We start from the raw sequence: 72,089 nt of genomic DNA, 5'->3' as shown, positions 1-72,089 counted from the left end.
ATCTAGAGATTTTTGCTCTTCTGGTAAACTAAAGCCCTTTGGGGAATTCTATGCAGTAGCTTGAAACATTTCACTCCCAAAGCATTAAGAATGCAGAGTTTGTCTTTAATTCTGTATCATCAAGGAATAAATATCCCAATTTGGCTGGTTAATTTTTAATTTTGATAGCTAGAGCTGGGTGAAATTCTACCTGAAATATTTTTCAATGCAAACTAACATGAGAATCAAATAACAGCTCTTAGCTCCATCGTTAACTTCTACAACCTAAAAAAATTAAAGGGACTAAACACAACAACACTCTGTAAGAAGGAAGGAAATCAGCAAAAAGATTATAGGCCTGTTAGTCTAACCTCAGCGGTTGGGAAATTGTTGGAGTCTATTAAGGAAGAGGTTTCCGGGTACTTGGAGACTTATAAGTCAAAGTCAACATAGTTTCTAAAAAGGAAAATCTTGCCTGACAGATCTGTTAGAGTTCTTCAAGGAAGTAACAAGCAAGGTGGACAAAGGAGAGGCAGTAGATGTCATTTACTTGGATTTTCAGAAGTTATTTGATAAGGTGCCACACACGAGGCTGCTTAAGATAAAATCTCATGGTGTTACAGGAAAGATAATTGCATTGATAGAGGAATGGCTGACAGGCCAGGAGGTAGTCAGGGAATAAAGGAAGTATTTTGTGGTAGCTGCCAGTGACTAGTTTTCCTCAGAGGTCAGCATTGGGACTGCTACTTTCCACATTGTTTTTCAATGATTTAGATAGTGGAATTGATGACCTTGTGGCAAATCTTGTGGATGACACAAAGATAGGTGGAGGGGTAGGTAGTGCTGGAAAGCAATGTGATTGCAGCAGGACTTAGACAAATTGGAAGAATGGACAAAATGTGGCAAATGGAATAGTGTTGGGAAATGTATGATAACACATTTTGGTAAAAAGGAATAATAGTGCAGACTATTATCTAAATAGGGAGATAATTCAAACATCAGAGATATAAAGGGACTTAGGAGTCCTTGTGCAAGACTCCGAGAAGATTAATTTACAAGTTGAGTCTGTTGTAAAGAAGGCAAATGCAATGTTGACATTTATTTCAAGGGCAATAGAACATAAAAGCAAGGAGATAATGCTGAGGTTTTATAAGACACTAGTCAGGCCACACCTAGAGTATTGTCAAATGTTTTTGGCCCCATATCTCAGAAAGGATGTGCTGTCATTGGAGAGAATCCAGAAGAGGTTCATATAACCATATAACCATATATAACCATATAACAATCACAGCACGGAAACAGGCCATCTTGGCCCTCCTAGTCCGTGCCGAACCCTTAATCTCACCTAGTCCCACCTACCCGCACTTAGCCCATAACCCTCCACTCCTTTCCTGTCCATATACCTATCCAATTTTACCTTAAATGACTCAACTGAACTGGCCTCTACTACTTCTACAGGAAGCTCATTCCACACAGAGGATCATGAGGATGATTCCGGGATTCCGGGAATGAAGGTGTTAACATATGAAGAGCATTTGGCAGCTCTGGGCCTGTATTCACCGGAATTTGGAAGAATGCATGGGGATCTCATTGATACCTACCGAATGTTGAAAGGACTACATGTGGAGAGGATGTTTCCTATGGTGGGAACATCCAGAACTAGAGGGCACTGTCTCAAAATTGAGGGGTGACCTTTTAGAACCGTGGTAAGGAGGGTTTTTAGCCAAAGGGTAGTGAATCTGTGGAATGCTCTGTGGAAACCACTGACTGTGGTGGAGGCCAAGTCTGTGAAGTATACTTAAAGTGGAAGTTGATAGTTTCCTGATCAGTCAGGGCATCAAAAGATATAGTGAGACAGCAGGTGTATGAGGTTGATTGGGATCTGGGATCAGCCAGAATGGCAGAGCAGACTCAATGGAGCCTAATTCAGCTTCTACATCTTATGGTCTTATGGTCTTAAAATGCTGGAAGAACTCAGCAGCATGAAGAAATAAAGAGTTGACTTTTTGGGCCACGACCCTTCATCGGGAACTGCAAATGCAGAATCCCTTGAGTTTTAGATGATTGAGACCACCTCCAATAGGACCACAACTTTGTTGTGGTTTGGAAGCAGCTTGAATACATCAGTGACCCAGAGAGCCATGTTGGCTAGAGTCAAGCTTTGTGCTTTGGTTCTTGGTAAAGGTCACCCATGCCTAACAGGTCAAAGGATAGAGGCCAGATGAAAAGTGGTTCACCAGTCCGGAGTTCAGCTCAGGGCTAACAAACCTGAGTGGTCATACAAAATTGTTACAGAAGCAGCAATTAAGAATCCTTCTACGCCTGTGTGTCATGATATTCCTGAGACTCCACCGATGACTTGTATGGGTGACATTAGTAAAAACCAAGAGGCATAATGAAGGAAGCCCTGAAAACCACCAAGACCGAGACTAAAATTGGTTTTGGGAATATATAAAGAAAATGTCATACAACAGTGGCTAGCTCGCACCAAAGCTGCAGAACTGTGTCGGCTCAGTCTACATACACTGGACATCAGTGAAAGCAGATGGACAGAGTCTGGCACACTAAAGGCAGCAACTGGTGAAACAGTTTTATACTCTGGAAGGGAAGATGGTCAGCAAAATGATGGTGTGCCTGTCATTTTGAAGAAAAGCATTAAGAACTGCTTCCGGTAGTGGTAACCAATCAAGGCTGTTTACAGTTAGGCTGTATGGGAAGCAAAGAAACATGACAGTGATCCAATGCTATCGTCCAACTAACAGCAATGACATTGAAGAATAGGGCATCTTCTACAAACAGCCTCAATTGGAGATAGAGAAGACACCATGTTATACCATAATCAGTGTCACTGGAGATCTAAACATCAGAGTGGGAAATAACAACTCACACTTCACTAAGGTCATGGGCACACATGGATATGGGACGATGTATAACAATGGTGAAAGACTGGTGGAGTTCTGTGCCATGAACAATCTGATCATAGGAGGGACCTGATTAACACCCATGAAATCCACAAACTAACATAGTGCTCAACCAGTAGATGTGACAGGAACCAGACTGAGCATTTGATTATCAATGGTACATGGAGATGATCTTTGCAGGAAGTAAAAGTGGAGAGAGGAGCGGATACAGGTAATGATGAAACTCAAGCTGAAAAGCATCAAGGTGGGAACACAAGTACAAAGATGTGTTGATGTTGGAAGCTCAAGGACACCAGTGTTAGGTCTGCCTTCATCATTCAGCTTAAGAACAGATTTCAGGCCATGCAAGACCTTGACGAGGATGTGTCAGTAGACGAGATTGTCACAATGTAGAAATGGGTTGCCTCCATCTCAATGAAAGCAGCAAGGCTTGTCTAGGATACAGACCTGGAAAGAAGAACAAAGAATGCAGAAAAAATAGACAGCCTCAGAAGAAAGGCGGAAAATTAGAAAGGGAGTGTTAGATGCAAAGAAACACAGCTTAAGGTGCAACTACAATCGGCATTCAGTGAAGCTAACAAGAAAGTGAAGAGACTTGTGAGAGAGCATAAGAGAGTGTATATGGAAGAGTTTCCAGTGCAGGCTGAAGAGGCAGCCATTTGAGATGACCGGGGACAAGATATCAATATTGATACGCAGAGAGTTCAAGGCCAAATCCAGTAGTCCTATGAGAGGTAAGAAAGGTCTGCTTTTGATAACTGAGAAGGAGCAGGAAGCACAATGGACTGAGTATTTCAGAGAATCACTAAACAGACAACCAACAGATGAAAAATCTCACATACAAGAGACGGTAGAGGACGTCAATGTCAACACAGATCCACCCAAGAAAGAAGAGATTGTTGCAACGATGAAATCACTATAAGAACAGAAAACCTTCAAGACATGATAAGTTGAACACCAAAACTTTTCAAAGCTGAACCAAAAGGTGCAGCAGTCATCCTGCAAACTATGTTTACTATCATCTGGGAATGGGGACAAGAACCTAAAAACTGGACAAAGGCAGTCATTGTTAGGATCCCCAAGAAAGAAGTGCTAAGTGATTGCAATACTGGTGTGGCTTCACACTTTTTTCAGCACCCAGCAAGATTCCCGTCCAAGTGGTTGTCCAGTGGATTACAGATGCTGTCAATGTGTGTTTGAGGAAGGAACAAGCTGGCTTTGGGAAGAACAGAGATTGTGTCAACCAGATCTTCACAATGCATAACACCATAGAGCAGTGCATAGAGTCCTGATTTGATGGAGGCAGACGAGAGAGCGTGGAGAAACATCTGGAGGAATCTCTGAAATGCCCGCTTTGCTGCCGCTGCTACTGTGCAGTCCGGAATCTCCAGAGGAGAAGGCCTCCAAGACCTCAGCTTTGCTTGTTTCGGCGGCCGGGAGGAGGTCGAAGGCGCTCGGCAGAGGATGGCGCTCGGGAGGCCGTATTGTAGGGGCTGGTCAGAGGCTCGAAGTTTTCAGACGGACTCAGAGTCTGCTGTCGTCGGGTACTCTCCAAGGCATTAGCTGCCAGTGCCTGGAAGTTTATGGCAGGGAGAGTTTTCTCCCTTTTGCTGCCTGAGATCGGGGTCTATTGGAGTCGATCGGGACTTGAGACTTTTAAACTGCATCCATGGTCTGCGTTTATCGAATTACGGTATTGTTTTGCACTGTTGTAACTATATGCTAGAATTATGCTGTTCTGTCAGTGTGAGTCTTGTGGTTTCTCCTTTTTTTTTATTTTGTGATATCACTCTGGAGGAACAAATATATCATTTCTTAATGCATGCATGCATTTCTAAATGACAATAAATGAGGACTGAGTGTCCTCATAACCTAATCTAATCTAATAATCTAAACTGTATGTATATCTTGTGGTCTTTGAAAAGGCTTTTAAAAGCATCCATGGGGTGAGCCTCCAGTGAATTCTCAGATTATATAGGATCCTTTCCAAAATTGTCCAGATCATCCAAAGTTTCTATGCTAAGTTCACTACACAGGGGGGGGGGATACAAACCAGAGCTTTGACATCAAGACAGGAGTTAGGTAAGGCTGGGTGATGCTGGCGATATGGTTTAACCTGGTGATTAGGTTATGAAGCAAACAACAAAAGATAAGCAGAAAGGCAATAGGTGGACTTTATTCTGATGGAACACAGCAGGCCAGGCAGCATCTATAGGAAGAAGTACAGTCGACGTTTCGGGCCAAGACCCTTTGTCAGGACTAACTGAGAAAAGAGATATTCTCTTACTATGTCTTCTTTCAGTTAGTCCTAACGATGGGTCTCAGCCGAAAACGTCAACTGTACTTCTTCCTATAGATGCTTCCTGGCCTGTTGTGTTCCATCAGCATTTTGTGTGTGTTGCTTGAATTTCCAGCATCTGCAGATTTCCTCATGAGGTTGACTTTATTCTCTACTTTGAAAGCCCTTGACTTTGTGGATGAACTTGCATGACTATTGTGTACATACCAGTGCATGCAAGAGAAAGCCTAGCACATCTGTACCTTTGGTAGACAGGTTGGACTCAGATTCAGCCAGAGAAAGACTAAGAACATGACCCTCAGTGTAGAGTCTCCCCATGCTGTCAAGGCATATGGTGTCGACTATCCCAGCACCAGCACATTCACCTACCTGGGCAGTATCATTCAGCAGGATGGTCAGACCAAGGATGACATCCAGTGCAGACTCAGCAAAGCTAGAAACTTCTTCAGAACAATGAACAACATGTGGGGATCAACTAAGTACAGTGACCATACCAAGGTGAAGCTGTGCCAGAGCTGTGTTTTGTCCACATTCTCGTCTGGGTACAAATACTGTTACATGACGTTCATAGTGGACGGAGCCGTGTCTACAAGTCTCTGCAATTCCTTGCGGTATTGGGCTTAGCAGCTGTGTAAAGCTCTGATAACCTGAAACTTTGGTGGTAGAAGTCAATCAGACGTTATGGCCTATTTGATGTGTCCTTGGGAATGAAAAGAAGAGCAAATTTTCACAGATGGTGCATTATCAGACAACACAGCAGGCTGTCAAAAACCGCATCACTTAATTCTCTGATTAATACTCTACCTGAAGGCCTTTTCTAAATCTAATCATGCCTTTCCTTCCTTTCAACCAAGCAGCCAAATCTAGAAATATCTGACTTCTCTTTTTTTAGGTCTGAGAATTTGCCTACATTATCTAAATCTGTCCTCAGGGTGAACGTCTGCCTCTTCAATATGGTTTCTCACATCTGACTGCACAGGAAACGGATCCTGTTCTTGTGCTTGTCTGGTTTATATAGTACATTCTATTGACAGTGTCCGATTAGAAAACTTTCCTAATTTACCTATCTGTTTTCTAAGGCCATAGCAGTAGAATGGTCGGGTGACTGGGTGCTGACCTATATTATTGATCCTTTGGCATGAGTTTGTATCCAACCACAGCAGATGGGATGTTAAAATTCAAAAATTAAATAAATCTGCAATTAAAATGCATGGCAACTATGAAACGAACAGAATGACCTAAAAAAATCTGCCATCCTCTCCTAATCTAGTCTATATGGAGTCATAGAGCATTACCACTCAGGTACAGGCCCTTCAGTCCATCTAGTCCATGCCAAACTGTTAAATTGCCTAGTCCCATCAACTCACACCTGGGCCATAGCCTTCATATCCTTCCTATCCATGTACTTATCCAAACTTTGCTTAAATGTTGCAATCAAACCCGCATGCACCACTTCCACTAGCAACTCATTCCCAACTTGCCATATGTAACTCCAAACTCATAGCATCATGAATACTTTCTAACTGTGTGAAGAAAGTTTAGTTCTTAGGATATCAAGAAAATGATGCCTTAAAAAGGCAGCATTCATCATTAAGGACCCCAGCACCTAGGACGGGGCATCTTCTCATTACTACCATCAGAGACGATGTACAGGAACCTGAAGACCCATACTCAACAATTTAGGAGTAGTTCCTTCCCCTCAGCCATCAGATTTCTGAATGGATAATGAACCAATAAACACGACTTCACTACTTCTGTTGTCTTTATGCGCTTCTTATTTTTAATAATATATATATATTATTTTTCTTATTGTAATTTATAGTTTTTTATTATTATGTATTGCACTGTACTGCTACCACAAAATAACAAATTTCATAACATATGTCATTAATAACAAAATCTGATTCTGATGCTGATTACACCCACAAACTATAATTGAATATAAATATCTTTGATTGAAGTACTTTTCTCTGAACACTTAAATTATTTGCAGGTGTTAATCTTATATTTATTGTTACTCTAACATGTAAAACCTTCCATAATGTGTGCAACATTACAGTAATCAGTGCTTTTGGAACAACAAAGATGTTACATCAAAAAAGGCAAATTGTCAGACGAAATAACCAATAATGTACCGACAGTTTGTGAAGTTATTCAAATGCAATAAGTGACCTTTCACTGAATTTATTTTGGTAGCTAACTATCAGGAATGCTTCCAAAATCCCTGCAGTTCAAAAAGCATGTAATAAACAGTTATCAAGCAGACTGAATATTATTCTCGGAATGAGCAATCTTTCTGTGTTGAATGACTGCTTTGGTACATCCTACCCATTTCTCAAGCATTGCTCTGCATCTTACCATAACACAAATATGCTGAACTGCAACAAAGCATGTGAGTTCAAGACTTTCTTTGGTAAGAATATGACAACCTTGCAGTGCTAAGGATACCCATTTCTTCTGTCATGATAATATTCAGATCCTATAAATGGTTGCATAAACCAATAGTGAAACACTTGTTTCAATAGCTGAGTAAGTAGTTTCATCCTTCACACATCATTAAGTAAATTAAAACTAGGCCTGTTAGTTCCCAGCTGAACAACAAAAACAAAGGGCAGCTTACTCAGATGTGCTTTCCTTATGCACCTTTAATGATCTCCATATCCCATACATTGCAGGATAAAACAATTTCTTATGGTGTCAAGTTAGATTGGATTATTTTCCTTTTTTCTGTTAGTGCTGTTTCTTTGCTTTTCATTGTGCTTTCTGAACATTTTATCTTCAGTTTTCAAGAAAAGCAGTTTTCTCAGTCTCAGTGACCAGACAGCAGATAGAAGATTGGCTGAGTGGCAGGAGGCAAAGGTTGGGAAAGGTGCGGGGGATTTTTACATTGGCTGCCAATGACTAGTGGTGTTTTCCAGGGGTCAGTGTTGGTGTCACCTCCTTTCACTTTATACGTCAATATCAGGAAATGTAGATGAGGATTGACCCCAAAGTAGAGCAACAGAGCCAATTTAGCAGTAAACAATACTATATAACCATATAACAATTACAGCATGGGAACAGGCCATCTTGGTCCTTCCAGTCCGTGCCGAACGCTTACTCTTACCTAGTTCCACTGACCTGCACTCAGCCCATAACCCTCCATTCCTTTCCTGTCCATATACCTATCCAATACTTTTTTTTTAAATGACAATATCGAACCTGCCTCTACTACTTCTACTGTAAGTTCGTTCCACACAGCTACCACTCTCTGAGTAAAGAAGTTCTCCCTCATGTTACCCCTAAACTTCTGCCCCCTAACTCCCAACTCATGTCCTCTTGTTTGAATCTCCCCTACTCTCAAAGGAAAAAGCCTATCCACCAAATCTATCTATCCCCCTCATAATTTTAAATACCTCTATCAGTCCCCCCTCAACCTTCTACTCTCCAAAGAATAAAGACCTAACTTGTTCAACCTTTCTCTGTAACTTAGGTGCTGAAACCCAGGTAACATTCTAGTAAATCTTCTCTGTACTCTCTCTATTTTGTTGACAACTTTCCTATAATTCGGTGACCAGAACTGTACACAATAATCCAAATTTGGCCTTACCAATGCCTTGTACAATTTTAACATTACTTCCCAACTCCTATACTCAATGCTCTGATTTATAAAGGCCAGCATAACAAAAGCTTTCTTCACCACCCTATCCACATGAGATTCCACCTTCAGGGAACTATGCACCATTATTCCTAGATCACTCTGTTCTACTGCATTCTTCAATGCCCTACCATTTACCATGTATGTCCTATTTTGATTAGTTCTATCAAAATGTAGCACCTCACACTTATCAGCATTAAACGCCATCTGCCATCGTTCAGCCCACTCTTCTAACTGGCCTAAATCTCTCTGCAAGCTTTGAAAACCTACTTTATTATTCACAACGCCACTTATCTTAGTATCATCTGCGTACTTACTAATCCAATTTACCACCCCATCATCCAGATCATTAATGTATATGACAAACAACATTGGACTCAGTACAAATCCCTGAGGCACACCACTAGTCACCGGCCTCCAACCTGACAAACATTTATCCACCACTACTCTCTGGCATCTCCCATCCAGCCACTGTTGAATCCATTTTACTACTTCAATATTAATACCTAACGATTGAATCTTCCTAACTAACCTTCTGTATGGAAGCTTTTCAAAGGCCTTACGGAAGTCCGTATAGACAACATCCACTGCTTTACCCTCATCAACTTTCCAAGTAACCTCTTCAAAAAATTAACATGACCTTCCATGCACAAATCCATGTTGACTGTTCCTAATCAGACCTGTCTATCCAGTTAATTATATATACCATCTCTAAGAATGCCTTCTATTAATTTACCCACCATTGACGTCAAATGTACAGGCTTATAATAGCTAGGTTTACTCTTAGAACCCTTTTAAAACAATGGAACCACATGAGCAATACGCCACTCCTCCATCACCATCTCTATCTCTAATGACATTTGAAATATTTCTGTCAGAGCACCTGCTATTTCTACACTAACATCCCTCAAGGTCCTAGGGAACAGCCGGTCAGGACCTGGAGACTTAACCACTTTTATATTCCTTAAAAGTGCCAGTACTTCCTCTTCTTTCATTGTCGTAGTTTCCATAACTTCCTTACTTGTTTCCCTTACCTTATCAATATCCTTCTCCTTAGTGAATACCAAAGAAAAGAAATTGTTCAAAATCTCCCCCATTTCTTTTGGCTCCACACATAGCTGTCCACTCTGATTCTCTAAGGGACCAATTATATCCCTCACTATCCTTTTGCTATTAATATAACTGTAGAAACCCTCTGGATTTATTTTCACCTTACTTGTCAAAGCAACCTCGTATCTTCTTTTAGCTTTTCTAATTTCTTTCTTAAGATTCTTTTGACACTCTTTATATTCTTTGAGCACCTCATTTACTCCATGCTGCCTATATTTATTTTAGATATCTCTCTTTTTCTGAACCAAGTTTCCAATATCCCTTGAAAATCATGGCTCTCTCAAACTTTTAACCTTTCCTTTCAACCTAACAGGAACATAAAGATTCTGTACCCTCAAAATTTCACCTTTAAATGACCTCCATTTCTCTATTAAATCATTTGCATAAAACAAATATTCCCAATCCACTCCTTCTAAATCCTTTCACATCTCCTCAAAGTTAGCCTTCCTTCAATCAATCTTTTTTTTTCTTCTTTCTCCCAGACATCTGTTCCTACACTCTGGTTCCCCTCTCCGCCCCCTCACCCCCGTATCTAGTTTAAATCCACTGGAGCCTCTCTAGCAAACCTACCTGCAAGAATATTTGTCCCCCTCCAGTTCAGATGTAAACCATCCTGCCAGAACAGGTCCCACCTTCCCTGGAAAACTGCCCAATTATCTATAAATCTGAAGCCCTCCCTCCTGCACCATGTCTTCAGCCACGTGTTGCTCTGCGCTATCTTACTATTTCTTGTTACGGATTCAGCAACAATAAATATATGAGTGAGGCAGGGTTTTGATAAGAAATAAAACGTTTATTAAACACTGAAAACAGACCCCCCCCAAAAGTAAACAAATCACCAACGTAACCGGAAATCAGCTGCTGTGCGGCAGCTTAAACAGTTCTTAAAGCAATGAAGTTTAAACAGTTCTTAAGGCGATGTTGCTAAAACGGTTCTTCAAAGTAATATTGCAAAAGTTCAAAATGCTTACAGTCCATTTAAGGGAGAGACTTTTTAAGACGATTTAAATTCTCTTTCACGTCGTGTCGCCGCGGTTCCAAATCCAACTTTTCCCATGAAGAATTTACGAAGATGAAATGTAACGGCTCAAAGGCACTGACCTTTCCTTTACAAAACTGTTCCCAATCCTTTCTGCTATTCACAGGGATTAACATGGGGACAGCCAACAAATTCCTTCCGAATGAGGATCAAACAAGGTCGAACCTGTTTCACCATCGAAATCGACTTTCCTCGATCTTTTAACTCCCGAACTCCGATCTTCACTCTCCACTAATTCTCAATTAGCAGTATTATAAAGAAACTGCTGGCAATGACCTTTTAAAATTTAGGCATTAAATAAAACTTCATCTTTCAACTAAACTGCATCATAACATTAAATCACGCAGTGGCATGAAGTCAACATTGCAAATCCAGCCATGAACTGCCCCTCCTCACAGGCAAGGGCCCTCCTTTTATACCCTGTAAAAAAAACCTGTCACATGACCCTACTGGTGGGAAAATGACGTCACTCCACCATCACAAGACTATTACCTCAAGTCCAGTATAGCTTCAACACAAGTCACGTGACAAGTACACCACTGTCACGTGTCATGGGTACGTAACATTCTGAACCCACCTGCACGTGGCACTATAGCAATCTTGAGATTGTTATCTTTCTTTTCTTTCTTTTTCAATCTTTTTATTAAATTTCATATATAAAAAACATAACATAATATTGTATTAAATAGGTTATGAATACACTAGACTTAAAGTTAAATTAGTAATAAGATAACAATATCTTATTAAAATATCAGCAAAAAAATCATACAATAATCAATCAACCCTATATTGATTATACATGAAAAAGAATAAGAATAGTCATCAAAAGAAAAAAATATATAAAAATGCAAGAAAAAATGTATATTAAAAAAATAATAAACTTAAACTAACATGGGCAATAATAATAGTTTATATGTATATGATAGTGTCAAAAACTCCGGAACTCCATACCAGAACAAGAATAAAAAGAGAAAAGGTCTGGAAGAGGCCAAATTAATTCATATGAAAGTGTCGAATGAACGGTCCCCAAGTTTCTTCAAATTTAATTGATGAATCAAAAATAGTACTTCCAATTTTTTCTAAGAGATTGCTATCTTGGAGGTCCTGAACTTAAACTTGGCGCCTAACTCCCTAAACTCAACTTTCAGGACCTCCTCACTCTTCCTACCCATGTCATTGGTCCCTACATGGACCACGACATCCGGCTGCTCACCCTCCCTCGTGAGAATACTGAGAAATCAATCCGAGATATAGCGGACCTTGGCACCAGGGAGGCAACAGACCATCCGGGATTCTCAATCTCTTCCACAGAACCTCTTATCTGTCCCCCTAACTATCAAATTCCCTATGACTACTGCCCTCCTCTTTTCCCTCCTTCCCTTCTGAGCTGAGGGTCCAGTCTCGGTGCCAGAGATGCAACGACTGCAATTTGTCCCTGGTAGATCATTCTCACCAACAGTATCCAAAACTGTATACTTATTATTGATGGGAATGGCCACAGAGGCGCTCTGCTCATTCTCTCTAATCCCCTTCCCTCTCCTGACAGTCACCCAGCTACCTGTCTCCTGACTCTTAGGGGTGACTATCTCCCTGTAACCCCTGTTTAATTCTGCCTCTGTCTCCCGAATGATCCAAAGTTCATCCAGCTCCAGCTCCAGTTGGCCTAACACGGTTTGTCAGGAGCTGCAGCTGAATGCATCTTTTACACGTGTAGTTATCAGGGACGATTGTGCTTGCCCTGACGTCCCACATACTACAAATGGAGCACTAACTGCTGTCTCCATTACCTACTCCTAAGTTAATTAGAGTTATTAAAGGAATTTACCCGGCCTTACCTCACTAGGAGCAAGCTCGTCCTCAGCCTCTGCTCGCCGAAGCCTCTTGAGCCAAAGCCTTCCTACTCTGTCTCCCTCTACTCTGTCGCCCGCTCCATTAATCTGCTTGCTTTTTAAATTCTCCCGCTGCCTCATGGGCCAACTTTCATGTGTTTGTGCAGTCATGCCCCGTTCAAACTGCCAAAGAAATGACCGCCCCTTCTCAAACTGCTCCGCAAAATGAAAGCCACAATAGGACATAACACAAAAGAGAACAGAAACTAAACCCAATAAGCAGGTAAACTTTAGGCAGGGACAGTGAAGGCTTGGAGCAACTGGCTGAGGCTAGGGAACAAGTGAATAAGGACTGTAGATGAGAAATGGGGTTACGTAGGCTGCAGGTGATTAGTCTGGAACAAATGGCTAGTGAATCTCATTAGCTGGGTGGAGAGTGAAAGGTTGTGTAGGCCTGACAGTCAATGATTTGGATGACAGAATTGAATACTTTGTGACCAATTTTATGGATGACAAAACAATAGGTGCAGGTGCATCTATCATGGAGACTGCAGAAGGATTTAGACAGATTAGGAGAATGGCAAAGAAGTGGGAGATGGAATATAATTTTGGGAAGTGTAAGGTTATGCATGTTGGTAGAACAAATAAAAGCCTAGACTATTTTATAAATGGAGTAAATTCAGAAATATGTGGAGCAAAGGGACTAGTGAGTCATCATGCAGGACTCCCGAAAGGTTAACTTGAAAGTTGAGTCCATGGTAAGGAAGGCAAATGCAATGTTAACATTAATTTTGAGGGGACTAGAATGTAAAAGCAGGGATGTAATGCTAAGGATTCATAAGGTATTGGTCAGACTACATTTGGAGTGTTGTGAGCAGTGTGATGTTATGGTCCAGTGTGGAGCCCGCATTCCGGGTCTTGATCCGGTCCGCGGACTCCAGACTCCGGGTCTTGTAGCCGTCCCTCCTTTCACCCTTAAGCACAAATAGGATCATCTCAGCTTAAGGAGGTGCACCTGAGACCTATTGGCTGGCAGGAGTATATAAGGGGTTCTGGGACTGAGTCTAGTTTGGGGTTGTCCTGTATCTACTGTTCTGTCTTGTTGGTCTGACTATCCCATCTTGACCCTGGCTTGGAGTACCCACTGTTAATCATCTAGTTCTGTAAGTCTGTTCTCATAGTCACCCTAGCCTGAGTTCCATTCTGATCCCTTGCCTCTATTGGGTAAGCAGGCTGGATTGCGTTGTATGGTGGGGGTACTCCAACCCTTTAATACCCCTCTCTTCTGATGGGTTGTGCCCAACAACCTGCCCAGATGCTCTGTCTTGCCCAGGCCCCTGTGTTCCTGCCTGGGAGGCTGGGCCCTGCCCAGGAGTTATGTGGCCTGCCCAGGGGGCTATCCTCCCAACATTCTTTGTCCCATAGACCCATCATTTAGCCTAGCCAGGATCCTGCCTTTGCTATGAACTCTCTGAACCCCAGGATCACTATTGCATGAGATGGTCTCCCCATCTTGTTCTATCCTTTAGTTGTTCCTTTCCTGCCCCTAGTACTTCAGTGCCTGCGTCCTGCATTTGGGTCCAGTCTCCACGTCCCCTTGTGACATGTGGAGCCTCTTATCTATGAAAAGATGTGCTGGCATTGGAAAGGGTCCAGAGGAGGTTCATGAAGATGATTCTGGGAACATAAAGATTAACAAATGAGGAACATCTGATAGCTTTTTCCACTTCTGTTCATTCATGTAAATATCTTACCAGCCAATCATGTGACAGCAACTCAATGCATAAAAGCACACAGACATGTTTAAGAGGTTCAGTTGTTGTTCAAACCAAATATCAGAATGGGGAAGAAATGTGACTTAAGTGACTTTGACAGGGGAATGATTGTTGGTGCCAGATAGGGTGGTTTGATTATCTCAGAAACTGCTAATCTTCTGTGATTTTCATGGACAATGGTCTCTAGAATTTACAGAGAATGGTGCACAAAACAAAAAAAAATCCAGTGAGTGGCAGTATTGTGTGCAAAAATGCCTTGTTAATGAGAGAGTTTAATGGTCAGATTGGATCAAGCTGATAGGAAGGTGACAGTAACTCAAATAACCACGTGTTACAACAGTAGTGTGCAGAAGAGCATCTCTGAATTCACAACATGTCGAACCTTGAAGTGGATGTGCTACAGCAGCAGAAGACCATGAACATACACTCAGTGACCACTTTCTCAGTTACAGGATGTAATTTTCCAATGTGATGTCCTTATCTTTCTGAGCTCTGTTGAGTAGGGGCCCAGAGACAAATGACATTCCCCATATACTAACCTTTTCTTGCCTGGGGTCATCCTTGTGCATCTTCTTTAGAACTTCTTCAGGACTGGCACATGCATTTTAGATACAGGGCCTGTCAATATAACCAAAATTTTATGTCGTTCACCAGAGACCACAGAAGAACCTATCCACAAAGATGAAATGCAGTGTATGGAGTGAATTTCTTTTTTTTCGTGAAATTTGCTATCAAAATTTTTCTGCAGGGGATTTGTCACCTCAACCAGGCTTAGCGGCTAATCACATTGAAGAATTCTCACAGGCATCAAACAAGGAAGTAAAAATCTATTTCCATGGATTTCCATGGTCCCCACTTTAATCTAGTAATATAACATCTATTGATATGTACTTAAAGTAATTAATAGCTTTTAATAACATGCTAAATTGTAATCATAGCTTTGGTAAACTGATTTTGTAATTATCTGCTGAGAAATTTGATTGTATAACATGTTTATTACAATACTAACTCACTGCACAGAGTGAAATGAACTACTGATTATCCGTGATCTGGTTTGCTTCATCAGGACCTTTGACTGGGCACTTCCCAGCTGGAGTGATTTTCATGGCAGACTCATAATAAATAGCATCGCTTGTTGTGTAATGCTCATTTTGAAACAAACTCTACCAATTTTATGCTTGGTTACTTGAAGCCTAAGTGGATTTTAATGTTGTGCTAATTTATAATCACTGTTGAATAAACTATCCAAAACTATAAATTTTATATATCCAGATTATAATCTGTGTAAGTGAATATTTCAAAATATTAAGAATTTTAAAATAGAAATGTTTTATAATTTTTATATAATATTTTAGTTTATGTTATAATTGAGGGCTTATTGCCATTTTTTTGTTTTATTATGTTTAAAATGATAATTCAATGCAGTTTGCTGCTAGGGTGTGTGTGATTTTTTAAAAAAAAAATTTTACTGTGATTGGCTACCCAACCAGCTTATTAAGGAATAAGTATATTTGGAGACCTTTAAGAAAGAGTGAAGTTCCTTTCAGTGTTTGATATACTGTAAGTGGTGGTGTTTTCCTGTAGATTGAACATTACGAGACATTAGAAGACATAAGCAACTGCAGTTGCTGGAAGCTGGAGCAAAAAACAAGTTGCTGGAGGAGCTCAGCAGGTCAGGCAGCATCTGTGTAAGGAGTAGTCAATCAATATTTCATGTTGAGAACTCTCATCTGGACTTAAAGGTAAAGGGGAGATAGGATGAAGATGTGAGAGTAGAGATGGGACAAGTAAGCTATAACATACTCTAGGAAAAGAAATTTACACATTTTGAATTCAAAGCCACAGATCTTTTAACAATAATTATATATTTTAAGGACTCTTCATCTCATTTTCTAGATGTTTATTACTAGATTTATTGAGGATGCCTAGGAAAAAAATCTTGGAGTTGCATATGGTGACATATATGTACTTTGATAATACATTAACTTTGATCTTTGAACTTTTATCTTTAAATGCATGATATTTCTCATTTTTGAAGCATCAGAAGATAAATCGCTTGATATCATTGACTCTGTTGAATGTTCCTCTGGAAATCACAACTGTGTAGATGACAGAAGAACAGAATATCACTGATGTACTCTAGATTATTGCTTTATACATAGAGTTAGAGATGTGAGAACCCCAAAACATGACTTTAGACTCAGAGTAGCGGCAGAGAGTTCTCTTTTGCACTATCCTGGAATAATAATATTTGATTCTGTCTGTCAAGTATTTGTCACATGTTGTACAATAAAACAAACAAATTACATGCAGCAGCACAATTAAACCTGGAGGAAATCAACAGGTCAGGCAGCATCTATGGAGAGAAAAGGGTGGTTGATATTAAAGGTCAAGATCCTTCATCAGGACCAAATTCAGACATGATTCCTGTTCGCCTGTGTTATGCTTTCATCAGGTGCAATTCCATTCTATCTTACAGCTGTCAGGATGTCACGATGGAAAGAAGAGCCTCGTCATTGTTTTCCAGGAAGTCGTTTGCTCCCAATAGTTAATATGGAAATTTGCTGACCTAAATCTCCATTTGCAGTGAAAAGATTGTGGTAAACCCAACACTAACCTGGAGCATAAGACCATAAGACATAGACGCAGAATTAAGCCAGTCAACCCATCAATCCTGCTCTGCCATTCCATCATGGCTGATTTATTATTGCTGTCAACTCTATTCTCCTGCCTTTGCCCCATAACCTTTGACACCCTTACTTATCAAGAATCTATCAACCTGGGCTTTAACAAATCCAATGGCTTGGCCTCCAGAGCCACCTATGGCAATGAATTCTACAGATTCACCACTCTCTGGCCAATGAAATTCTTTATCTCTGTTCTAAAGGCTCGTCCCTCTGTTTTGTGGCTGTACCCTCTGCTCATATGTTTCCCCACTATCGGAAACCTCTGCATATTCACTCATCTGTACTGAAAGACCTGAAAAGGGTAGATGTGGAGAAGATGTTCCTGTTAGTAAAAGACTCAAAGATCCATGGGTACAGACTCAGAACAAAGGAACATTAGATTAGAGCTGAGGTGATGAGGAATTTCTTCAAGCAGTGGATGGAGAATCTGTTGCAACAGTGGGACATGGAGACCAAGTAACTGGGTGCATTTAAGGCAAAGGATGATATGCGCAGGTAGAGAGAAAAAAATAATCAGCTATGATTGAATGGTGGAGCAGCTTGGTGGACTGAATGGCCTAATCTTGCTCCTACATTTTAGGACTTTATGTGCCAGTATTAAAAAAATGAATGGACCCTGTTAGGACTTGTTTATGAAGCACGAGCTCGCGGAGTGGATTGGAGGCACCTCTTTGTGGATTTATGTCCAGTTTTAAAAAGCAAACATGGACTGTCGAGCCTTCTCCGCGGAGAGGGAGATTGTTTAGGTTTATAGTAACTTAGCAAAGGCCAATAAAGAGAAGTGAGGTTTGTACGGAATGGCCATTGTTGCAGCAGCCATTGTGTGAGTGTACAGTGTTAGGGTGACATGACTTGGGCTCAACAGGCCTGTGAAAGAACAGGTACAGGCTAGAGCTTAAGTTTGAGAAGTTAGAGGTATAGCAAGTGTTGGTGGGAAGATGGTTCAGGCTGGAGAATGCTCCTTCTGTGAGATGCGGAATTCCAGACTACCTAACAATCTCCCGAATGACTACACCTGCAAGAAGTGCTCCCAAATTCAGCTGCTGTCCAACAATATTAAGGAAGGTTTAAAACTAAGTTGGCGGGGGGATGGGACCGGAGTGATAGGGTTGTAATGACCTTCCAAGAATCACTAGATTTTGGAATGGTTCCAAAAGACCAGAAAGTGCAAATGTCACCCCACTCTTTAAGAAGGGAGAGAGGCAGAAGAAAGGAAATTATAGGCCAGTTAGTCTGAACTTAGTCATTGGGAAGATGTTGGAGTTCATTATTAAGGATGAGAATTTGGGGTTCCTGGAAGCACATGATAAAGTAGGCCAGAGTCAGCCTGGTTTCCTTAAGGAGAAATCTTTCCCGGAAAATCTGTTCAAATTCTTTGAAGAAATAACAGGCAGATTAGACAAAGGGGAGTCAATGGATATTATTTACATGGATTTTCAAATGGCCTTTGACAAGTTTCCACACATGAGGTTGCTTAAGATGATAAGAGCCCACGGTATTACAGAAAAGATACTAACATGGATAGAAAATTGGCTGACTGGCAGAAGTCAGAATAAAGGAAGCCTATTCTGATTGGTTGCTGGTGACTAGTGCTGTTCTGCAGGTGAATGTATTGAGCACGCTTCTTTTCACATTACACTGTATTTGACCAATTGAATGATGGAATTGGTGTCTTTATAGTCAAGTTTGCAGATGAAACAAAGATGGGTGGAGGGGCAGGTACTATTGAGGAAGTAGGGAGTCCACAGAATGACTTGGACAGATTGGGAGAATGGGCAAAGAAGTTGCAGATGAAGTATAATGTCGGGAAGTATATTGTCATGCACTTTGGTAGAAGGAAAAAAGACACAGATAATTTGCTAAATGGGGAGAAAGTTCAAAAATGAGAGGTGCAAAGGGACTTGTGCAGAGTTTCCCAAAGGCTAACTTGCAGGGTGAGTTGGTGGTAAGGAAAGCAAATGCAATGTTAGCATTCATTTTCAGAGGACTAGAATATAAAAGCAAGGATGTAATGCAGAGGTTTCATAAGGTACTGGTCAGACCACACTTGGAGGATTGAGAGAAGTTTTGTGCCCCTTATCTATGAAAAGATGTGCTTGCATTGGACAGAGTCTAGAGGAGGCGCATGAGAATGATTCTGGGAATGGAAGTGTTAACATATGAGGAGTGTTTAATGGCTCTGTGCCTGTACTCGCCAGAGTTTAGAAGAATGAGAGGAGATCCCATTAAAACCTATTAAATATTGAAAGGCCTAGGTAGAGCAGATGTGGAGAGGATGTTTCCTGTAGTGGGTGAGTCTGGTGCCAGATGGCACAGCCTCAGAATAGAGAGACATCCATCAGTTGGGAACTGATTTCTTCAGTCAGAGGGTGGTGAATCTGTGAAATTCATTGCCATGGATGGATGTAGAGGCCAATTTATTGAGTACATTTAGCAGAGGTGGAGAGGCTTTTGGTTAGTCAGGGTGTCAAAGGTTACAGGAGAAAGCAGGAGAACAGGGTTGTAAGGGATGATAAATCAGCCATGATGTAATGGCAGAGCAGACTTGATTGGCTGACTGGCTCTCTGCTCCCTATGTCTTATATTTATAGTTTTATGAATTTATTATTTTATTTGATTGCCGTTCGTATAGCACTAGGAAGAAAGCAAGGAAATTTGCAATGGTGATGCTAAAGGTAAACTATTATAATTATTGGAAAGCACCTTAAAGACTGTGGTTGTTTTCTTTGGCAGATAAAGGGATAATTGAAGTACCTTATGAGAGCTCTGGATGTGGTTGAAAGAATCAGACTATTTATCTTAAGTCAAGGGATGTAGTTTAAGTTAAATGTTAAAAGTATTAGAAGCAAAATAAGAAGCAACTATTTTATTCAGTAAGTCGAGAATATTTATAATGATGGAGGAGGCTGAAACCCACCCTACATTTTAAAAGTACCTTGAAGAGGGTCATGGACCAAGAGCTGGACAGTGGGATTAACCTAAGGTCAGTTTTTAGCCAGCAAAATCATAAAGGCCCTCAATAACCTTTTTCTGTGCAACAAGTATCTGATTCCATGAAAGAAAACTGGAATGAATTGTACTAGAGCACTCAAAGATATATACAAAAGTATTGCAGAGCATTTGCTATAGACAAAAGACACAGTTGCCACAATTAGAATCTATAATTTAGAATGGTTCTTTAATTTATGTGAGTCTCTCCCAAGTTATCTGAATGCGTTATCTAGCAAGTTTTATCCCAGCAAGTAATAATGTGGAGTAGCAATGGGGCTGTTCAATCTCAGAATCACTTCAGTTTGAAGTAGCTTCTGTAATCCTCTTGGCATCTGTTGTTGTAGAACTGTTGTTGTTTACAAAGACTTTGTAGCTTTATTGACAATGAATATGAGCCAAGAATTTTCCATTTAAAATTACAATTAACGTTTATGAGTTTAAAATTTCACTTTATTTTTAATTTGAGATTTTCCAGAAGTCAGACAAATGTCTCTATTTGCATTCCTGGATACATTACCCCTTGCCAAATGCTTTCTGGATTATCTTCATAAATACCTTGAAGAGACTGCCCCTTATCCAAAGTAATAAAGGTTTACTTGAAATGATACACACTGTTCAATAAATTAACTCTATATATAGTTTTTTTTTACCAAATATATACCAAATTGCTTGGAATTAAATTACCTTACCTGGTGTCTCAGGGCTGGGTGTGTCTGCATCTGTGCCAACTCCTACCCTTGGCACTCCTTTTCTGCCAACTGTCCCACACACCTCCCACGTTGCTCCACCCATCCTTAAAAGTCCAACATCCTTTGATCCTGTCAGATTTACAAACTCACTCTCCACTTCACATTGGCAAATACAGTTACTGTGCAAAAGTCTTATGCACCAGTGCCATTTATATGTGCCTATGATTTTTGCACAGTACTATAGGCATAAATTGCTGAGTATCAGTAAATTTAGTCCAGAAACAGGTTTGCAGAGTATTTGTGTTTTTTTTTCATTTGATGATCATGCTGTTGAGTCAACCTTTGGATTGCTGGATTTGGACTTCAGATCTGGAGCTAATACCAAAGGGCATAATATTAAGATGACTGGAGGAAAGTATAAGGGGATGTCAGAGGTATGTTCTTTACACAAAGAGAGGTGAGTACATGGAATGCCCTGCCGGGGTGGTAGTAGTGGCACAATAGGGACATTTCAGAAACTCTTAGATAGGTACATGGATGATAGAAAAATGGAGGCGTATGTAGGAGGAAAGGATTAGAATGATCTTAGAGCAAGTTAAAAGGTCAGCACAACATTGTGGACTGAGAGGTCTGTACTGTGCTGCAATGTGCTTTACAAGTGAGTGTAAGCATTGGCACGGACTAGAAGAGCCGAGGTGGCCTGTTTCCGTGCTGTAATTGTTACATGGTTATAAGTCCTGGGTCTGTTATATATGCTTGGATTTGATGCTTCATGATCTAAAGGTTGCATTGACTTGAAGTCAGATGCAACAATGACTAAATGGTTCACAATCTAGAATTGGTTCATCTTTGGTGGAGATCATTTGATCTACTTGAACACTGAATTCCATCATCAATTGCAATCAAATATCCTTTGGTTTTGCAAATCTCTTGTCAATCCTACCTTCCAGTGATATAAGCTAAGCTTGTTAGGAGAGCTAAGAATACAAACTAAACTTGTACCAATATTTTCTCTAATTCGCTTCTGATGGAACATTTTGATTTACCAGCTCCTTTTTAAATTGGCTTCTCTTTATCAAGAGCTCTGTGATCATGGTTATATACTGATTTTTTTCTGTACTTCAGCAAAAGTGGTCAAGTGATGCTCCATATGGAAGTATAATTATTCTGCAACCGCTTTATATGGAGAGCTTTATTTATAATTCTGACTGACATCTTGGCTATTCCATTTGGACTTGGATGTTGTGAAGAGGTAAAAGTAGATCTGATACTACTCTGGAAAAACAAACTATGGTGCATCATATGACTATAGTGGTATCCCATGCCAGTGCACTACTCCAGCACAGGTGCCTTGGGGCCCAATCTACCAGGTTCAGTACAAATTATTACCCTTCAACCATCAGGTCCCTGAACCAGCAAAGATAACTTCACTCACCTCAACACCGAACAACCTATGGACTCGCTTTCAAAGATTCTACAACTCATGTTCTCAGTATTATTTATTTACTATTTGTTTCTCATTATTATTTATTTGTTTTTATTTTATTTGCACAGTTTGTCTTTATCACATTGGCAGTTCGTCAGCCTTTGTGTGTAGTTTTTCATTGATTCAATTGTATTTCATTCATTTTCTGTGAATGCCTGCAAGAAAATGAATCTCAGGACAATATACAGTGATGTATATAGTATCTACTTTGAACTTTGAACCTGTCTGAAGGAGCTAGGAAACAAGCAAGCGACACTAGCCAAAAAAGTGGAAACAAAACCCACCTCACAACGTATAACATTGTCATGAATTACATTAAGACTCGACATATAAATTCAGAATGACAGAGGTTAGAAACATAGAAACATAGAAAACCTACAGCACCATACAAGCCCTTTGGCCCACAATGCTGTGTTGAACATGTACTTACTTTAGAAATTACCTAGGGTTACCCATAACCCTTTATTTTTCTAATCTCCATGTACCTATCCAAGAGTCTTTTAAAAGACCCTAGCGTATCCACCTCCACCACCATCACCAGCAGCCTATTCCACATACTCACCATTCTCTGCATAAAAAAATTACCCCTGACATCTCCTCTGTACCTACTTCCAAGCACCTTAAAACTGTGCCCTCTCGTGTTAACCATTTCAGCCCTGGGGAAAAGGTTTATTTTCAAGGCAGCACACTATTGATATGGAGAGAAATAAACAGTCAACATTTTACATCGAGATTCTTTCACAGGACTGGAAAACAAGGGGGATGATGCCAGAGTAAGGTGGGGGAAGGGAAGGAGTATAAGCTAGAAAGTGATAGGTGAGGTCAGGTGAGTGCGGAGGGCAGATGAAGGAAAAAGTTGGAAAAGGTAAAGAGGTGGACAAGAAGGAATCTGATAGGACAAGAGAGTGAACAATGGGAGAAAGGGAAGGAGGAGCGGCACCTGGGGGAGGTGGTGGGTAGGTGAGAAGAAGAGGTAAGTGAGGGGCCAGAGCTGGGAACTGCAGAAGAGGAAGGGGGAGAGGAAAAATACAAGAAATTGTAGAAATCGATGTTCATGCCATCAGGTTGGAAGCTACCAAAACAGAATATGAGGTGTTGCTCCTCCAATCTAAGGGTGGCCTCATCATGATAGATGATGATGCCATGGACTGACATGTTGGAATGGCCTCCTTTCTGCCACAATGAGGCCACTCTTAGGATGAAAGAGCATAGTTGGCCACTGGGAAATCTTGCTTGTTGTGGTTGGAACAAGGAAGCTCAACCAAGTGTTTCCCACAGTCTATGTCAGGTCTCACAAGTGTGGAGCAGGATGCATCAGGAGCACTCGATGCAGTAGCTGACACCAACAGATTTACAGATAAAGGGTTGCCTCACCTGGAAGGATTGTTTGGTGCCCAGAATGGAGGTGAGGGTGGAAGTAAAAGGGCAGGTGTAGCATTTCTGTTGCTTGCAGGGTTATGTGCCAGGAGGGACACTAGTTGGAAGGGATGAATGGACAAGGGAATCATGGAAGGATCAATTCCTGTGGAAAATGGAGGAGGGTGGGTGGGGGTTGGTGGAGGTAAAAATGTGTTTGGTGGTAGGGTCCTGTTGAAGATGGTGGAAGTGACAGAGAATGAAATGCTGGATGTGGAGGCTCAGGGGGTGGTAGATGAGGAGAAGAGGAACTCCATCCCTGTTAAGACTGCAAGAAGATCAGGTGAGCACAGATATCCAGGAAATGGGGGAAATGGGGGAGATGTGGGTGTGGGTGCAGGCTCGAAGGGCCGAATAATCTACTTCTGCACCTATTGTCTATTGACATCTGATGTCCTGGAAAGGAAAGCCTCAGCCTGAGTATTAATGTGGCAGAAACAAAGGAACTGAGAAAAGGGAATGGCATTTTTTACAAGTTGGGTAGAAGTATAGTCAAGATTTAGCTGTGGAAATTGGAAGGTTTATAAAAAGATGTCAGGAGACAGTTTGTCTCCAGAATTGGAGACTGGGAGTTCAAGAAAAGGGAGAGAAGTGTCAGAAATAGATCTAAAGAATTTAAGGGCTGGGTGGGAGTTAGAGACAAAGTTGATGAAATTAACGAGCTCTGCATTGGTGTATGAAGCAGAAAATGTTGGGGAGCACTACTAGGGAAGGCTTGGAACATGAACTGTTCCACATACCTAATGAAGGAGCGGGCATGGCTGGAATCCATTAAGAGACCATGGCTAAATCTTGAGTTTGGAGAAAGTGGGTGGAGGCAAAAGAAAAATTGTTGAGGCTGAGGACCAGTTCTGCCTGACAGAGGAGGGAAACTGGTTGGATCCATAGTCAAGAAAGAAGCAGAGAGCTTTAAGGCCTTCTTAATGGAGAATAGAAATGTGTAGTCTGAACATCCAGGGTGAAAATGAGGCAATCAGGGCAAGGAAATTGAACTTTTTTGAGGAAACTAAGAGCATTTGAAGGGTCCTGGATGTGGACAGGAAGTGACTGAACCAAGGACGATAAAATGAAGTCAAGGTATGCGGCCAAGAGTTCAATAGGGCAGGAGCAGGCAGAAACAATGGGCCTTTCTGGACTGTCAAGTTTGTGGATCTTGGGTAGGAGGTTGAAATGAGCAGTGTGTGGTAAAGGTGCTGTGAGGTCAGTGGCAGTGGGTAAGAGATTTCTAGAGGTTTGTGATAGTTCAGGAGAAAATATCCTGATGGTACTGAGTGGGGTCCTTTTCAAGAAATAAATATGTGGAAGTGTCTAAGAGTTGCTGCCTGGCTTCTACAAGGTAGAGGTCAGTCCACCAGACTGCAACAGTACCGCCTTTCGAGTGCGGATTTGATGGTGAGGTTGGGATTGGTCAGAAAAGCTAAGATAAGGGAATACAAACCAATCCTCATAGAGGAATCAGAAGTGAAGAGAGTGAGCAATTTCAAGTTCCTGGGTGTCAATATCCCTAAGGGCCTAACCTGGTCCCAACATATAAGGAAGGCAAGACAGCAGCTACAGTAAATTTCATTGGGAGTTTGAGGAGATTTGGTTTGTCAATTATAACACTCAAAAACTTCTACAGATGTACCATGGAGAGAATTCTGACAGGCTGCATCACGGTCTGGCAACTGCACTGGATTGAAGTAACCAACAGAAATTAGTCAGATCTATCATGGGCATTAACCTCCATAGTATCCAAGACATCTTCAAGGAGTAGTGCCTCAGAAAGCGGTGTCCATCATTAAGGACCCTCACCACTCAGGATGTGCCCTCTTCTCATTGTTACCATCAGGAAGGAGGTACAGAAGCTTGAAGATACACACTCAATGATTCAGATACAGCTTCTTCCCCTCTCCCATCTGATTTCTAAATGGACATTGAACCAATGAACACCTCAATACTTTTTTTTCCATTCTGCTTTTGCACCACTTAATTGAACTACCAATGCATACTTATAGTCATTCAGTTATATTTCTATATTTGTTGCATTGTACTGCTGCTGCAAAGTTAACAAATTTCACAAAATATGTTGGTGATATTAAACCTGATTCTGAGAGAGTGGGGGGTGGTGTAAGTTTCAAAGAGGAGAGAGGAGTGCTGAAGTTGAGCCGGTTGATGTCTCACCAGCAGTTAGAGGTGAAAATATCCAGAACTGGCAGAAAACCAGAGCGGAGTGCCCGAGAGGAAGAGGAGAGTTGGAGACAGGAGAAAGGGTCATCAGTGTGATGTGGGGAATTGCTGCCCCAGCACCTGCAGAATCCCTTGTGTTCACCCTATTGACATGCTGAAAGAGTCTCGATTTGCTGCAAACTGAAAGCCTGCAAAACTGTTACATTTTTAAGCAGTAAGTATTATATGTCTCTGCTGTTGATCAATTCTAATTTTACAAGTCAAGTCATTGTAATGCAATATAGCTGAGTGATGCATGTTTGGTCACATGTATTTCACTCTCCCCTTAATTTGCTCGTAACGATGATCTGCAATACAATGAAGTTCGCCATAGTGAGAAACTGATGCAGCACCACAAGCTATAAGTTCTATTGAAAGCCATGACATTTGGCATTCCTGAGTGTGAATGAAGTACATGCAGATAAAGTCTAAGATTGCACCGTGCTGAAGTAAAAGAATATCTAGATCTTTGCTCTGATTTTTCTTCCTACAGCATCCAACATACAAGTAACCCCAAATCACACAGAGGGTATTGAATTTACTCCGAAATCCTGTTGCTTTGTAATTGAACAAGAAAACTGAGCCGTCAATTTCATAATCAGATCAATGACCTGAAAGTGGCATTGGGAAACCGTCAGCTCCCTCCAATGTGAATCCCAGTTACATGATCATTGGTGATCTTCCTGCATGTGCACGACAGTGAAGGATGAGCCTATTGATTTTATGTTCTTTCTATCACTGTAATGCTATCCCACTATAATGTCAAAAGAAGGGAGATAGAATTTGTTGTTACGAAAAGTGTCGGTGAATATGATAGATGTTATAAAGCTGGTCACCTATTCTTTTCTTCTGTTACCATACCTACTGAACGACAAGAAAAAGCACATTGTCTGTTCTTAATCTTACAATTTTTTTTAAAAAAAGCTTCTTTCCCTTTAACACTACCTTCTTTGTTCTGCCATAATGCTTAACATATATTCAGTGGCCTCTTTATTAGGTACACCTGTATACCTGCTCATTAATGCAAACATCTAATCAGCCAACCATGTGGAAACAACTCAATGCATAAAAGCATGCAGACTAACATTTGCTATTCAGACCAGACATCAGACTGGGGAAGGAATGTGATCTAAGTGAATTTGACCGTGAAATGAATGTTGGTGCCAGGCTTGGTGGTTTGAATAACTCAGAAAATGGCGATCTGGGATTTTCATGCACAACAGTCCCCAGAGTTTTACAGAGAATGGTGCAGAAACCAAATAACATGAAGCGAGCGGCAGTTCTGCAGGTGAAATTGCCTTGTTGTTGAGAGAGATCAGAGGAGAATGGCCAGACTGGTTCAAGCTGAGAGGAAGGCGACAGTAGCTCAAATAACCATGTGTTACAACAATGGTGTGTAGAAGAGCATCTCTGATGCACAACATGTCAAACTTTGAAGTGGGTGAGCTACAGCAGCAGAAGATCACTAAAACACAGCATGTACGGTCAATGGCCACTTCATTAGGTATGTTCTGTGCCTGATAAAGCAGCCACTGAGCATATATGCGGTAGCAAACTATTTGAAGAAGGCCAGTAGAACATTGAACACGGAGCATAGAGCAACACAGAACCTTCAACCCATGATACCTGTGCTGAACATAATGCCTATAATTACTCAAAGGTCATTTTGAAATGACCCACCAATAGTCATTTGCATTTGGGGAAGAAGAGCAGTGCTATGTTTCATTTTAGTGGTCTGAAAGCAGATATACTGATTAGTTCAGATTCTGACAAAGAATAACCTTCCCCCAAGCAGTTAATCTGATTGACTGTTCTAGTTAGCACCCCGCACTCCTCTATCTATTACACCTGTCACTGTGCTGTGCTGTGCTGTAAATGCTTTAAACCACTTTTTTTAATGTTGTTTACATTGTACATACATGCGGGCATTTATGTAATTATGCACATTATAAGCCAGATCCATTCTTTAACCTCTAACTTTATTTTTATATTAATTCTTATCCTTAATAATTGTTGAATGTTTTTTTTTGTTGTATGCCATGACCAGACCTCCACAGCAAATTATGTAAATGTATATAACGAATAAAGTTGATCCTTGATCCGTAGATGCACTGTTCAAGTACACTGTTTGTAACGAGCACTCAGGTGCAGAGAATAGAACTGAATGTCATTAAGTTTGGTTCAGTTTAAGGTTTGCTATAAAATCAAACTCAGCACCAAATTGGCACACATTCAGCTGTTTGAATCTGTACCTGAGCTTTTGTTCCCCAATTGACTTTTGTACTCTTGCAACGCAGTCAACAAATCCTACAGTTCCCTTTTTCCCACTCAGGTTCTGGCACACATATCTAAGTTCCAAGTAACTACGAGGGGTGATTGACTTTTTTGTGGCCTAAGGTAGAAGGAGTCAATTTTAGAAAACCTAGCACATTTATTTTTCAACATAGTCCCCTCCTATATTTATACACTTAGTCCAGCAGTTGTGGAGCATACAGATCTTGGACCTCTAGAAAGTGTCCACAGCAGGGGTGATTGATAAGCTTGAGGCCTATGGTAGAAGGAGATGAGTTATACAGCTCTCGTTACATGCACATGCAGGTCAACTCTTTGAGTGATTATGCAGAAAATTTGAAGTTAATAACTCATCTCCTTCTACCTTAGGCCACAAACTTATCAATCACCCTAATGAGTTATTAACTGATGAATTATTAACTTCAAGCTTTCTGTATAATCACTCAAAGGGCTGAACTACATGTGCATGTAACGAGAGCTGTATAACTCATCTCCTTCTACCCGAGGTCACGAACTTATCAATCACCCCTGCTGTGGCCACTTCCTGGAGGTCCAAGATCCGTATGCTCCACAACCGCTGGACTAAGTGTTTAACTGTAGGAGGGAACTATGTTGAAAAATAAATGTGCTAGGTTTTCTAACTCCTTCTACCTTAGGTCACAAACTTATCCATCACCCTTCATATATTATCAAAGAATATATCTGTCACAACTACCCTGAAATTCATCTTCTTGCAGGAATTCACAGTAGAACAAAGAAATAAAATCAATGAAAAACTACACACAGAAGTTCAAGATTCAAGATTGCTTAAAGGAAAATTAAATAATTGTTACTCTGGATCCAATACAGCACATAAATGATAAAGAACACAATAATAAAAAGCACAATAAATATAATGCTTAAGATAGCTTATGCACAGAGATTGATTGTATTTCCATAAAGTGACGCTAGACACAAGAGCATCGGTACATAAGGTGACTGACAGGGAATGATAAAGCAGTATGGATGGTTAAGTTAGTGGGCAATGGTGCTCATCCGCTTACTGCTCGGGCAAAGTAACTGCCTTTGAGGCTGGTTGTCCAGTAGTGGATGTTACATAGACTCCTCCCTGATGGTAGTGGAACAAAGAGTCTATGGGTAGGGTGGATGGCATCCTTCATGATGTTACTGGCTGTTTTCTGGCACCTTTATGTGCCAAGGTTCTTCATGGTGGATAAGCTGTTGCCGGTGATGTGTTGGGTAGTTTTGACTACCTGTTGAAGAGTCTTCCTGTCTGCCGCAGTGCAGTTTCTGTACCATGTAGTGACTCATCTTCTTAGACTGACAAACATCAATGCGCAAAAGATGACAAGCTGTGCAAATATTAAAAAAACATAAACAATACTAGTAATAAGATAATCAATAATACTGAGAATATGAGTTGTAGAGTCCTTGAAAATGAGTTCAGAGATTAGGGAATCGGTTCGGTGTTGAGGTGAGTGAAGTTATCCAGGCTGAGATCCTGTCAGATCTCTAGTTCCATTTGTTTTGCAGCCGATTATTATCCAGGTTATTGTATGATAAAAGAAGTTTTACCAGATGAGATCTAAAGCTCAATATCATCAAGTCCTGGGCAAAGTGTCAAAATTCCAATTTCTGCCACCTTACTGATGTATGAAGAGCCTGGCACTAAAGTTGCATGCAATTATTTGAGACCAAATTAAGTCTTTTCTGCTGTACAATTAATCAGACTATGAATTTTATAACATTCCGAATTATCTGGGAGCATGTTAATCTTGCATGCCTACAGCACACTGAAACGGCTATCTTTTTATGGCCTGATTAACACGGCTGCTTCACTGTCACAAATTATATTTACACCAGCTCGGTGCTCTCCTATTTATACAATCAAAGACGCGTGGTCCCATATGGCTTCAATAATTTGTCTCACTCATGAAGTATAACATTTTTCTCCACATTCTCTGCAAAACTCTTCCATCAGTGTGTTCATTACTAACAATGAGTTATCTAAAATAATTATGGAAATGCTAAGAATACTCAGTATCTACATAAAAAAAAACAACCTTTCAGCAAAGTTCTCACTTAATTAACATAGAAAACTTGTCACTGTTAAACTGAAAACACCTTCTTCAACTCAACAGAAGATGTGCATTAAAATTCCAATTATTCTGGCAAATGTAATTCTAAGATTGAATAAATGATCTCTTTCTTCAGTGTCAATATGGTCTTTGACACACTAACTGTCCCACAATTCATGTTGGTGGTGATTTACCAATAACACATGTAGATGCTTCACTCTGGTGAGAAATATCACAACCTAGTCTTGCCAGTGATGCCTACACTGATGAAGTTTAAATCTTCTCTTCGACGGGAGTTCAGTGAAACCCTCTCTCACTGCTCCCCATCTATAATTCCTTCGGCCCTTCAACTTTTCTTCTCCTATCATTACGCATTTCCCCCTCCCCCCACTACTTCCAAATCTCTTACTATCTTTCCTTTCGGTTAGTCCTGATGAAGGGTCTTGGCCCGAAACATCGACAGCGCTTCTCCCTATAGATGCTGCCTGGCCTGCTATGTTCCACCGGCATTTTGTGTGTGCTGTTGTTTGAATTTCCAGCATCTGCAGATTTCCTCGTGTTTGTTCTTGAGTAGTGGTGCTAAGTGAGTGATAATGAACTGACATCCAACAATAGTAAGTTCAAGTTTGTTGTCATCTGACTATACATAGATACAACCAAATGAAGCAATGTTCGTCTGGAGCTTGTTGCAGCCACAAAACATATTTCACACATAGCACATAAAACAAAATATTGCTACAAATAAGTTAATAAAATATAATTCAAAGTGTGTTTAGTGCGCAGCACAGGGAAACAGTATGATGTAAAGATTAAACAGTAAGCAGGTCACTGTCCTGGTGACAAGACCATGGTGGTGGCACTATAAACATCAGACATACTGCAGATGCTGGAAATCCAAAGCAAAGCACACTAAATTTTGAAGGAACTCAGCAGGTCAGGCAGCATCTATGAAAGTGAATTAACTGTTGACATTTCAGGCTGGTCCCTTCATCAAGAATGTAAAGAAAGGGAAAAGAAGCCAAAATTAAAAGATTGTGGGAGGGGAAGGAGGACAAGCTAGATGGAGATAGCTGAAGCCATGTGATTGGGAAGGTAAAAGGCTAAAGAAGGAATCTGATAGGAGAGGAGAGTGGACCATGGGAGAAAGAGAAGGAGGAACACCAGAACGAAATGATAGGCTGGCAAGGAGAAGAGTTAAGAGAGAATGGGGGACTGAAAGAAGAGGGAAATGGGAGGGGAAAACAAAAAAAGAGAAAAAAAAGTACAAGAAGGAGAAATCTATGTTCATGCCTTTAGGTTGGAGATTCCTAAATAGAATGTGAGGTGTTGCTCCTCTAAGCTGAGAGTGGCTCCATTATGGCAGAAGAGGAGAGCGTAGACTGACATGTCAGAACAGGAATGGGGATAGGAATTAAAATGGCTGGCCACTGGGAAATTCCACTTTTGGTGGATGGAACAGAAGTGCTCAACAGAACAGTCCGGCAATTTTGTCAGATCTCACCAATGTAGAGAAGGCCACATCAGGAGTATCAAGTATAATAGATCACACCATAAGACCATGACACATAGGAGCAGAATTAGACTATTTGGCCCTTCAAGTCTGAACCACCATTTCATCATGGCTGAACCATTTTACCCCTCAGCCCCAATCTCCTGCCTTCTCCCTGTATTCCTTCGTCCTGACCAGTCAAGAATCTATCAATTCTGCCTTAAATATACAAACAGATGTCCTCCAAAGCTGCCTGTGGCAATGAATTCCACTGATTTACCACTCTCTAGCTAAAGAAATTCCTCCTCATCTTTATTCTAAAAGGACACCCTTCTACTCTGGTCTTAGACCATATAACAATTACAGCACTGTAACAGGCCATCTCGGCCCTTCTAGTCCGTGCCGAACACTTACTTTCAACTAGTCCCACTGACCCGCACTCAGCCCATAACCCTCCATTCCCTTCCTGTCCATATACCTATCCAATTTTACTTTAAATAACAATACCGAACCTGCCTTTACCACTTCTACTGGAAGCTCATTTCACACAGCTACTACTCTCTGAGTAAAGAATTTCCCCCTCATGTTACCCTTAAACTTTTGCCCCCTAACTCTCAACTTATGTCCTCTTGTTTGAATCTCCCCTACTCTCAATGGAAAAAGACTCTCCCACCACAGGAAATATCACCTCCAAGTCTACTCTATCAATGCCTTTCACCATTCGATAGGCTTCAATTAGGTCACCCCTCATTCTTCTGAATTCCAGTGAATACAATCCCAGAGCCATCAATCACTCTTCATATGACAAGCTGTTCGAACCTGGAATCATTTTCATAAACCTCATTTGACCCTTCTGTGGTTTCAGCACATCCTTTTTAAGATAAGATACCCAAAATACCTCACCAGTGCTTTATAAAATGTCAATATTAAATCCATGCATTTATTTTCTAGTCCTCTTGAAATAAATGCTAACATCGTATTTTCTTTCCTCACCATAGAGTCAAACTGTAAATTAATCTTTAGGGAATCCTGTACATGCATTTCCAAGTCCCTTTGTGTCTCAGTTTTTTTGTATTTTCTCTCCATTTATAAAACAGTCAACCCTTTCATTTCTTCTATCAAAGTGCATGATCATACACTTCCTAACACTTCTTTGCCCATTTCCTAATCTGTCTAGAACTTCCACCATACTGTATGGTCTTCCACAGTGAAAGCTAATGCAAAATGCTTATTCAATTCATCTGCTATTTCCTTGCCACCCATTACTACCTCTCCAGTATCATTTAAGCATTCCAATATCCACTCTCGCGTCTCTTTTACCTTTTAGGTATCTGAAGAAACTTTTTGTATCTTCATTAATATTACTGGCTAGCTTACTTTCATATTCATCTTTATCTTCTTAATGACTTTTTTGTTGCCTTTGTTGCCTGTTAGTTTTTAAAAGCATCACAATCCTCTAACTTCCCACTAATATTTGCTCTATTTTATGCCCTCTCTTTAGTTTTTATATTGATTTTGACTTCTCTTTTTAGCCATGGTTGTGTCATCTTTCCTTTCAAATATTTCTTCCTCCTTGGGATGTATATATCCTGCGCCTTCCAAATTGCTTGCAGAAATTCCAGCCATTGCTGATCTGTCATCATCCCCACCAGTGTTCTTTACCAATCTATACTGGCCAACTCCCCTCTCATGCCTCTGTAATCCTCTTTACTCCACTGTAATACTGGTCCAACTGACTAGCTTCTCCTTCTCAAAATTCATGGTGAAATCGATCATATTATGATCAGTTCTCCTAAGGGTTCTTTTGCCTTACACTTTCTAATCGATTTCAGATTGTTGCACAACACCCAATCCAGAATAACTGATCCTCTAGTGGGCTCAATGACGAGATGGTCTAAGAAAGCCATTTCATAGGCATTCACAAAATTTCCCCTCTTGGAATCCAGCAGCAACCTGATTTTCCCAATCTACCTGCATATTGAAATCCCCCATGACTATTGTAACATTGTCCTTTTTGCATGCATTTTCAACCTCCCATTGTAATTTGTAGACCACATCCTTACTACTGTTTGGAGGTCTGTATATAACTCCCTTCTGGGTCTTTTTACATTTGCAGTTCCTTAGCTCTATCCACAATGACTCAACACTTTCTGGCCCTATGTCACCTCTTCCTAATGATTTGATTTCACTTTTACAAACAAAGCAATGCCATGCCTTCTTGCCTGTCCTTTTGATACAATGTGTGCCCATGGACATGAATCTCCCTGCTATAAACTTCTTTCAGCCATGACCCCAACAGGTTTGCAGGTGAAGTATTACCTCACCTGGAAGGGCTGTTTGGGGCCCTGAATGGAGGTGAAAGAGATGTAGTACTTCGCTCACTTGCAGCGATATATGCCAAGAGGGTGATTATTGAGGAGGGACAAATGGATGCATTCAGTAGTCTCGCCGCCTGAGGAAAGGAGCTCTTTGTAGTCCTAGTCCTGATGCTTCTGTAACTTCTTCCTGTTGGTAGTGGACCAAAGAATGTGTGGGATGTGTGGTAAGGATCCTCAACATGGCTTCCATCTCTTTGCATACAAACCTCCTGGTAAATGTCATAAATAGTGTGGGGGAGAGGGGAGAGTGACCCCATTGAGCCTCTTGGTAGGCCGATGCCTTGCAGCCTCCATACCACACAATGATGCACCCAGACATTCTAGATGGCAGAGGGTGAAAGATTCTTGATTAGTTAGGGCATGAAGGTATACTTGGAGAAGGCAGGAGATCGGGGCTGGGAGGGAAATGGATCAGCAGATGAAATGGTGGAGCAGACTCAATGGGTCAAAGAGCCTAACTCTGCTCCTATATTTTATGTTCTAGGTCATACTGTCTTATGATGGTGCTCCTGTAGGAAGTTGTTTGAATGGGGTGGGGAGCCTTGCTTGCCTCAATCTCCTCTGAAAGTATAGATGCTACTGTGCCTTTTTTGACTAATGAGGAGGAGTTGTGTGTCCAGGTTAGATCATCCATTATGTGCACACCAAGAAACTTTGTGTGCTTCACTCTCTCCATGCAGAGTCATTGATGTGCACTGGAGAGCAACATAATGAAACAGTGAGAGTTTATAAGAGTTACACATTGGCATGGATCTCTTAACCTCTCTCTGCAGTCGATGGGGCTTCAGCTTGCATGTGGAATCATAGATTTGGGGCATAAGTTTATCCTCTATATCTTCTAGTGATCATAACAGAAATATTTGCTTGTGGGCACTGGGCAAAGTGAAAGCATGATCAATCCTTTGACTCATGATGTCTGCAAATTCATTCCTCCTTCCCCAGGTTCTGAAAATATTTTCTTCTCAACTACATTTCTAGTTTTCTTTTTCTTCCCTCTGATCTTTTTGTCTGAAGTCAGTGCTGCCAGGTTTTGAGTCTTCTACATTTTATTAAGCCAAAAGAAAAAAAATCATTCTCTATGCTGAACCTATTAAACCTATTCATCGGCATATGCAGTCAGAACCTCTTTAGCCACACCATGCAACTGGTAAAAATAAATCGGCTATGACTAAATGGCAAAACAGATTCTAAGGACCAAATGATCTGGTGTGGCTTTTATGGTCTCTTGGTCTTTTGGTAAAGTTCAAAATGGGCTTGGGTATGGATGTCCCCATGGTCAAAATACCCTAGCAGTATGGATGTGCTGGCTCACAAACGTGAATGGTATTTGGCAAGGCTTGGAGATGATTGGTAGCAGGGATGCATTATCAGATCCTTCATACAGACAAAAGAAATTAAATGGAGGAATGGACACAGGTAATGACTTATAATGTGCTTTCCTTAAAATTAGAATTAATAAATCAGTTTAGGATCAAAACTCTGAATCCGTACGTGAACATTAATTTGGATTCAAAGTATATTTGATACTTCAATCAGATTTGAAGTTTCACCAACGATGCTGCTGCATTAATTTGCTGGATCCATAAAAGATTTACCATAAAGTTTACAGTCTGTTTTTTGTGGGATTTTACAAGCTTTAATTAGCTTGAGTTCAGGTTTTGCTTAGCAATTAAACATTAAACCGCTTGACAGATCTGGAAGACTGATGTTCTTCGGCATTTTGAGTTCCATGGATAAATTTGCAGTTTAAATTAATATGCCTTCAGTAACATTTTAAAAATGATCTAATAATTTATATCCAACTAAAATCTCTTGAGGATACATCAGCTGTACATTTCAGTTACATGGTAGATCTGAGAAGAAAGGCAGTAAGACGCTGTATCATTAGCTCTTTGTGATATTTTGATTTAATTTTATTAAGAAGAAAGCATATGAATTCCACTGATCAATCATATATATTCAGAAAGGCTAAAATTAATTCATTAGATATCTATATATTGCTTATTTAGATTTTAGATTTTAATATCAGTTTATTTGTTGTTCAATACTTTCATATGGGAGATATAGTTTACCTCAATATAGAAAACAATTATGTTTCAAAAATGAAGAGAAATTCTTCCAATTTTGTCTACCATTTCAGTATATTAGCATGTGGCATGGCTTTTGATTCATTTTGTTGAAAACCCTACACTGGCTTTATTTTTGAAGTTTGACATTACAAACAGAGAACTAAGGGAATGAAAGGCTCTTATTCATCTTAGAGAGTCATGGAGCACTGTGGCACAGAACAGACCCTTTGGCTCATCTCATCCATACTGATCTGTTATCTCAGTGCTTTTCATGGCTCTTTCCTGATTTGACACCAAATTCATAATATTGAAGTTCGTTCACTGAAGTAGGATACGAAGACCATTTGGGGAGATAAAATCTGTATGTTCTTGTGAAATTTGTGGTAACACACCGATCATCAGCCTGTGGACTCATGGAGAGTGGTTGGATAAATGGGGGATATTCATGAACTTGCTCTTGACTCTCCGCTCTACTGATGACTTTCCACTGATTCATTATGTCAGGTGTAGCATGATCGCAGTTATTTGAACCTCAAAGTAAATGTGAAGTGAATGCATGATGAACTTCCAGTCAAAATGGCGCCAATGATTCCTCAGGCGACACCTTCCCGATTGTCAATTATTTCACTATTTCAATGTGTTCCACTTATTCTTTTTATCTTAATTGAGTTTTCTAAACAGTTGGAACCAGTGACTTACAGTTGGAGTTCAACTGAGTGATCTCGCGCTCTACTGTCCCCAAGAAAATTCCAGGAGAGGACATTGAGCACAAGCTGTCCTCAAGGAAAAAGCTAGGGGCAGGGTATGGGGCCATGATCAACTCCATTTCTTGCCAATCGAAGCATTGAGGAAGATTAAACATTGCGGTGAATGCAGAGGAGGCCAGATCGAAGGTCACTCTCCACAGAGGCCATGGGTCCTTGGCCTCTCTCCATGGAAGGACTGACTTCAAGCAGTTGCTCTCCTCAATGCTGACAGATGATGTTTTCCAAATTTTGAGGTTTATGTGATTAATGGCATGGACTGTAGTTTATATTGGTCTCCCTCAGTTTACCGTGTTTTTTTTTTCTTGTATCCAATTAGCAGATTGGGGTTTGGGGTTAGGGGTTTTGAGGTCCTTGTGGATGATAGGTTAGTTTTATGTGAGGGTGGTGTTCGGGATTTGGGGTCTGAGGTTCCTGCTGGTGTTTTTTTGTGAGGGGGGAGTTGGGCATTGATGCTCTAGCTGTTATTTTCCTGGTGGGTGATCACTTGTTTTTTACAAGGAATGGATTTGGAGGTTTTGAGTTTGCAAGTTTTTCTTTCTTTGTGTGTTCTTTCAACAACCTCCATGGTTTTTCTATATTTCGTGGCTATCTGGAGAAGGTGAACCTTTGAACCTTAATATATATATACACATATATAATTTTTACTTAATTTTAGAGCTTATTGTTTACTTCTGGGGTTTCAGTAAATATCCTGATGTCCTGATGAAAGGTTGTAGCCCACAATGTCAGCTCTTTATTGCTCTCCGTGGATGCTGCATGACCTGCTGAGTTCCTTCAGTGTTTTGTGTGTTTTATTCTGGATTTACAGCATCTGCAGTATCTCTGCAGTATCTGTTTTGTTTAAGTAATGTTATTTTTAATATTCAAAATTAGTTTGTAGGCCTTTGTCAACAATGAGTTCTCAAATAGTCATCACAGCAGTCGAGGACTTGGACATTAAGATTTTATGGTTGAGGCCTAGTCATGCTGATTGCCACCTGCATTGGAGTGAATTGAATTTACTTTATTTCTTACATCCTTCATATACACGAGAAGTAAAAATCTTTGCGCTATGTCTCTGTCTAAGTGAGCACTGTGCAATTTATAGTGGTTTATAATAAATAGTATGTACAACAGGACAGTCACTATAACATAGAAAAGTTGTATCAGCATGAATTAATCAGTCTGATGGCCTGGTGGAGGAAGTTATCCCAGAACCTGTTGGTCCTGGCTTTTATGCAGTGGTACCATTTTCTGGATGGTAGCAGCTGGAACAGTATGTGGTTGTGGTGACTCAGATTCCCAATAATCTTTCAGGCCCTTTTTGCACAACTTTCTTTGTAAATGTCCTGAATCATGGGAAGTTCACATCTACAGATGCACTGGGCTGTCTGCACCACTCTCCTTAGAGTCCTGCGATTGAGGGAAGTCCTGAAGATGGGCTTTCAAGAAAAACAGATCTTTGAGTCCATAGTAAATCTCACGATGAGGAGAGATTGAGTCTTCTGGGACTGTACTCGTTGGAATTCAGAAGAACGAGAGGAGATCTTATAGAAACATATAAAATTATGAAAGGGATAGATAAGATAGAGGCAGGAAAGTTGTTTCCACTGGTAGGTGAGACAAGAACTAGGGGACATAGACTCAAGAATCAGGGGAGTAAATTTAGAACGGAGATGAGGAAGAACTGCTTTTTCCAGAGAGTGGTGAATCTGTGGAACCCTCTGCCCAATGAAGCAGTGAAGGCTACCTCAATAAAAATATTTAAGGTTGGATAGATTTTTGTATAGTAGGGGAGTTAAGGGTTATGGGGAAAAGGCAGGTAAGTGGACATGTCTCCATGTCCAGTTCAGCCATAATCTTATTGACTAGCGGAGCATATTCAATGGGCCAGATGGCCTGCTCCTGCTCCTATTTCTATGTAATAGCATAATATGAGGTGTGGGGTGGAGTTTGGGGGGGGGGGGGGGGAGACCACAATGGCAATATATCTATAAGATTAGTTACAGTTCTGACATTTGGGTGCCAATCACTCGATGTGGCAGGAATCTGGTTCCCCTCTATTCAGAGATGCTCATAACTTCTTTCTCTGTCTGTTCACTCTAAACAATTGCAACTCATCCATTGGTTTGTCTTGAAACTCCATTACAGAAAGACAACTTCCTAGCAAGGAGCAAATAATTTACTCAGTGCCAAACCTATTACGAGGAAATATAAGGATATGCATGATAAGCCATTAATCTCCAGAAATTTGCACTGCTGATATTCAAAGGCATGTTAATGTGACATTACCTTAACTGTTACAGTGAAGGTGCTGGACCAGTTAAAATAAACAGATTAATGGCTGCAATAACATAATGGAATAAATGAGGCAAGGTTTTGTTTGGTAATCCCCTGACTAATAACTTCTTAAAGATCAAAAATGCACAACTCAATTAACAAAAATTAAAATCTCGGCAGAACATTAAGAATGAATGGAAACCTTATTAAACCACAACAATGCTCTGTTTCTCTGTAATAAACTGCTGTACAATTTATTTGTATAATTTACTTATGTTCCTTCTGTGATTTATGGTGTAAATCCAATCACTAGAAACCATAATTTAATAATTCATTTAAACCTTCTATTATCCTTACTTCTACTGGCTCCTTCCCCCATTGAGAAGCATTTAACAAATTTACAAACAGATGTGCACCCTTGATCCTTCAGCAAGCACAATGTTTCATTTCAAAAGTTGCAGTTCAAGCTGAAAAATTTGTTGCACGTTGTGCTTGATGGAAGTCCACAGCTTATGCTGATGGAGACAAAGGAATATACAGAGAGCAGTTGCACGAATCTCAATTCGAAGTCCAGAGACTGAATCCCTTCTTGGCTTTTGGCTGACTTAACCACCCTCAATTTATTTTCTTTCAATAGAGAATGAGTCAACAGGGAAAAGAAGATGATATGGAAGATGATTCTGGCAGAAGAGGGCAAAAAGATTAAAGGACAGCCTTCAGGAGGGCAATAACAGAACAGTTGCAGAGGAAGGAATAAAATGTAATGCTTGCAATGCAGTCACTGTTTCACAGAAAAGGATGATGTTGACTGAAATATATAAGGAGATCTAATTATCTGGCAACAAGACAAATAGTATCTGAAGAAGCACAGTTTTAATAAGAGGACAGAATTAATATTTCTTTATAAATCATGCTTCAAGGAGAAGTGTGGGTGATATTTCACATCAAGATTCAATCAAAGGTTCTAAAAATGCTATTTTCAATGTTCAGAAGTCTGAAATAGAATTGCTGCAGTACAAAATTTAGTGCAATGGGCCAGATTTGTTCTCATTGGCAGCTGTTCTTTCCCATTACTCTTGGGCATGGATTCTCTATGGAACTTTCTTCAGAACAGCATGATTTACAGAGTCATTTACCCTCAGCAGGGATTCTGGCACCAATGTGGTGCAGGAAAAGAAAACCCATGCCCCCTTAGCCAATCTGAATGAAGAATTGCAATTGAAGAATCAAGAGTCTGACCAAGGAATTATAAACTGGAATATTTAATTTGATCTCAAATCAGATTCAGAAAGCAGCATAAAAGGAGTTGAAGGTGGACTGGGGGAGAGAAGATGATAAGAGACAAAAAGATGGTTAAAAAACTGTTATAGTCATTATACAGTGTCTGAAACAATAATTAAATTCTGAAGGAATTTAAACTTGTAAAATATAATGTTCAGTGCCAGAGATGCTGTAAGGCATTAGAATTAGGACTCATTGTACCATTCAAAATGTATTTATACTTGAATAGGCAGGAAATTTCTGTTTAGAGAATATTTAGAGCAACTTCACTGAGTCTGTCAATGAAAGAATATTATTAAACAACTGTGTATAGCTGAACATGCAGTCTTCAGAAGTCCCTCTCCAAATTACAGATAGATTATAGTCACGTCTGTTACATAAAACATAGAACATAGGACACTACTGCACAGCAAAAGCCCTTCAGTCCACAATGCTGTCGTGACTTCTTAACCTATACTAAGTTAAATCTAACCCTTCCCTCCCACATAGCCCTCCATTTTTCTATTAATCATGTGCCTATTTACCCACTAATTCCAAAGTTAAATCCCATCCGTTCCAGATGGATTTCATATAATTCAACAAAAGCAAAACATTTATTTCTTTCCTTAAACCACGGCATAATCAAGCTAAATAGCTTGACTTGTTTTGAATAAAGACATTGCAATGTCTAGCCAGCACAGTAGTGTAAGCGGTTAACATAACACTATAAAAACAGAGTCAGGAACACAGGTTCAATTTCCACTGCTCTCTGTGAGGAGTTTGTACATTCTCCCTGTGACTGTGTGGGCTTCCTCCTGTTGCTCCGATTTCCTCACACATTCAAAACACGTGTGGGTTAGCAGGTTAATTGGTTTCACAGTTGTAATTGGGTGGTGTGAGATTATTGGGTTTGTCAGCAAACTATATCTCTAAAGTAAAAAGAAAAAAAAATTGTCAAGAGCTGAAGGGAGGTAAAAAGCCATCACTTTCAAGTTCAAACATCATCTAGTTTTTAGTTGCGTATTTATTAATTGGCTGCTCTTTCTGAGTTTAAGAGTCACATAAATACAGTTGATTCCCCCCATCATTTTTCAAAGGCAAACATCACGTAAATTGCCTTTTCAAATCCTGCAGGTCACGAAAGGCATCAATGAAAACAACCCAAGGTCGTATGCCATCAAATTCAAAAACTATTGAAGAGACCACTGAAAGAACTGGTTGAGCACATGATCAGTGAGTGTTAAGATATTGAAGGTTAAAAAAATTAGAGGGAGGGAAGGTGTGGTTACTCCTTCATTCTTTTTGTCTCATCCTATGCTCTTATGATGACATTCTCACTCTCTCACTGCTCCCATTCACTCTTAACTCCATGGTCACTCCAGTTTAACTCTATCAGAGATTTGCCACTGGGTGAATGGAACATGATGTAAGTCGTATTAAGATTTTGAATTAGCTTAAAATGATGCTAGCTTTGGAATAGCCTATTGTAGAAGTAAAAATGGAAGAAGTATTGACTTCAGCAAGATAAGCAAAAGTAGAGGTGATGGTAAAGGCTGATAGACTATCTAATGGAGTGGACATTATGTCCAGAGATCAATGTATGATCAAATTGTCAGATGTTGATTTCACCTTATGTGGTTCATATTTTAGACAGTGCTAAATATGGAAGGAAGTTACAAATTATTTTATGGCTGGGTCTTAAGGAGAGTGCTGAAAATGTTAGAAGTCAGAAATCAAACATTGATAAGGTATGATAATCTTTGTTTATCAAATGAACATCAAAACAGACAGTGAAATGTAACATTTGCCTCAAATCGAATCAGCAAGGATTGTGCTGGGGACAGCCTGCAAACATTGCCATGCTTTTCGTGCCAGCATTGCATGCCTACAATTTACTAACCCTAACCTGCCCATTTCTGGAATACGAGAGGAAATTGGATCACCTGGAGTAAACACAACCGGTCATGGAGAGAACATATAAATTCCTGACAGGTGGCAGTAGGATTTCAATCTCGATCGATAATTGCTGCCACTGCAGAGCGATGGCTGCAACTGCTACACCACATAGGGCATCATTTGTAGATAAAGAAACAGTTGATCTTTTATCCACCAATTTAATTTCAGTGAAATATTCTCTTTCATAAGCCCTGCAGGCCTGTGCACCTGTATTTGTTAATTGTTGTCTTATCTAGAGGCATTAAGCCCTTGTGCTTTCTGTTTAATCTGACTGGCACAGGTTTTTTGCACAATGTGATTATATAAAGTGGTCTCCCAACTAGTGCTTACGGCTGGGTCCTTGTGTTTCAAGAATTATCCATCTTGTGGTGTCGTTTGGTCAAGCCACTAGTGTTCCGTTGAAATGCCTGTGAATAAACTCTTCCTTCTGTCTCTATGTGGGAGTCTGTTGTTCCTCTGAAACTGGGTTTTGTCAGAGCACACCATGACAATTTTCCATGGAAAAGTTGCTTGGAGCAGGTGGGAATATGGAGTTGACATTAGACTCAAGGCATCTATGATCATGTGAACTGAATGGTCCTTCATATATTTCTAATTCAAAGAATAAGAAATTGTTTCAGTAATCCTGCAACACCATGTCGGCAGAAGGAATGAGATTCGGAGTTACAGAATAGGGAAAGCTTGTCTTTTGACTCTGGACAACCATGCTGATCAAGTTGTCTAACTAAGCAACTGCCATTTGTCTACATTTTGTCCATTTCCCTCTGGATGATTCTTGTTCTTGTACCTGCTCGAGTGTCTTTTAAATATTGTAATTGCTGCATTTATGCATCACACTCTGTTTGGAAAAGTTACACCTGTGGTCCCTTTTAAATCCTTCCCATCTCACTTCAAACCTATGCTTTCTAGCTTTGGACTGCAGCTATTCGTGTTAACTACACCTCTCTGTCAGGAACAAGAGAATTGATGCAAATACCCTTTATCCTTTTGTACAAATGAAAATAAACTGGACCACATATCAGTGATGAAGTTTTCCTTACCACATCTGCTCATGATTCTTTTCCAGATATATATCTGACACATTTTGTCTTTCCAGTTCAATTTTAAGGATAGATTAACCATTGTGCTGGTTTTTGGTTCATTTGTCTGCAAAGTCCTAAACTCAAAAGGAGAATTTAAGCCCTATCAGGAATGTATCTGCAGGCACCCTAACTCAAACTATGCTAATAGGAGCAGGAGTAGTACATCTGGCCCTTTGAGCCTGCTCCACCATTCAGTAAGATCATGGTTGATCTGGCCATGGACTCATCTTCACCTATCTGCTATTTCCCCATAACCCTTCATTCCCCTACTGTGCAAAAATCTGTCCAAACTTGTCTTAAATATATTTACTGAGGTAGCCTCCACTACTTCATTGGGCAAAGAATTCCACGGATTCAGCTCCCTCTGGGAAAAGCAGTCCCTCCTTATCTCCATCCTAAATCTACCCTCCTCTTGAATCTTGAGGCTATGTCCCCTCACTCTGGTCTCACCTACCAGTGGAAACAACTTTTCTGCCTCTATCTTATCTATTCCTTTCATAATTTTATATGTTTCTATATGATCTACTCATTCTTTTGAACTCCAGCAAGTACAGTCCAGGCAATTCAATCTGTCCTCAGTCTAACCCCCTCATCTCTGGAATCAACCTGGTGAACCTCCTCTGCACCACCTCCAAAGACAGTATATTCTTCCTCAAGTAAGGAGACCAGAACTGCATGCAGTATTCCAGGTGCGGCCTCACCAGTACCTGTATAGTTGCAGCATGACCTCCCTGCTCTTAAGTTCATCCCTCTCATAATGAAGACCAACATCCCATTTGCCTTTTTGATAGCCTGCTGCTCCTGCAAACCAATCTTTTGTGATTCATGCACAAGAACTTCTCAGTCCTACTGCACAGCAGGATGCTGCAATTTTTACCATCTAAATAATAATCTGCCCTTCCATTTTTCCTTCCAAAGTAGATGACCTCACATTTACCAACACTGTATTCCATCTGCCAGATGCCTGCCCACTCACTTAACCTATCTGTATCTCTCTTGCTTCCCTGTCTAATCTCTGCAACAGGGTCCAGCTACTATTTGAGTGGTGGGTTTCCTATCACTACAATTGAGGAGATACTTATGGTTAACAAATTAATTTAAACAAAGTTTAGTTTATTTTGAATGATATAAGTTTAAACTTAGAAAGTATTTCTTAACACATTTAAAATTCACAGAGGATTTCTAACTTATAGAAAGATTTTTAACTTACAAAATTTATAACTACAAAGTATTTCCAAAGATGTAATTCTTATGAACTAAAGAACATACCACGTGTTGCAAATGAGAAAGCCGACAGTCACAGAAAATGAAAGTTGGGGAATGAATTTTAGTTATTTCTGTCAGCCCATCTTTCTGTCATTCTCCTTGTTATTCCTAACAACCCCCAATGTTTTCTAATATATACTGTTCCGCTACTAGCTGACATTATTTGCATGTGATGACTTTCAGATAATTTTGCTGTAATAAAGGAATTCATACAGGTGAGCTTCTGGGGATAGAGATCCCAGACACACAAAATTAATGTAGTGAGGTCTAACTCTGAGTACACAAATATCCCATCGATTGAACGATCATACCTGTGATTATGTTTGATGAGCTAAGTGACAAAATAAATGTGACGTAGAACCTTCTTTGATCTCTTTCATAATGATGCAAACAACTTAGCTGCCGTTGCCTGGTTTGATGTAGGCCAGTTAACATATTGTCTTATGTTGATTAAACATGGGCCTACCAGACCTCACTGTTAACTTGTTTACAACAAGAAGCTGAGCAAGGAATATTGGTTAGAAGTTTAACTTCGCTGCAAACAACTCTGACCCTTTGGAAAGGTCGTGCTGCTGTGCTGAAAGCTGAGGTCAGCAATAAACCTCTCAGGCCCTGGAAAGTGAATATCCATCACACCATCACTATGAATATGACTTAATCATTGTGAAATCTAATGTTTCTCAATACATTAACAGTTTTTAAGGTTTTTTGTCCCTTCACAAGCAGCAGAGTGAACTTGAAAATGCATAAGCTGTTATTGTGGTATCTTTCGAATATATTTATCATTATCTTACTGACTGATACAGAGAAAGAAACCACATCATTAAATAATGCAGATGACATTCTGAAAGCTCAGACCCCACTGCTCCACAGGTGAATCCTTCAATTATTATTCAGCCAGAAGGCATCATATTTAACCCCACCGTATTGTGACACACAAGCAGAAATAAAGATTTGACATTTAAACCTCTTTTGGTATACCAGAGTTCCCCATTAAATGAATCAATTATTACTGCATTAACCACGGCACTGTGTCACCACATTAGTGACCCTCACTGCTGGGAAAGATATTCCACAGAGTACTCAGGAGACTAGCTTACCGTCTTTGTTCACACAGTGACAAGAATGAATTATGTTTAGTGGTCAAATTGCCCGAGGGAGAAGTGCGATCCGAGCCCTTCTCACGTTGAAGCAGTATCCTGAATCATATTAGAGAAAAAGGAGTGAGGGCTACTCCAGTTTCTCTTTAACCTTCCCCTTCTCTCTAGTTCACTTAAGAGTGATGGATGCAGAGAGCAACAGAGTAGATTATGACCGTGTTTGAAGGCACAAGGGATTACAGAAGCTGGAATCTGGAGCAATGGAAGGCCTTTGAATGAAAACCTACAAAAAGGCCATGGATTCATCCCTGTACATCATGTGTAAAGCTCTCCCAACCACTGAGTGAATCCACATGAAATGCTGTCATCAGAAAGCAGCATCCATCATCAGAGACCCAGGTCATGCTCTCTTCTCACTACTGCCATCTGGTAGAAGGTGCAAAAGCTTCAGGACTCACCAGTAGGTTCAAGAACGGTTACTATCCCTCAAACACCAGGCTCTTGAATAAAAGCGGATAACTATTCTCACTTGCCCCATCATTGAAATATCCCCACAAGCAAAGATCTCACTTCAAGGGCTCTTTTTCTAATTATCTCATGTTCTCATTAGTTATTGCTATTTATTTAAGTTTGCATTTGCACAGTTGTCTTCTGCATTCTGGTTGATCTTCGGCTGATCCTGTTATATTACAACTCGCTAGATTTTCTGAGTATGGCCACAAGATCTTGGTGTCTTATATGGTGATATACAGTATATTTACTTTGATAATAACATTTGTTTTCAACTTTGAACAATCTGCTGGAGGAATATAAGGGGTCTAGCAGCATCTGTGGAAGGAAGGAATTAATGCACTTCTGAACAGAAGAGGTTCTGCAGATGTTGGGAGTTCAAAGCACCACACACAAAATGTTAGAGCAACTCAACAAATCAGGCAGCAGCTGGAGAGGGGAATATACAGTCAATATTTCAGACTGAAGCTCATCATCAGGACTGGAAAGGAAGGGGCAAGAAGCTAGAATAAGGTGAGGTGAGGGGAAGGAGTACAAGCAGTCAGGGGAGGGGAGCTGAAATGAAAAGTTGGGAGGTGATAGGTGGAAGAGGTGAAGGGCTGAAGAAGAAATCTGATAGGAGAGGACAGTGGACAATGGGAGAAACATAAAAAGGAGGGGTACCATGAAGGAGAAGATGAGCAGAAGAGAAGGGGTAAATCAGAAGCCAGAATGGGAAATAGAAAAAGAGAGAAGGGGGAGGGGTGAGGAATTACTAGAAGTTGGAGAAATCAATATTCTTGCCATCGGGTTGGAGAGTACCCCAGTGTTGCTTCTCCGACCTGGGGGCAGCCTCATCGATTGACATGTCAGAATGGGAATGGGAGCAAGAATGATGCAGCATTTCTTCTCAAAAATGGTGCCCAGCCTGCTGAGTTCCTCCAGCAGATTGTTTATTGGCACAGTGTTTGGGACTACCCTATAGGCAAAACATGGAAAGCAAGTTGGATTGGACGCGCACCATTGCTCCCTTTACATTGGGAAATAGGTGTTGGTCAATTAGCCTTTGTAAGTTGCTCTTACTGTAGGTATGTTACAAAAGAGTTGAATGGGAATGTGCATGTGGAAGGAAATAAGTTACAGGAATACAGGGGAATCAAATGACCAATGGAAGCACGAAATCTGCAGATGACGGAAATTCAAGCAACAAACACAAAATGCTGGTGGAACGCAGCAGGCCAGCAGGCCTTATACTTCATATTCCGTCTGGGTAGCCTCCAACCTGATGGCATGAACATTGATTTCTCTTACTTCTGTTAATGCCCCTCCTCTTCTTCTTCCCTTATTTGTTTATCTATCTATCGATCTATCTATCTATCTATCTATCTATTTATTTATTATTTTCTCCCTTTTATTTCTTTTTTTCTCTCTGTCTCTCTCACAATCACTCCTTTCCTGCTCTCCATCTCCCTCTGGTGCTCCCCTCACCCTTTCTTTCTCCCTAGGCCTCCCGTCCCATGATCCCCTCCCTTCTCCAGCTGTGTATCCCTTTTGCCAATCAACTTTCCATCAAATAGCTTCATCCTTCCTCCTTCTGTCTTCTCCTATCATTTCAGATTTCCCCCTCTCCCTCCCACTTTTAAATCTCTTACTATCTCTTCTTTCAGTTAGTCTTGACGAAGGGTCTCGGCCCGAAAAGTTGACTGTACTTCTTCCTATAGATGCTAAATGGCCAATGGGATTGCTCTGCAGCAAGTTAGATGGACTCGATGGATCAAGTGGCTTCCTTCAGTGCCATAAATATGCCAAAAGTTTATGTTGCTATACGTGTTGATTGACAGGATGCAAGTTCCTCCAAATTATTCTTCCTGAATGAGGCCTAGTCAACTAATTTGCTTTCTAAGGATACTTTAATGTTTGGATAATTTCACCATGCAGGGCCACCAGCTAACATAGACGAAGTTTACAATTAAAAGGCATTTTTAATTTAATGAAGCAAATAGCAACCAAATGCAACATATCCTTGCATCATTTGGTGGTGACAACAATAATAAAAGTAGTAAATAGGAGGCTAACCTTGCTGCAAAATAGAAAAGGTGCATCAAACACTTTGACATGAAGCTAGTGCCCTTTTAATGCTTGAGCCTTCAAATCCTGTAAACTCTCCACTAATCTCAGTTCATCATGGTCTTGCATGACTGAGCTCTTCTCAATACCGAGCTTCTAAGCGGATTTCTGTACACAAACATGTCTTTTCCATAAATTGTGAGGAGAGGCTAAAACAATTTAAACTGCCTGTTGGATTATCCTTTTGAGGAAGAATTATTTCAATGGTTTAATCTCTTTAAATGCTATATCGGGTGTAAGCTAAACCTCACAAGTGTTGATATGTTGATGAGGCAGTGCAGAAGGAAATACAGAGTGAGCAGATCTGAGCTGGCAGGAGCGTATTACCATGGATTTGGAAGGTGGTTTGAAGTAATACTCTGAAAACTGTCTGTACTTGGGGAGAGACTTGTGTTTTCTATTGTAACTCAAATCAAAATATTTTACAGACTATGTTCAAAGCTATGCAATAAATGAACCTGTCTGCATGCATTATCTACCTACTTGAGGTGTAAAGAACTGATAACATAAGAATAGTTTCATCAATATGTATTTACAATTGGAAGTCATTCTGAATTATGGTCTAATTGCTCTTATAGGGTTTGAGTAGAACGTGATGCAAGGCTCACATGCACAGTGAAGCAATTATAATGAAAGGAACATACATAGTTGGGAAACTTGTCTGAAGCCCAAGAAGATTATACAGCCTCCTAACGTTTCTGTGTGCAGAAATTATAACATAAACTGGGCAGAATATGATTACCCTGGAGATTTGGCCCCTTCTGAACTAACTACTGCACTTTGAGTCTCATCCCAAGATTTTTTTCAGATGCTTAAAACAAAATTTACTTTCACACAGAGGGAGCACGTTCCTAGTTATCTGTTTATGGGATACAAGTGTCATTGGCAATGTCAACATTTACAACATATCCTTAATTCCCACCGAGAAAAATCGGGAACTCCACTTTGAACTGTAAAAATGTGGAAGTATAAATTAGTCAAACACTGGTGAGAGTTTTAAAAGAAAATTAGGTTAATTTGTTATGAATCTTAGTTTGTGCATTTTCCAAGAAATTCTATGGCAAAAAGTGTTGATGTTTCTACTTGGCAAGGTTTTATTACTAGCTAATCATTGATTGGGCAATAACTGCATGCTTTGAAGAAGTTGCAATATTTCTTCATAATTCTCTGTGAAACAGCTACTTCCCTTCAACCATTCACTTCATGAACAATCTGGCAAAACCCTGATGATGTTTAGCAACTTTGATCACTTTACACTAAAGCAGATTATTTTTTGTTCTAAATCCATCTTTCTTGTAAAAACTATGTATAATTTATGTTTTCCTTGTGAATATTGCTTATATGATACTATATGTGCCTCTGATGCCTCTCTAAGTTTTTAATTGGAATTTTGTACTGTACGTGCATAAGACAACAAACTTGACTTAGACATGCACATTTTTATTACAAGGTTACCTTACACATACATAGCTAATGAATGGTGCAGGTCAGAGCATGCTTCCATGGTAAATGCAAGGCTGTAATATTACAGTAAATGGAAACTAACACGTGCAATCACCAATAGATTTCTTTGGTCCGTCCATCACTTTACTTCAGTTTAGGTCAATTCTCCATCTTCCCTCATCAGCACCTGATATTGTTCCTGAACCTTTCTGCCTCAATGGTCCCAACTTGTCTTTGAAACCAGATCTGTTTATTAATTGGAGATCTGATCTGTCATACCAAATACACACATTCCCCCCCCCCTTCAACATCATTCTGCACTACATGTAACACACCCTGCCCCTATCTCTGATATAATTGTGTCAGGGTCACAAGAGAATTCAAGTGCAGGAATCCCAAAAACTTCAGCAATTCAAACAAAACAAAAGATTTATTACAGAAATTAACCAGCAAAGCTAACAATAACTCAGATAAACTGTACAGAATTTTGAAGAACTGAACTCACTCATGATACACAGGAGAACTTAGTCTGAGTTTCACCAGGCAAGGATCCACAATGACCAAACAAAGAAGTGTTGGCATGCCCCCTGAAATACACACTGGAGCACATAGAAATTCAGAAACAATCAAACAGCCATTGTGTCCAGATGAAGTAATAGCCCCAAATGACAATAACTACAATGCAAGACATTGAAAGTCTTGTGCTAATTTAATTGAATAATTGAATAAATATGATAAATACAAAGAAAGCTTAACAATCCCCGTGATACCGAATGAGACACCTGCAACACAAAGTGAAAACCCAGAGCTAGTTCAAAGACAATTAATTAAAGGTAAAACATAAGCAATCCAAGAAACATTGCATACCCTCGAGGCTACACCAAGAAAATACAATCCACATACTAACTGAACAAAAGCTTTTCATCTTTTTGTTAAATAAGCCTTGGTTGTGACAAATAGTTATCCAAGAAAGAACTGTGTGGTATCAAGTCATGCTAGGCCTATGCTATTGCACACAATTCCTTGGTCCTTCTGTTTAATAAGTTACTATGCTGTGGCTACACTTTACATTAAAAAATCTGCAACATTAATAATATCCTTAAAAAATTTTGTATTGATTTTAATGATAAAGGCAGTTTTCCTTTTACAGTAACATATAGTTTCTAAGGATAGCTGTGTGTGGTTTGCCTACATCGTGGTTACCAAGAAAGGGTAGAACAAGATAGAAATTCAACCTGAGTCACCTGTGCTATATGCTTGATAAAGAAATGTATGTTGTGTACTGTACTGCAGTTCTAAAATTTGTTCTACTGACTTCAATATGGCCATGTTTCAGAAATGGAATGCAATATGCATATATGACTTCACCAACCATTTAGTGCATGCATCCAAGGATGAATTTTTATACTAACAGCAGTATCAATCATAGCCTCTGCAGCTTTCATTTTAAACTTCTGATTCCAAGCTGCATTTAGGCAAGACCATATCAAAGGTATTAAACAACTGATAGTGAGATGGAGTGAATGAACCTTCAAGTCCATCACATCAACCTATTATCCAGTCAATTAACACACTCGCTATTTTGTTGGTTCTGTATTCCCATTCATAAAGGAAAAGGAGAAAGAGAAGCAATAGATACTCTCCTATCTGCAGAAAGTTCTGATAATTTATTATCGTGATTCAATCCTGAAAGAATGTTTTAACCTCATCTTTCTCATTACTGATGCTGATGTATCTGCTGCATCTTCCAAGAAACAAGTTTGCTTTATTGTCTCCTCTGTTGTTAAAGAGTCATGAGAGTTCACTCTCTGGGACAGAATGATTGAGGAATTGAACTGCTGAAAGGGAGTCAGTATGGATTTGTGACAGGAAATTTCTGATTGAATCTGGTTGAGTTGAGTGGGTGAGGGTGAGAGAGTGGGCGAGTTGGTAAGTGGGGCTTGATGTGAGAAAGTGTGAGGCCATGCACTTTGGTACGAGGAATCAAAGGGCAGACTATTATCTAAATGGAGATTGCAAGTGAAAGCAGCATAAAGAACTCTTTGTGATCTTGTTCATGATTACAATAATTTAGCAGGCTGGTTCAACAAGCAGCTATGAAGGCAAGAGGAATATTGGCCTTTAAGGAAAGGGGTTAGAGTTCAGAAAGAGAGAAGTAGTGTTACAACTGCAGAAGGTGTTAGTGAGGCTGCACTTGGGATATCATGTATAGTTTATTTTTAAAAGATTATACTAGCACTGGAGCAGTCCAGAACAAATTCATAAACTAATTCATAGGTTGTGGACTTCCCTATCATAAACTGCCAAAAAAAATTAGATTTTGATTCTTTTGAGGTCAGGAGAATAGGGGATGGAAGAATCACAGAATCATAGAACTGTACAGCATGGAAACAGGTCATGCTGACGAGTGGGCACCCGTCCCAGCACTTAGTCTACAATCCTCCATAATTAAGTTGTTCAAGGACTCATCTAGACACCTTTTAAATGCTGCCAGCAACTCATCTTCTATTATTGTCTCAGGCAGGGCATTTCAGGCACTTATCACTCTATTGGTGAAGAAAGTCCCTCTATATCCTTTCTAAATCTCTTTCCTCTTACCCAAAGCCTATATCTTCTCGCTTTATCTACATTTAATATGGGTAAAGATTTCCTGTGCTCTAACATAGCTACAGAATATTTCTCATAATTTTATATACATCAAGCACATCCCTTCACCTTCACTGCTCCAGTGAAAATAGACCTAGCTTCTCCAGTCCTCCTCCTGAATCCTCAGCTGATTCATCTCAGGCAATGTTCTGCTAAATCTCCTTTGCACCCTCTCCAATGCTATCACATCATTCTTATACATTGATTCAGATTCAGATTAATTTATTTATCATGTGTACATCAAAACAGTGAAATGCAATATATGTGTTAACAGCGAACAACACCTAAGGGTGTGCTTGGAGCAGTTTGTAACACTAGGCCTCTGACTCCCCGAGTGACCTCACAGAATCACAACCCCAGGGCTTTTGGCCATCTCATCTTGACATCTGGACTTCCAATTGACCTCAGGTTTCGATCTTTGGCTTCATTTTTGATCCTAAGACTTGCTAATGAATGGACCTCGAACTCCAAGATTTGAACTGTGAGTTCATTGATGATGGGACTCTAAACTTCATCTTCAAACTTCAGACTCTCCAACTTGTGTACCTGGAGGTTTTGTCACCAGGTTTGGATACGGCCCAAGTGCGGAGTGAGAGACGCTGAAGCAGGTCGATAGTTCACAGGGTTTAATGCAAACAATGTTAAAGGGAAAAGAAAACAATAAACGCCAGGCCAAACAGGGCTGTTAACTAAAACTCCCAAATGGAAAAAAAAGCCTACACTGCGGCTGAAAAGAACATCTAAGAATAAAACGAATACCGCTAGTCTTCAGAGTCGGTTGAATCGACAGTCCAATATCTCAGGCAAGGTCGAATGCAAGCAGGCATTGGTGACTATAGCTACAGAAAGTGCCCCAGCTGAGGTCTGACAAAGGTTTTATAAAGTTGTAACATAGCCTCTTACTTCTGTATTCAATTTATGAAGGTCAGTGTTACATAAGCCTTCTTAACCACATTGCCGACATATGTCATTATGTTCAAGGATCTAGAGACATGTCCTTCAAGGTCCCTCTGTTCCTCAATACTCTCTGGCACCCTACCATTCATAATGCATGTCCTAGCTACATTAGTACTCCCAAAAATGCATTACCTCATTCTTCTGAGGGTTAAACTCTACCTGCTATTTTTCAATCCATTTCACCAACACATCAAGATCTCTTTGCAGCCTGGCACAATCTTCCACACTGTTAACAACTCCGCCAATCACCATGTTACCTGCACCTGTACTGATCATGCCTCCCATATTCACATGCAAATCGTCTGCATAGGCTACAAGCAGCAGGGGTCCTGCAGAGATCCTTGTGGGGCATCACTAGTCATAGGCATACAACACAAAAACAATCCTGTTATGGAATGCCTAGCTAAATTTGGAACCCATTTGAAGAAGTCTCTCATACAGGACCTTGCCAAAGGCTTTACCAAAGTCCATGAAAAACATACAGTCTCTACTAGTATCAACACATTGATACACATTGTACCTCTTCACAGAATTCAAGATCAATTGGTCAAAGTCCATCTTACCTTAGCAAAGCAATGTTTGCTGTCTCTGATGACATGTGGGTCTGCAGATACTGTAATCTGTAATTTTTGTTTTTTGCTCTGATTGATCCCTGCCTTTCCAAATGATCATTAATCCTCTTCTGGCAACACACACAAAATGCTGGTGGAACGCAACAGGCCAGGCAGCATCTATAGGGAGAAGCGCTGTTGACATTTCAGGCCGAATTCCCAGCATCTGCAGATTTCCTCGTGTTTGCCTATTAATCCTCTTCTTCAGAGTTTTTCCCAATACCTTCTCCGCCACTGGTATTAATATCATAGATTTATAGTTAATTGATCTTTCTCTGGAGCACTTCTTGATAAATGTAGTCCACATTTGCTGATCTCCAGCAAAGATCAAGGATCTCCAACAAAGTACAGAAATCTCTTCCCTTGTCTCCATTAGCAACTGGGATACATCCCATTGAATCCTGGGGATTTATTGAAATATTTGAGATCCTCAGGGAGTGTGACACGGCAGATGCTGAAATGGTTCCCGTGGTAGGAGAGTCTCTAATGAGGCAATGTGGGTGGTCATTTGAAACTAAGATGTGTAGGAACAACTTCTCACTGAGAGTGACAACTCTTGGGAAATCTCTATCAGGCAGATTTGCAGAGGATAGAACATTGTAGGTTTTAATGAGGAAATAGATACAGAATAAGACAGGGTAATTGGGTCTGTGAGGACTGGGCATGGAAAATGAGTTGAGACCTCAAACAAATCAGTTCTTATGGAGCGGAATCACAAGGAAGACCTGAGAAACAACATAGACAATTCCTGCTTCTAGTTTCTTGTGTTCTTGTGAAGAGTTGAGGAAGTCAGTAACATGGGTGATGGTAGAACATAGAACAGGAACAGCCCACAAACCAATTAAATTAGTAATCAAATGGCTAACTAATATAAGGTGTATAAGATGATGAGAAGCATTGATCGTGTGGATAGAAACATAGAAAACCTACAGGACAATACAGGCATTTTGGCCCACAAAGTTGTGCTAAACATTTCCCGACCTTAGAAATTACCAGGCTTACCTATATAGCCCTCTTTTTTTCTATGCTCCATGTACATATCTAAAAGTCTCTTAAAAGACCCAATTGTATCCACCTCCACCACTGTTGTCAGCAGCCCATTCCATGCACTCACCACTCTCTAAATAAAAAACTTACTCCTAACATCTCTGTACCTACTCCCCAGCACCTTAAACCTGTGTCCTCTTGTGGCAACCATTTCCTAGGCTTTTTCCCAGGACTGAAATGGCTAACACAAGAGGGCACTGTTTTAAGTTACTTGGAAGTAGGTACAGTAGCCACTTTCAGGGAGCTGTGAACTTGGACACCAAAATCCATCTGCTCATCTAGACTGTTAAGGATCTTGTCCTGAATGGTATACAGTACTGTCTCTTTATATTTGATCTACCAAGGTTCAACGCCTCACATTTGGCCAGCTTAAACTCCATCTGCCATTTCTTCACTGTATCTGCAATTAATCAATATCTCAATGTATTCTTTGCTAGTCTTCTATGCTATCCACAACAACACCAATCTTTTTATCATCTGCAAAATGATTGAACACCTATTTACATTTTCATCCAAATAATTTATATGCTGTTTATCACAAACAGTCGAAGCACTAGTACAGATCTCTGTGGGTCATAATTAATCACAGACCCCCAGCTAGAATAAGTCCCCTCGATCATTTCCCTCTGACTTCTACGGGCAAGCCAATTCGCCATGAATCCATGCATCTTAATCTTCTGGAAGAGCCTCCCATGGCAGACTTTGTCAAACATCTTACTAAAATCCATGTCAACGACATCTACAGCTCTACCTTCATCAATCGCCCTCATCAAAAAACTCAATCAAGTTAGTCAGGCATGAATTACCCCAAGAGTATTCCTCAATGTTGGTTAAATAAAACATCTTTAAGGTATTTTACAAGACAACAGCAGAAAAAATATAGGAATATGTAGAATTAAAGGCAACTCAGTGGATTGCTTTACTAACTAATTGAGAGTAAGGATTAAAGATCTATCCTCTGATTGGTGAAAGGTAACATGAGGTCATCATAGATCTGTACTGTAGTTCCCTCATCTAATCTATAATTTAGATAGATTAAGACAATGTTAGTTTATGCTAAGGAGGGCACCTGGGCACACATAGGGAATTGAGATGGACCACTTTTGCAGGGATGCATTTTGCTTTTATAAAGTTAAAGAACATGGGCTGTTCTGATAAGATGGGTACTTGTTTTCCATTCTGAATTGCCCCAGAAAAAGTGGATGGATTGCCTCCTTGAACTTCTGTAGTCCGACTGATGAAGGTGCTCCAAAGTAGTATTAGATAGGGAGCTGCAGAATTAAGAGGCAATGATCAACAATGGATACATAAAATGAAATCAAATAATCTAGAGACAAATCTGCAGATGCCAATGTTTCCATGTTACTCTTTGCCTTTCTAGATGGGAAGATAATGGGTTTGGGAGGTGTGCTGGAGACACCCAAGCATGTAAAGGAACCATTATACACCATAGATGGAGGGAATTGATGCTTAGTATAAAGTGCATGAAGATATTTGCACATTTGTATGCATCTTTAATGTGCATACTGTTACAACTGGGGCACCTCTGCTGGCTTCCTCTAGTGGCCTGTTTTCGAGTAAGCATATGAAGCATGAAGGATCAGAGATAGCAAACAGCGTTCAGGTGCAGATAAAATTGACCAAGATTTCTAGGCCACATTGCAATGGGTTACATTGCTCATTTCTCTGCACCTTTGAGCAGAAGTTAAAATACAGGTGATTTTTTTCCCCCACAGCATATCAAGAATGAAAGTAACTGTGCTGGGGCTTATTTCCAACAACGAAGAGATGGCCTGTGGAGAGGAGGTGCAAGAGCTCAAGGCTTGGTGTCAGGCAAATCACTTCTTCTTCAACGTCAACAAGACAAAAGAGATGGCTGTCAACATCAGGAGAACTCACACCAGTCGCAATACTTTTAACATTGATGGCACAGTGGTGGAACTGCAAGCAATTTCAAACTCCTGGGAGTGCACATCTCCCACAAACTCTCATAGTCCTGGAACTGGACAATCATGAATGCTCACCATTGCCTCTATTTTTTGAGGAGGCTGAAGAGAGCTGGATTGTGCACATTTATACTTATGTCATTCTACAGATGTGTAGCTGAGGGCACCAAACAAGCTACAACAGGGCATGGTACGGGAACTGCACAGCGAAAGACAGCAAGGCTCTGCAAGAGTCAAAACTGCACAGTGCATCACCAGAGCCAACTTATCCAGCATCGAGGACAATATGCAGAAAAGGGCCGTAAAAGGGCCAGTAATATCATAAAGGATCCAACCTACCCTGCTCATGGGCTTCTTGACCCACTCCTATTGGGAAAGGCAACTTAGCATCCATGCCAGGACCACCAGACACAAAAACAGTTACTTCCCCAGAGCACTAAGGCTGATCAACACCTCTACTCACTAACCCACCCTCCACACCCCAACAACCACTACTTCATCATTTCCTGCCAGTTTCTTTATATTCTGACACTCCTGTACCTGGCTTCATTTTATGAGCATACAATCAATCTATGAATATAAGTGATCTTAATTATTTCTATTTATTGTTTGTATTGTCATTGTGTTCTTTATCTTATTCTGCTTTTTGTGCAGTGTTGGATCCAGAGTAACAATTATTTCATTCTCCTTTACACTTCTGTAGTGAAAATAACATTACATGATTTTGAATCTTGAATCTTAATTCTGAAAACTTTGGGCACTTTGTTTATGTTGTTTAGCTCTGCTACCAGTAATGCTTAGCTTTAGAATACATGGCATAGAATATAGTATGGTACAGGTCCTTCACCCACAACATTGTGCTAACCCTTTAACCTACTAACCAAGATTAAATTAGCCATAACCTTCCACATAACCCTTCATTTTCATTCATCCAGGTGCCTAATTAGGAGTCTCATAAATGCCCCTTATGTGTCTGCTTCCACCACCACCCCTGGCAGGGTTACCACCCTCAGTATTAAATCACTACTTCTAACATCCCCTATAACTTTCCTCCATTTGCCTTAAAATAATGACTGTGATACTAGAGAAAAGCCCTGGCTCGCTCAGCCTATCATAGTTTTTCTGAGATAATCCTTTTAATGTTTATGACACATGCTGCAAATAATAATTCTATACTATGGATTCAAGTCTAGGATATTCATAATTTATGTCACAAAGTTTCACATTAATATGCACACTCCACTATCTAAAAGTCCCTTTCAACTGAAGGAGTTGCACCACCCTTTCAACCATAGCCTAATGATAGGGCAATTTCCAATAGCACTATCATTGACCTACTAGCCTATATGTCTTTAGAATGCGTCAAGAAACTGGAGCAGCAGTAAAGAAATCAACAGTTCACAGGGAGAACGTATAAACTCCTCACAGGAGGAGCCAGAACAGAACTCCAAACTCTGACGCCCCAAGCTGTAATAGTGTTGCGCTTACTGCTACTCTACCGCTGTACAGAATTTTAAGATGTTGTGGTGTCTCAACAACACCCTTGAACTCAATATCAATAAGACCAAAGAACTGACTGTAGACTTCAGGAAGGGGAAGTCAAGGGAACACACGCTGGTCCTTTTCTGAGGATTAGCAATGGAAAGAGTGAGCATTTTCATGTTCTTGGGTATCTCTGAAAATGTATCCTTGGCCCAACACATTTAGAAAGAAAGCACAGCAGCATCTACATTTCATTTAGAGTTTGAGACTTTGTACGTCATCAAAGATTCTCGTAAATTTCTACAGTACACTGCTTATTTAACTACATATATAGTATATCTTACTGAAATTTATAGTTTTTTAAATTATGTTTTGCAATATACTGCAGCTGTAAAACAACCTATTTCATGATATTTCATGATACCAAACCTGACTTTGATTCTGATTCTGACAGCACTTTCAGCACAGTAAATGAAGCAGTTTAAAAAGCTGCCTCACCTTCACCTTCCCTAATCAAAGGGAAAACCACCTCATAGTTGTGCTTACTTAGACTTAAATCCACAACCCCCCCCCCTTCAGTAAAAAAAGGCATTGGCAAATATCACAGGAAATCTTTTTTGAGGAATGATCTTGATTTCTCTGGGGTCTTCATACTCTATGCTAATGTACAAATGAGTTACATGAATAGACTTTCTCTGACAACTCATGTTGCTCGTGTCAAGGTGTTGCTCCTCCACCCTGAGGGTGACCTCATCTTGGCAGAAAAGTAGGCCATGGACCCACATATCTGAATGGGGATGGGAACCTGAATTGAAATATTTGCAATTCCTACGATCTCCAAAGAATAAAAAAAAGTGTAGGCTACATTTGTTCTGCGGTAAGTGAATTCCTGTCTAATGAAATTCATTATTCAATATACAGATATACAAATTTGAGAAAATATATAGGAACAGTTTATTCGCAAATTGCCTCAGGAACATTCTTTTCGTATTGTTTCATCCCAGAGATCATTCAGTTACAGTAACAGGGTGACTATCTGAAAACGAAAATTACAGCTCGCGACCAAAATTACATTTGCTGGTGGTGAGGTTATGTCTTTACTTACTAAGGTTACTAACCTGCTGACCATAATACTTCTGGAGTGTAGGGCGGCAATGAATGTCCTTGAAGGATTCTTCATTGATGTTTCTGTATCAAGTTTTTTGACCACTCAATGTTGTTAGCCCCGAGCTGTACCCCCAAACCTGGAGGACTGGTGGGGCCACTCTTTGTTTGGCTTCTACCCTTTGATGTCTTTTCCCTTGGTGACTACCAAGAGCCATAGCACAAGGACCTGACTCTAACTAACATGGCTCTCTGGGTCATTGAGGTACGCAAGCCTTCAACGCCTATGACAAGGTTGTGATCCTCTTGGAGGTTACTAAGATTAGAATGCTAAGAAATGAGTAGATGCTTTTAAGTACAACCAGATCTCTTTATTTCATAGCACTACAGATTATTTTTCAGATATTGTGTTTGACAGAAACTACACACTAGTAACAGTCCAACAATAGTACATGAATAATTGTGATTTGCAATGCTATGTGAATAAAGTTGAATGAGAAATATTACACAGGGTATAATGAAAACACAATGCATCTTTCAGTATTTTCAATATCCACCTCAAAGGATGACATGGTCAGAATTTTATCCAAATAAGAGCACAATATGTTGGACGTGCCAATTAAGCCTTTGTTAAGAAAGCAGAAGGCAGGTGCAGGGGTTTGAGTGGGGTCCAGGATCAGCCATGATGGAATGGCAGAGCAGACACAATGGGCCGAATTGCCTAATTCTACTCCTAAGTCTTATGGTTATCCAAAATAGTCAATGTTTTTTCATAATAAAGGTTGTTACTGCCTATTTAGTAAAAATAAGATATGATGCATTTCATTAACCAAGCAGTAATTTTCAGAATGCAAAGAAAATTTATATTCCTCTATTATATACAAAATAAGTTTTGATTGACATATCCTTCAATTTTGTCTGTCAGGGTGCCATAGCACCGGTAGAGCAACACTGTTACAGCTTACAGAGTCGGGGTTCTGAGTTCAATTCCAAAACCACCTGTAAGAAGTTTGCACGCCCTTCCCATGAGTGTGTGGGTCATTAAGGAAGAAATAGCACAACATTTCAAAAGGAGTGGTTCCATTAGACAGATGCAGCATGGATTCGGAAAGGGCAGGTCCTGTTTGACAAACTTACTGGACATAATGAGTGCAGTGGATAGTGGGGAACAGGTGGATGTTGTATACTTGGATTCCCAGAAGGCACTCGATAAGGTGCCGCACAAAAGACTTATAAATAAGATGTGGATGCATGGAGTCGGAGGAAGTATATTGGCATGGATTGGTTAACCAATAGAAGGCAGAGAATTGATATAATTGGTGTTTCTCCGGTTGGCAGTCTGTGGTGAGTGGGCCTGCATCAATTTACATTGATGATTTGGAAGAGGGACTGAGTGTAATGCAACAAAATTTTCTGATGACAGTAAATTGAGTGGAAAAGCAAATTGTACAGAAGATGTGGACAATCTGCAGAGGGATATAGATAGGTTAAGTGAGTTGGACAAGGTCTGGCAGATGGAATACAACGCTGGTAAATGCGAGATCATCCTCTTTGGAAGGAATAATGAAAGAGCAGACTATTATTTAAATGGTGAAAGATTGCAGCATGCTGTTGTGCAGAGGGACTTGGAAGTGCTTGTTCATGAATCACAAAAAGTTGGCTTGCAACAGGTTATTAAGAAGGCAAACAGAATGTTGGCCTTCATTGCTAGAAGGATTGAATTCAAGAGCAGTGAGGTCATGCTATACAGGGTAGTGGTGAGGCCGCACCTGGAGTACTGTATGCAGTTCTAGTCTCCATACTTGAGGAAAGATGTACTGGCTTTGGAGGCAGTGCAGAGGAGGTTCACCAGGTTGATTCCAGAGATGAAGGATTTAACCTATGAGGAGAGATTGGTCACCTGGGGCTATACTCTGAAATTCAGAAGAATGAGAGGGGATCTTATAGAAACATACCAAATTTTGAAAGGGATAGATAAGATAGAAGTAGGAAAGTTGTTTCCATTGGTAGGTGAGGCTAGAACAAGAGGACATTGCCTCAAGATTCAGGGGAGAAGATTTAGGACAGAGATGAGGAGAAATAATTTTTCCCAAAGGTTGGTGAATCTGTAGAAATTTCTGCCTAGGGAAGCAGTTGAGGCTTCTTCACTAAATATATTTAAGATACAGTATGATAAATTTTTACATAGTAAGGGAATTAAGGGTTATGGGGAAAAGGCAAGTAGATGGAGCTGAGTTTATGAACTGATCAGCCGTGACCTTATTGAATAGCGGGGCAGGCTTGATGGGCCGGATGGCCTACTCCTGCTTTTATTTCTTATGTTCTATGTCCTCTAAATGTCTGGTTTCCTCCCACATTCCAAAGACATACAAGTTAGTAGATTAAATGATTATTGTTAATTGGGTTCTTATACTGCAAGGATATCAGCACTCACTATAGTTTACACATTCAAAGATTCTGAACTGCATTGAATGCTGGGAGGATTCTCCCCATTATTTCAGCTAACAACTAGATTTTAGTGTCTTTTCTCTCTCTTCCTTACGTCTTCTTCCCTCTTGCAGTACATTCCAGCAATTACCTACATCAGTAAACAGATTCTAATATATTGCAAGCACAGAACCTAGAAACATGTGGAATTTTTTTATGAATCCCCAATCATTAAACGTGCACGTTTTTAATTAAATATTTTGACAGATAATTTATCAATACAAAATAGAAGCTTAAAAAAATGAGTTATTTTTCAGGGCCAAGAATGCAGAGAAACATTAAATAGGAGAGATCCTTGTATAAATCAGTTAGCTCCAAGTTTTGCCTTATCTTAGATACAGCCTCACGCGCAACACACTGGAGCAACTCAACAGGTCGGACAGCATCCATGGAAATGAATAGTAAATGTTTCAGGCCGAGACCCTTCGTCAGGGTTCAGGATCTCGGTCCAAAATGTTGACTGTTCGTTTCCACGGATGCTGCCCGACCTGCTGAGTTCCTCCAGCGTGTTGTGCATGTTGCTTTGAGACCAGCATCTGTTGTGCTTAGATACAGCCTGTCTAGAAGTGGATATGAGCAAAGCAATGGGAATTTGAACAGGTCCTGCATTCTCACCAACAAAAGTGGCAAGAAGATTTGTTTCTTAGATTTAGATGAGTAGATCCAGTGTAATAATAAATTGATGATGGTGAAATGCATTTGAGGTTTTAGGAATAGCTTCCTCCTGATGGGAACTGGGCAGCATGGTAGGGTAGCACTGCCCGTTACGCTATTACAAGGCCACTGATCACCCTTCGTGGCTCAATTGCCGTTGTTGTCTGTAAGGAGTTTCTACGTTCTCCCTGTGACCATGCAGATTTCCTTTGTGTGCTCTGCTTTTTCTCCACATTCCAAAGACAGCGAGTTGTGGGCATGCTGGAAGCATGGAGGTACTTGTGGGCTGCCCCCAGCACATTTCTCGCTGATTAGATTTGATGTAAGCAATGCATTTCATTCTATATTTTGATGTACAGGTGATAAATAAAGATAATCTTTTCCCCTCCACTATCTAATTTCTGAACTATCCATAAACCCATGAACATTGCCTCTCTATTTTGCTATTTTTGTGCTATTTATCTATTTTTATATGTTTCTTATTGTAATATGATTTTTTCATGTATTGCACTGTACCGCTGCTGCAAAACAACAAATTTCATGACACACAAAACTTAGAAGGAACACAGCAGATCAGGCTGTGTCTTTGGAAATGAACGAACAGTTGATGTCGCAGGGCGACACCCTTCATCAGGACTGGAAAGCAAGGGAGGAAGGTGCCAGGATAGGAAGGAGGAGGCAGAGGAAGGAGTACAAGCTACAGGAGATAGGTGAAGCAGGGCGGATAGGAGAGGGTGTGACATGAGAAGCTGCCAGGTTCTCCTCCACCATTTCAGATGCAGTGCTGCAGCCCAAAGGGTTCACCATCCACCACAAAGACAGGACTTCTGAGACTTTTAAAGGTAAAAGAGGTGGAGCATGCTTTATCATTAACTCATCATGTTTGGATAAAAAAAAATTGGCTTAAAGGAAGAAAGCAGAGGGTAGTTGTGGAAGGAAAGTATTCTGCCTGGAGGTCGGTGACTAGTGCAGTGCTGTAGGGATCTGTCCTGGGACCCCTGCTATTTGTGATTTTTATAAATGACCTGGATGTAGAGGCGGAAGGATGGGTGTACAAGTTTGCAGATGACACAGAGATTGGAGGAGTTGTGGATGGAGCTGTAGGTTGTCCAAGGTTACAAGAGGATATAGACAGACTGCAGAGTTGGGCAGAAAATGGCAGATGGAGTTCAATCCAGACAAGTGTGAGGTGATGCATTTTGGAAGGACAAACCAGAAGGCTGAGTACAGGATTAATGGTCAGTTACTTAAGAATGTGGATGAACAAAGGAACCTTGGGGTTCAAATCCATACATCCCTCAAGGTCACTGCACAGGTTAATAGGGTAGTTAAGAAGGCCTATGGGATGCTAGGCTTCATTAAATTCAAGAGTAGAGAGGTCATGTTGCAACTCTACAAATGTCTGGTGAGACCGCACCTAGAGTATTGTGTTCAATTCTGGTCACCACATTATAAGAAGGATGTGGAAGCTATGGAGAGGGTGCAGAGGAGATTTACCAGGATGTTGCCTGGTTTGGAGAACAAGTCATATGAAGCAAGGTTAGCAGAGCTGGGACTTTTCTCTTTGGAGCGTAGAAGAATGAGAGGGGACTTGATAGAGATCTACAAGATTATGAGAGGCATAGATAGGGTGGATAGTCAGTACCTGTTTCCCAGGGCACCAATAGCAAACACCAGAGGGCATATGTACAAAATTAAGGGAGGGAAGTTTAGGAGAGACATCGGGGTAAGTTTTTACACAGAGGATTGCGAGTGCCTGGAATGACTTGCCAGGGATGGTGGTGGAGGCTAAAACATTAGGAGCCTCTTGGACAGGCACATGGATGAAAGAAAAATGGAGGGTTATGGGGTAGTGTGGATTTAGTATTTTTTTAAGGATTATATGGGTTGGCACAACATGGAGGGCTGAAGGGCCTGTACTGTGCTGTCGTGTTCTATGGTTCTGTCATGGTGCACAGGCTCTAAAGAAAGTCCAATCACCTAAGTGTACTTCTACTCCTGGTATACAGGCAGGGACTAAAGACAATAGCACCCGTGAGGACCAAAAAGGAATGGTCAAGGGATGCAGAGGACTGCGTTGAGTGAGTAGACTGGACAATATTTAGGGATTTATCTTCGAACCTGAATGAAGAAGCCACAGTTGTCACCAACTTTATCAGGACCTGTGTGGCTGTGTGTTTGCCTTTGAGAACAAACCAGACACTTCCAAACGAAAAGCCATGGATGAACAAGGAGATTCATAGTCTGCTGAGAGTTAGATTATTGGTAAGGGTGATCCTCAACTATAGAAGAAGTCCAGGTATGACCTATGGAAGACTATTTTAAGAGCAAAAACAATTACAGTTGAAGTTAAAAAAGGAATTGGATGCACATCAGCTCTGACAGGGCTTGTAGACCATTGCTTCATACAAAGCGAAAGCTAACGTCATGAATAACTCTGATACTTCATTCCCAGATGAGCTGAATGCCTTGTATTCCTACTTTGAAAATGTGGTGAACTGCATATACCTGTCTGGACAGGCCCCCCCCCCACCCCCGCTGACTGCTCCTGTGGCTCCTCCCACGGACCCCGGTATAAAGGCGATTGGAGGCACAGCCCCGGCCTCAGTCTCCAGGATGTTGTGTGGTGGTCACTTGCTGCTTGTTCTTTCTTCCAGCCAATAAAAGCCTATATCTTGCCTCACGTCTCCGAGAGTTATTGACGTTGCATCAGTAAAGGAGTATAAAGCTAAACTTGTGCAAATCCCTGCAGCATTTGGTGACACTGCGATCTTTGTCTCAGAGCCTGATGTCAGAACATCAAGGCATCAGGCCTAGATGGTGTACCTGAAAACCTGTGACTACCAACAGGCAGGAGTGTTCAAGGACATATTCAATCTCTCACTGCTGCATCAGGAGATTCTGACCTACTTCAAAATGGTGACCATCATAGATACCCGAGAAGAGCAGGGTGAGCAGCCTGTAATTAAGTATTTTCAGAGGCTGGTCATGACCAGAATCAACTCCTGCCTAATCAAGGACCTTGACCCTTGATAAATTGCTTATCGTCACAATAGGTCTACAGGACATGTAAAGTCCCTGGCTCTCCACTCAGTTTTGGATCACCTGAATAATAGAAATACCTATGTCCGGCTAAACACAAGGTACACTGCAGATGTTGTGGTCAAACCAACGCATACAGCAAGCTGGAGGAACTCAGCAGGTCGGGCAGCATCCGTGGAAACAAACCGTCAACATTTCGGGCCAAGACCCTCTGTCAGGACTGAAGAGGGAGGGGGCAGGGACCTTATAAAGAAGGTGGGTGGAGGGTGGGAAGGAGAAGGCTGGTGGGTGTCAGGTTAAAAACCAATCAGAGGAAAGATCAAGGGGTGGGGAAAGGGAAGCAGGGAGGGGATAGGCAGGAAAGGTGAAGAAGGAATGTAAGGGGAAAGCACTGTGTAGTAGAAGAAGACAGAATCATGAGAGAGGTGATAGGCTGCTGTAGGAGGAGGCAGAGTGAAACTGGGATGGGTGAAGGGAGAGGGAGGGAATTACCGGAAGCTGGAGAACTCAATGTTCATGCCAAGGGGCTGGAGACTACCCAGGCGGTATATGAGGTGTTGCTCCTCCAACATGAGTTTGGCCTCATCATGGTAGTAGAGGAGGCCATGTATGGACATATCCAAATGGGAATGTGAATATATCAGGCTGTTGTTTGTTGATGAAAGCTCAGAATTCAACACCATTATTCCCTCAGTACTAATCAACATACTCCAGTACCTGCAGTAAGCACAAAGTATACTGGTTTTCTGTACCTCGTCTTGCTTCTGGATCTTTGACTTCCTCATCAGGAAACCCACTGTCAGTGTGGATCGAAAATAACACCTCTTCCTTACTAACAGTCAACACTGGCACACGTAAGGATGCATTCTTAGCCCACTGCATAGCTAGGCACAGTTCAAACACCATCTATAAATTTGCCAATGGCTCAACTATTGTTGACAGAATTTCAGATGCTGACAAGAAGGCACACAGGAGTAAGCTACATCAACTGACTGAGTGGTGTCACAATAACAACCTTGCATTCAACATCAGTAATACCAAGGAATTGGTTGCGAACTTCAAGAAGGGAAAGTTGAGGAAACAGCTATATTTCATTAGGACTTTGAGGAGACTTGGTATAATACCGGAGATTCATCTAATGTTGAGGCTTTATAAGAGACTAATCAGGCTGCACTTAGAGTATTGTCAACAGTTTCAGGCCCCAAATCTCAGAAAGGATGTGTTGTCATTGGAGAGAGTCCAGAGGACATTCACAAGGATGACTCAAGGAATGAAGGAATGTAAGGCAGCTTTGGGCCTGTACTCACTGGAATTTAGAAGAAAGCAGGGGGATCTCATTGAAACCTATGGAATGTTGAAAGGACAAGATAAGGTGGATATGGAGAGGATATTTCCTATGGTGGGGGTGTCCAGAACTAAAGGGCACAGGCTCAAAATTGAGGGGCAAGCTTTAAGAACAGAGGTAAGGAGGATTTTTTCAGCTGGAGAGTAGTGAATCTGTAGAAAGCTCTGTCACAGACAGCAGTGTGTATATTTAAGGCAGAAGTTGATCATTTCCTGATCGGTCAGGGCATCAAAGGATATGACAAGAAGGAAGGTGTATGGGGTTGAGTAGGATCCGGGATCAGACATGATGGGCTCAATGGCCTAATTTTGCTCCTATGTCTTATCATCTTATGGTCTAACACACACCAGTCCTCATCAAGGGATCAGCAGTGGAAAGGATGTGCAATTTCAAGTTCCTGAGTGTCAACATTTCTGAATATCTACCCTGGGTCTGACGTTTTGATGTAAATACAAAGATGTCATGACAGCAGCTATATTTCATTAGAACTTTGAAGACACTTGGTATGACACGGAGGTTCACATTTCTACAGATGTACTGTGGGGATCATTCCAAATGGCTGCACTACCATCTGGTATGGAAATGTGATTGCACAGGATCAGAAAAAGCTGCAGAAAGTTGAGAACCCAGCCAGCTCCATCGTGAACATTAGTCTCCCCAGCATCCAGGACATCTTCAAAAGGCAATGCCTCAAAAAGGAGGCATCCATCATAAAGGACTCTCCATCGTGAGGGCTCCTAGAACATGTCGCCTTCTCATTGCTTCCATCAAGGAAGAGGTCCAGGAGCTCAATGTTTTAGGAATAGCTTCTCTGCTATTGGGTTTCGAAATGGACAATAAACTCATTACATTGCCTCAATATTTTATATTTTCTCTCTTTTTGCACTACTACTTATTTAACATAAATTTTAACAGAATTTAGTTTTTAATTCTTATTGTAGTTTATAGATTTTTTTTATTATTGTGTATTACAATGTTTAGCTGCCACAAAACAACAAATTTCACAACTTTACCAGTGATATTCAACCTGAATCTGAAAGATTAAATAGGTAAAAGGCTGGAGAAGAAATTTGATAGGAGAGGAGAGTGGACCATGGGAGAAAGGGAAGAAGAAGTGGCACCAGAGGAAGATATTAGGCAGTTGAGGAGAAAAGAAGAGATAACTAAAGTAGAGAGATTAAGCAAAGGTACATGGAAAATAGAGTGTAATATGGAAAATATTGGTACAGATTTTGGTTTAAAAAATGTTGAAAGACTGAGTATGTTTTAAATTGTGGTCTTTGAAACGTGTGGGTTTTCAAAGGGAGCTGGATATCCTTACAGACACATCACTGAAAGTTTTCGTGAAGCAGCTGTGAGCCATTAGAAATGCAGATGGTATCTTATCTTTCATTGCTGGAGGAATTGAACACATGTGTGCAGACATCTTGTTCCATTTTATTAGACCACTGGTGAGACTGCATCTGGAATATCATGTAGAGGTTGAATCACTTAAATTATGGAAGCATACATTTGGGAATGAGGGAGTGCAGGAAAGGTTTGCCAAATTGATTCCTGAGATTTGTCATCAATGGAAAGGTTAAGCAGGCTAGGCCTGTGCTTTCTTGATATTAGGTAAAAGAATACACAATTCTTACAGAACTTGATGGAGTAAGTATGACGTTTCCCTTAGCTAGGGTGCCTGGAAACAAGGGTTACCATATCAAAATAAATGATTGTCCATCCATGACTGAGATGAGAAAAAAATGTGTTTACCCAGAGGGTGGTGAAACTATCTATAGGGGCTGTGGAGAGTCAGTCAAGAAAAAGAGCAATAGATTTTAGACATTAAGGGATTCTAAAGGTATGAAGTTAGCAGAAATAAATGATGCTGTGGTGAATGATCGGCCACAATCAAGATGTATAATAGAATAGGCACAAGGGCTGAATAGACAAAGCATAAAAATATAGAAAGCAGGGAAAAGAGAAGGCTGCTCAACCCTTCGAGCTTGTTCAGACATTCAAAGCTCAAAGTACAAAGTTCAGAGTAAATTTATCATCAAAGTTTGTATACTATATGCAATCTTGAGATTCATTTTCTTGTAGGCACCCACAGGCAAACAAAGAAACACAATTGAATCTACAAAAAAAAAGCAGATAACAAAGGTTTTCAATATGATGTGTCACAATGCCATATTTCTGTTCTTTCTCTATATCTCTTGATGCCTTTTGCAACTAGAAACTGATCTCTTTCTCAGGTACATTTAGCAACTTGCCTACTGCAATCCTGTAGAAGCAAGTTCAGAAGGTTCACAACTCACTGTCTGAAGAAACCTCTCAGTTCCAAACGCTTTTGCACTGACACATGAGACTGTGACCCCTCCAGCCAGGAGAAACATCTAGTATTGGCCTCATCCAATCTGCTTCACTGAGAAAATCTAGAAAATTTTAATTGGATTCCTTCACATATTTTCTTAGCAAGTGAATACAAATTAGCGACTGAGTCCCTCCTCATGAAGCAGTCTTCCATCACAAGGATTAGGCTGGTGAACCCTAGGGCATTATGTATGTGGAAACGAGGTACTTTCCTAAAGAGACCAAAATGCACACAATACTCCCGACATGGTCTTACCATAGTCCAGTAAAACTGTGTCCAGGTAACCTTGTTTACATTTTCAAATCCTTTTTTATGATGTGCAAAATGCCTAAACATTCTGCAGACAAGCAAGTTTCTTATATCGTGGCTAAGTCTCTGCTCCTATCCACCTTTTGGTTGATCCCCCATCTTCTGATCCATAGTATCAGAAGATCTATCGACCTAGATTTAGAACACAAAGAGAAACCACCTAGAGCTGTCAATAATAAACAGCTCACCTGTCCTCTGTTTGGGTTCTAAATTCAAGTCAAGTCTGGTCACATGGTGAGGTGCAGGTACAATGAAAAAATTACTTGCAGCAGCATGCAGGCATGTTCATTCAGAAAACACACAGAACATATATTATACATTTATGGTGCATTTTGGCTAGCTGTGAAAGAAGCGACAACCTGAAGGCAGGTAGGTTGCTGCAAATTCAAGGCATTATGCCCTGTGATAACATCTTACGATGATATTTGTACCATCTTTGTAGTACAGTTGAGGACTGACAGCTGCTTGTAAAGGTTGTGTATAATTGATGCCTTATGTATTTAAGTAAATGAATTATAGTGATATTCACATCTACAGATGAGTTCAAGAGGAATCCACAATAAACTGCTCTGGCAAGAAACCAAGCTGTCCAGCTGGCAGAAAGAAAGTATGAGTGACTTTGCATCTTTCAAAGATTTGAAACAACAGAAGGTATTCCTTGAAACTGTAATAAAAACAGTACTTAGAGAAAGCTGAAGATGACAAATTGAAGCAGGTCAGATTAAGATGTATTGAATTCCTCATTTCTAATGACAAAAGGCAGAAGGCGCTTAGCATCTATCGAGACAGAACAAAGATGCTCTTCCAAGTAAATAATATTCCAGACATTATTGGAAAAAAATGACAACTTCACACAGCAATACGGAAGTCTAGGTGAGGTATTTTTTGTGGCATCGATCAGGTTGGGTATTGAATATATAACTATCCCCAATGGGATCCAGTCACCAAGCACATCTTTCCCTCCCCAACACTTTCTGCTTCCCACAGGGACTGCAACCTACACAACTCCCTCGTCTTTTCATCCCTCCTGGCACTGATCTCCCTCCTGGCACTTATCCTAGAAAGTGGAACAAGTGCTACACCTGTCCCTACACCTCCTCCCACACTACCATTGAGGGCTCCAAACAGTCCTTGCAAGTGAGGCAACACTTCACGTGAGTCTGTTGGGGTCATGTACTGTGTCCAGTGATCCTGGTGTGGCCTACCATATATTGGTGAGACCTGATGCAGACTGGGAGACCGCTTTGCTGAGCGCCTACACTCCATCCACCGGGAAATGTGGGATCTGCCATGCATTTTGAATCCACTTCCCATTCCCATAACAATATGTTAATTCATGGCCTCCTCTACTGTCACGATGAGGCAACACTCAGCTTGGAGGAACAACACCTTATATTCTTTCTGTGAAGCCTCCAACCTGAAGGCTACCTAGATGGCATGGACATCAATTTCTCAAACTTCTGGGAATGCCCCCACACCCACAACTTCACCATTCCCCACCCCTTTTTCCCACTCTCGCCTTATCTCCTTGCTAGCCCATTGCCTCACTCTGGTGCTAATCCCTCCCCCAACTTTCTTTCCTCCATGGCCTTCTGTCCTCTCCTAATAGATTCCTCTTTCTCCTGCCCTGTATCTCTTCCACCAATCAACTTCGCAGTTGGAGTTTGTGGTTTCTCCCCAGAAATAACAAAAGCATGGACTGGAAGAGTTGCTGGTGTTCATAGAAGAATGCCCGTTCGTTAAATTGTTACAGGTTGCTAGTGCAACATAGTGTGAGGTCAGTGAAAGACTGATGTTACACAATATCTGAAGCATAAAAATACATAAGCAAGTTGGTGCAAAATCAAGACTTCAACTAGTTATTGGGAACCAAGAAGGGGACACAAACACAAATGAAAATGTTTGTAGTGACAACAAACTCACCTCCAAGAAATGCTATCGTGAACTTCACATAACAATTCTTAGGTCTTTTCATCCTCACC

The 72,089-nt window shown here is 40.5% G+C and overlaps 1 long non-coding RNA gene across 1 annotated transcript; it reads right to left on the bottom strand.

Annotated features, from left to right (window-relative positions):
* Positions 1 to 14,351: 14,351 nt before the first annotated feature.
* On the bottom strand, positions 14,352 to 54,362 carry LOC132405188 (uncharacterized). Its single transcript, XR_009515784.1, has 3 exons — positions 54,288 to 54,362; positions 15,129 to 15,207; positions 14,352 to 14,491 (listed from the first exon to the last, which is right to left on the bottom strand). It is a non-coding gene; the product is annotated as an uncharacterized LOC132405188 (long non-coding RNA).
* Positions 54,363 to 72,089: the final 17,727 nt, after the last annotated feature.

Source organism: Hypanus sabinus, chromosome 15 (genome assembly GCF_030144855.1).
Source record: "Hypanus sabinus isolate sHypSab1 chromosome 15, sHypSab1.hap1, whole genome shotgun sequence".
In the NCBI taxonomy this organism is placed as follows: Eukaryota; Metazoa; Chordata; class Chondrichthyes; order Myliobatiformes; family Dasyatidae; genus Hypanus; species Hypanus sabinus.
This window is presented reverse-complemented; position numbering and strand designations above follow the sequence as displayed.